At 39.2% G+C, this 72,089-nt stretch overlaps 5 protein-coding genes across 9 annotated transcripts in view; 1 reads left to right on the top strand and 4 right to left on the bottom strand.

Moving 5' to 3' along the window:
* Positions 1 to 14,603, top strand: part of LOC124135943 (sporozoite surface protein 2-like) — a 34,807-nt gene extending 20,204 nt beyond the window's left edge. The window contains exons 4-12 of one of the 5 annotated variants that reach the window (XM_046501650.2): positions 602 to 637; positions 2,639 to 2,668; positions 4,010 to 4,045; positions 4,914 to 4,946; positions 5,687 to 5,719; positions 7,495 to 7,533; positions 7,892 to 7,930; positions 11,204 to 11,266; positions 11,974 to 14,603. In XM_046501650.2, the coding sequence (XP_046357606.2) occupies positions 602 to 637; positions 2,639 to 2,668; positions 4,010 to 4,045; positions 4,914 to 4,946; positions 5,687 to 5,719; positions 7,495 to 7,533; positions 7,892 to 7,930; positions 11,204 to 11,266; positions 11,974 to 12,627 (963 nt within the window). In that variant the 3' untranslated portion in view covers positions 12,628 to 14,603. Of the gene's footprint in view, positions 1 to 601; positions 638 to 2,638; positions 2,669 to 4,009; positions 4,046 to 4,913; positions 4,947 to 5,686; positions 5,720 to 7,494; positions 7,534 to 7,891; positions 7,931 to 9,204; positions 9,394 to 11,203; positions 11,267 to 11,973 lie in introns of all 5 variants that reach the window. The other 4 variants (XM_046501652.2, XM_046501648.2, XM_046501653.2 and 1 more) reach the window with 4 other exon arrangements.
* Positions 14,604 to 25,962: 11,359 nt separating this feature from the next.
* On the bottom strand, positions 25,963 to 30,289 carry LOC124136003. Its single transcript, XM_046501738.2, has 3 exons — positions 29,864 to 30,289; positions 28,457 to 28,606; positions 25,963 to 27,377 (listed from the first exon to the last, which is right to left on the bottom strand). Exons 1-3 carry the CDS (start codon positions 29,931 to 29,933, stop codon positions 27,124 to 27,126), a joined length of 474 nt encoding a protein of 157 aa, XP_046357694.1. The 5' UTR covers positions 29,934 to 30,289; the 3' UTR covers positions 25,963 to 27,123.
* A 9,380-nt stretch (positions 30,290 to 39,669) lies between these two features.
* LOC125372370 lies at positions 39,670 to 48,788 on the bottom strand. The gene is made up of 3 exons (XM_048382135.1): positions 48,672 to 48,788; positions 41,765 to 41,902; positions 39,670 to 40,283 (listed from the first exon to the last, which is right to left on the bottom strand). Exons 1-3 carry the CDS (start codon positions 48,715 to 48,717, stop codon positions 40,021 to 40,023), a joined length of 447 nt encoding a protein of 148 aa, XP_048238092.1. The 5' UTR covers positions 48,718 to 48,788; the 3' UTR covers positions 39,670 to 40,020.
* Positions 48,789 to 52,914: 4,126 nt separating this feature from the next.
* On the bottom strand, positions 52,915 to 59,010 carry LOC124135980 (melatonin-related receptor-like). Its single transcript, XM_046501714.2, has 5 exons — positions 58,931 to 59,010; positions 56,675 to 56,930; positions 55,611 to 55,784; positions 54,622 to 54,727; positions 52,915 to 53,907 (listed from the first exon to the last, which is right to left on the bottom strand). The coding sequence occupies exons 1-5, from the start codon at positions 59,008 to 59,010 to the stop codon at positions 53,729 to 53,731; spliced, it is 795 nt and encodes a 264-aa protein (XP_046357670.2). The 3' UTR covers positions 52,915 to 53,728.
* A 307-nt stretch (positions 59,011 to 59,317) lies between these two features.
* On the bottom strand, positions 59,318 to 60,682 carry LOC124135981 (mucin-2-like). The gene has a single exon (XM_046501716.2). The coding sequence runs from the start codon at positions 60,680 to 60,682 to the stop codon at positions 59,318 to 59,320; it is 1,365 nt and encodes a 454-aa protein (XP_046357672.2).
* Between the last annotated feature and the right edge of the window lie 11,407 nt (positions 60,683 to 72,089).

The following is a 72,089-nucleotide window of genomic DNA, read 5'->3' as shown; positions in this document are numbered from 1 at the left end:
CTTCTGCGTTAGGGATGCGTCTATCATTTGACAACAGATTCCATTCCGGTGAATGAATTCTGATACACCAGGGCCCCTTTCAGACAGAGCTGAATATATTACCCAATATTCCGCTTTCTTCTTTTAATAGCTACTAATTTGTTTCTTCAGAATGGATAGCCGTAAATATTTATTTTTGGAAGAAATAAAGCAATTCACGGAAGACAGGTTCTCATATTTTAAGAAATAAAACAAACTCGTTACAGGCGATCTTTGACTCAAGAAACGTGTCTATTAGTTTTTCATTTCAGAGTGATGAACATTAGTTCCACATTCCAATGCAGACAGGTTATGTTCTAGTATCTTTGTTAGTTGTTCATCGACGCACTAAACAATATTCCAGCTAAATGTCGATGGCATGTACATAATCGAGACTGGACCAGGCAAACCAGTGACTGATATCGTGATATCTGATATCCATGCAGAGGGAATGCAATGATAAACAAAGTCGTATGTCATCTCATACATAAAATGTTGCTAAGGACCATTTCTAGCCCACTTGCATGACATAAAACAGCTGTGTTATACCTAAATGTTTTATTTTGTTTATTTTCTATTTCAGTCGCCTGGGACATCTCCACAGCCTTCTGGAGACGCGGTAATGTATTTGACTCTACATTCCCGCTATGAGGTCCCCGTGTATGTAGGGCAACCATCAGAAATATTGATCTCGATACATTTTACCGTTTTATTATTAGTTATGAGAACTGCTGTGATCCCAATGAAGTTGTTCTTTCTCAGTGTTACGGTTGTATTTGTTTTAAAAAAATCGGAAATTCTACTCCTGATACATACACTTTGATGCGTTTGATCTTGAGATAACGCTAACTATTACTCTATTGATAAATTGTAAGTAGTTTTGAGAGGCAAGCGATGAACAAATTAGCCGTTCGCCCGTCAAAACGAAGGGTCGTGTTCAATTCCCCACTTGAGCTCAATTACTGAAGCCGCTTTCTGTGACCCCGCCATGATGTCGCTCACTCACTCACTCTTCACATAATGAACATATAACAAGAAAATCATTTGTGGGTTAGGCGTAAACCCAATTTTCGCAGGTGTGGCACAGATCTTTATTATATGCACAAATAGAATTATCTTCGAACATACTTTGATTAATTACATTGGTTGATCATTGTGAAATAGTGAAATCGAATGGATCACATCAAAAAGTTAATCGTAAAAATGAATAAAACAGAAAACAAAACAGATTCAATATGACGTACAAGGCAAAATATAGGTGAAAGTTAAATGAATGGAGCACAGAAAAGCAGTGATGACACCAGGTGTTCGCAAGGATCAGCAAGGGTGGGCAACTGAAAAGGCAAGAAAAACATGAAACATGAACATAAAAACATTTTCTCAGAGCACATATTACTGGATTTCTGAAAATGAATTAAATCTGATGTTATTTTTGTTTAACAACCATTTGAGTATCTGAGAGAGTGAGTAAGTGAGTGAGTTGGGTTTAACGCCATGTTTAACAGTATTCTTGATATTTTATGGCCGGAAGGCGTTTATAATTTTGGTGAAACCCACAAGCAACTTGTAGGGTGCTGAAAAACTTAGAAACACAATCCGGAATTCGAACCCACGATCATAGGTTTCTGGCGTGCCCAAGGGACGCATCTGTGCATAGGGAATTGCGGCGTCTTAGACAAGTGGGCCCCATGATATACAATTATTGTTCATTTATATCCCAAAAGAATCGATATGATCAACTGAGTGTTCAAATTACTTATGTGAGCATGTGCTTGACAGACCGCAACGTAAACCATGGCCGTCCAATAGTCAATAGAAGCTTAACAAGGTAGGCCAAAGTTTTGATTTCAAAAGGGAATATAAATACTTGATGAGAGAGTATTCCCATGTTTTAAATAAAACTATTCACTATGAATAACAAGAAATGCATGAGTTATTGCAGTAAGAATATTATTATAAGGAGGTCACGTATTTCAGCTTTCCTATGGCAGGTGACAGCCATGTTTCCGTCAGCATATCTGTGTCCCCAGTTGGATAAGATAAAAATACACATCTCTCAGGATAGACTTATTATCAATATCAGATTGCTTTGAAAGTAGTATTACAAATGGATATTTATTATTTGTTCACTCAGGAAACTCACGATAGTAACAACACTGGTAATACAAATATTTATAAATCGAGTGTTTACACCAAGCCTTTAATGAGAACAAGAGAGTCTTCAGAGTGAGTAGTAGACTCTATCAAACATTGTTCGGAGCGGCACGGGTGGCCCAGTCGTCTAAACAAAAGCGACAAAGAGATTTCCATATTCATTAAAAAGAAATCTGCTAAAAGCAGTCCATTCTACGATTCCGAGGTACACAGATGTGTTCAAGAAACCTATGATCCAAGGTTTAAACCAAGTTTCGACGTCAGAATCATACCTGTTCTCGAATGTTTAACCAAAGTGATGAATATCACTTTGAGTATTCATCAATGATCAAGCTGACACGCAGTGATAAAACTGAAATAATGTTCAAAGTGGCGTTGAACCTTCCTGAATCACTAAACTTAGTGGATTGACGATTATTGAAAAAAACATGGTCATTTCAACGTCATTTTGTTTGTTTTATTGCAGACACCACCCAGGTCACAGCAGTCAAACAGGGTATGTATTTCGACTATCTTGGAGGTCACGGGTGGCCCAGTCGTCTAAGGTGCCGCAATTCCCTTGCAGAGTTGCGTCCCTTTGGCACGCCAGAAACCTATGATTGATGGTTCGAATACCGGTTCATCCCGATTATGTTTCTGGTTTTGTCAGCCCCATACCCATGCTCGTTCGTTTCACCAAAGTGATGAAAGCCTAAGATATTCATCACTTGGGTTTTGTATAACACGCCGCGATATAACTGAAATGTTGTCGTCAAATCAAATTTACACACTCACTTACTAATACACGAGCCATAGCAGTTAAGGTCCAAGTCCACATGAAGAGAACATTTGGTATATGCAGTTGAACTTAATGAGGACCGACGGCGCTCCGGATTTGTCAGATTATAGAAAGAGATATGACTCCCCTTGTATTTAGATTAGGACACTCAAAGACACATGTACGAAATATCAGTTAAAATAGCAAAACACACATTGATAAAAGAAAGACCCGTTCCTGGGATAATCTTGTTAGGATAGTGTGCATGTTGATACCTCGGGGTATTTGGCTCCGCGGTCGACTGGATACAGCATGTGCCAGGTGGTACAAAAAGACGTTAAAAGATGGTACTTGTTGTTACCCTGACTGGCGATGGGTATTAAGGGATAACACAAGGACTGATCCTTATGTTTTTGACGACCCCAATGTGGTTGCAACACTATAGCCCATACATGTGTACATGTGGTCAAAGTGGTATCCACCCACTTGAAGACCGCCTCCGTGGTCTCCTGGCAGAGCTTCCACCCGTAGAGCGGAACGTCCGGGTTCGATCCCCGGCCGCGTCATACCAAAAGACGTTGTACTTGTTGTTACCCTGCCTGGCGCTCGGCATTATTGAGCTAAAACACGGACAGGTCGGAGTCGGTGTCTAAGTGGGGTATTCATGTTAAACTGCGGCATGGTATCGCAGACGGCTAGCACTATAAATCGGTATCAGTCCGGGCTAGTACAAGAACACACACACACACACACACACACACACACACACACACACTACTTAAGTGCAATAATCTTGGACGCGACTTAAAACGTCCCATTTCACCTCATCTCACCTCATAGTATTTGACTTATATAACTGTCTTGAATTTATTTTTGTCCGTTGATACATTGCCATGGATACAAGAGTGCCTGTGGTGCATGATAATATGCTTATCACTTTCACAAAGTAAATTAATATCTACACATATATATTTCATTACAGTTGCTCTAGCAACACCGAGGTAGCTAGTGACACTGTAAATATATGTTGTTACTAACTGATAGACGTCATTTTTACATCACATATATTCTGATTTACAGCCATCGAATTCCAGGAGGCCGAGCAATTCCAACAGTGTAAGTTTAAACGGATGTTTATTTTATTCTTCTCACATTCATTGGTTGTTATTAGTTATATCACAAAAGTTTATTTATAAAAGTATATTTTAGTCAACTGAACTAAAACTAGATATCATTTAACAGACTTTAACATCGCATTAAAAAATATTTCACTTATATAGCGACGCTTATACTAGTCCGGACGGATGCCGGTTTTATAGTGCTAGCCCATTGAGAAACAATGCCGCAGTTTAACATGGATACCCCACTCAAACACAGTATACTGACTCCGAGCCGACCAGTCCTTGTTTAAGCCACTTAATGCCGAGCGCCAGACAGAGTAACAACAAGTACCATCTTTTAATGGCGCGTGACGCGGCCGGGGATCGAACCCCGGACCTTCCGCTCTCCGGGCGGACGCTCTACCACGGAGGCGGTCCACAAAAAACTAAGTCCCTGTTTTGTCCCCTTAGTGCAGAACGCCAGCAGGGTACCATCTGTTAACCTCTTTTGGAATCACGTGGCCAGGGAATCGAACCACCGACCTTTCTTTCTCCGGGCAGATGCTCTCTCCACACGACCACGGAGGCGGTTACTTATAGCTATAGACACTTATACAAGTCGTAAATACATACATGGATACGGATGGTGTTGTATAGTTGTATATCATGGTCGTGCCAGGAACCGATCTTTTTTTAGATCGAATCCCATATGAACACCGGTTAAGATGTTTGTTTGTACTTATGTTGGTGTTGACGTCACTTTGAATGATCCCAATACTCGGACACGCTATTACAACTGAAATATTGTCAAACGCGGCGTCAAATCTACCTCACATAGTCACTAATGCGAGTATACAATGAGATGTGTTTCGTTTTCGTTCCAGACACCACAACGACAATCCCCACAAGCCAACAAAGTGAGTATATGCTTTCTTCATTACATTAAAAAAAACATACATCATGATGTATTTATAATTGCTCTATTGATATTTTAAGGCAAGTATTACCCGAAAAGCGTCTCTATAAAGGCGCTCGAAGGACTTTTTGGTTTTTGTATTTAAATTTCATTCGGTCGATTACAACATGATTCTTTTTAAGTCATTGTAGATTTTTTTCATAATAATACAAACAAAGTTTGTTTTTTATCCTGTATTCACATTCTTTGCAAATTGTTTAAAAGGCGGGTGCTACCGGTAGAGCAGACATGCTTACCCTTTTCGCGAACACCTGGTGTCATCACTGATATTTGGCGATCCATTCATTTAATTGTCACGCTGTTTTGCCTTAAACACTCAATGGAAACTTTTTCGCAAGATAATCAAATATTCTCTGACGCTGATGTTTGTTTGTTAGTTTGTTTGTTTTTTAACGCCGCACTCAGCATTATTCCAGCTATTTGACGGCGGTCTGTAAATAATCGAGTCTGGACCAGACAATCCAGTGATCCCATCATGAGCATCGATCCACGCAATTGGGATACGATGACATGCATCAACCAAGTCAGCGAGCCTGACCACCCGATCCCGTTAGTCGCCTCAAACGACAAGCATAGTCGCCTTTTACGGCAAGCATGGGTTGCTGAAGACCTATTCTACCCCGGATCTTAACGGGTCTCTGACATTGATGCTTTGTATATACAAACCCGTTATAATTTCAGACACCACAAAGAACCCCACCCCAGTCTAACAGGGTAAGTATATACCCACTTTAGTATATACCACTTCTCTGCAGTGATTATTCAATACGCCTTAACACCAAATCCCCATATAGCACAAAGCATGTTACAAGTAATTGTGTTCAGAGGAAAGTCTTGTGCATCACGTAAATGTGTTTACCCCAACATATGCTGCAGGATACAAAAGCAAAACTTGCTTTTACCCTCTTAAATAAAACGGATCCGTTTATGAAGCATTTTATAATAACAAATGATATATTATAGTTCATACGATATATTATGCTTTAGAAATTGACAGTTTACAGAAAATATATTTTATTCCTTTGATAAAAGGAGATGATTTTTGTTGTTTTTGAGTCATTGTGCTATGACCATCTTCTTAACAGCACGGCGTGTATTATAATGTAGTTTATATTTACCAGAACCTTTACGAATGTACTATTAGTATTTATAGCAAAAAAGGATAGAATTATCATTAAACCGTTATCAAAAATGATGGGGCCTCTGTAATTTTGATAATGCCCTCATATTGCTTGACGACGGGCCATTATCACGCCCGTTGTAAGGTGACGTCATAGGATAGGGATAGGTGACGTCACGTTGAATAGTGCCGTCATCTGGTTTGTTCTTTGACGTTTTCATTTTTATAAGTGGGCCAGTGGCATTCATGTTGATTGCAGTAAATGTTTCAAAACCGATATTGTTGGGTTTTTTATTTGATAACAAATTCCATCCATTTTAGCTATAATAAGGGTAACGCTATTTTTCAGGGCATTATCATTTGCAGAAGCCCTCGGTCTTTTCAACTGCCCTCCTTCGTCGGGCCGTCAATGGAAGACCTCGGGCTTCTGCAAATGATAATGCCCTGAAAAATAGCGTTACCCTTATATCAATTGTATATTTTACATTTTGCAACATGCATGCATATTATGTTGGTAGTTTTATTATCTAGGAATATTAATTGTTTCTATACATTATTTGGCGATTTAAGAGCAGGTATAAATTACCATGGTATAGAATGTAACGCATTGCAAGCGAAACTTCTTATATGTATAAAATTTGCATTGCGATTTATTTTGTATGCAGATCTGGGTATTTGATTCCTATGGTAATTTAAAGACGTTTGAATCTGAAAACAGCAGAAATGAAATAAAAATTTAGATAAAATTTAAATGAATGTTGCTTTTCACAAATTGCATTTCTTCTATACATTATCAAGTGTGTCGTAACTCTCTCTCCTTAAGATAGTACATTATCATTATGAAATGTGTCTCTACAACCATTTTTACAAATGTTAATAATGTATGTAACAATGTGTTTACGCCCGCGAGAGCATTATCATATGGAATATGCATTCGCTCCTTCATATCCACATCATCACTTCATCACCACATTATTATCACAAGTTTTGATTATTATCTATATTAAGTCGATTCTGTAAAAATGCCTCGTAACATTAATCCACGTTTCGCATTATGTAACCATATAAGACGCCATGCTCACAATACTATTTACAATGTATACTATTTAAATATAATCAGTACTTTTTGATAATCCTACCAAATGAAATGTGACAATTTGTATAAACATATGAATGCGGTAGTATTTCAAATTTAATAGGGGTTTTGGAGTAGCCCAGTGGTGAAAGTGTTCGCTCGTCACGTTGTAAACCAGGGTTGGGTGTGTTCAGACCTTTCCTGTGATCCCAACGGGGATATATTTCTGAAATATTGCTGAAAAGCGGTGTAAAACCAAACTCACTCACTCATATTGAATATTTGTTGTTCCAGCCTTCTCGTCCACAATCTAGAAAGGCTAAAAAATACCAGGTATGACATGTACCTTCTGTTACAACCAAGACCTCTGTTCCAAAATGTGACTCTCTAATCTTTAAAACCTCTGTGTATCACCACTGACAAACACATATATATACGTTTGTGTTTAAACATTTTATGTTCAAGGACTGGTAATGTAAATAGCATGTTTGTTCTTCTTTGTCGACCACTAATGTACTAAACAGTTCGTCTTTTCATCTTGTGAATAACGCATGTGAAATATATACTTACATTTATATATACATTGAGAGTATGTAAGCGAGGAGGTACTATTTAATTGATGTGTTGAGAAATATGTTATGTTCATTTTGGGCCAAGATTTTGATTTCTATAATTGTATATTGAATTACAGCCAAGCAAAGAACCTTCTGCTTCTGATTATAACGATAAGGTATGACACATACCAACTATCTATGCATACCTCTTTGTATGCTATATTATAGCACCCTGTGTATAGCTCTATCTCACTGGTGTACTGAGCGCCTGTGTCACGTCTTCTTCTGACAAATGCCAATGGTTACATATATTCTCGTCAAATTGACATTAATTCTATGCAAATAATTCAACTCGTTTAATAAAAAAAAAATTTTTTATGCCAATTCATATTTATAAAAATAATCATTATTAGATTTAATTGATATATAATTGATTCTTCAAATGAAAAAAATGATAAATGTTGATATCCATCCTTTCTGAAGACAATTCTCTGTGAATACATGTGTGAGACGTTTTCCAATATCTACAGTGCTTCAATGATCATTTTTTATATATAGTAATTACTTGATTAAACTAAACGTTTTGTTCTCACTGCACACTCATCTTCCTTTGGCTTTTAAGTGTCAGGGCTATGTTGTGTCCTCGATCGTTAACTTGCAACCCGGGGCTACACCTTAATGTAATCATTAGTCATATAGATTGCAAGTGCTTTCCATGGTGCTGGGTTGCTATTACAATTAAACAGATATTATGATCCCCTGTATTGCCATGGCAGTAAATAATGTATTTCTCCCAGGGATACAACAACAATATATGATTAAAACTCGTTGTCAGACCATAAAGTAGTTCATGTGTAACCTTTACAAACAATAGCACCAGGTTAACAGATGTCTCCATCCGTAGGGGCTGTTCTCAAACACATATTCCCATGGGAAAACGAAATTGTGATAGTATCGACATTGTAATTAGACCAGTTATAGGATGGCTGTACAGTGTTACTGATTGGTATCCACGTCTATAGTTTCAAATCAAGTTGAAAAGTCAAGGACTCCTTAATGTACGCTGTTGCTCTCTATTGTTTCCCAGGGTGAAATATCATAGTTGTTCTTTTCAAGTGTTGGGTACTGTAGGTCAAGTCACAAGACAGCATATCCGCTCTACACTCAGTTGTTGTACTTCAACATGGCGTAATAGTATGTCACAAACTGTCCAAATTCACGAACACTCACGAAAACATTTTCAAATAATATCACACACATTGGACGAAACGTAACGTTGTTATTTCAAAGCATACGTTAAAAAACTCAAGGAATATTAATTACAATCACAACACATGCATAAACTACCGTGCGATAATTTGCTCTCGCGGGCGACTGAACAGAAGCAGGAGACGTTATCTCCTCTTGTTGGAATCTTTCTAGTATCGGGTAGATTGTATATTGTCCACAGAACAAAACCCCGTACGATCGTGGCGGCAGCAAGTCGTCCTTTGAAAGCGTTGACCTGCCCCCATTTGATGACGATGATCAGGAGAATAAGAATCCTACCCCGAAGCCGACTAAGCTTGATCATGCTCACAGTTCAAGACCAGGAAGTTCCCAGAACAGAATTTATCGTAAACAAGCGGAGGCAACCAAGGTACGCCAGCGGTCGCAGAGCGTATCATCAATTAGTGACCAAAAGCATGAATTTAAAGGATCATATGTATCTAAACTTGAACCTGGCTACACTAACATCCCTGAAATTGTGTCCACAAACTCACAGCATGGGAATTACGTCTACCTCAGTAGGTCTAAATCTGACCCAGACCTATGGTTCAATAAGTCTGACACGGAGACCGAGGAGTCACGAGGTCACATGGACAAATCCGGTGACCTCCGGAAACGAATAAGGAAGAAACGAAATCGGAGGTCAGCAAACGACCTTGACCTAGCTCAGAAGGTGTTCCTGAGGCGCCGCGTGATGGCATTTGTCGATAAGGTGACTAAAAGACGACGTCATTGGCGCGTGACAGACGTAGGAAAGAGTTCAGACTTCTGGTTCAGATAATCCTCAATCTCATTTAATCTTATCAAACCATTTTCTTGTTCAACCATAAATACTAAAACATCTTCTACTTTCCTTTCTGGGAAATGACTTTTGTGCGTATTCATTCCATTGGCATGTCAAATTGGATTAGGTATGCATAATATATCTCAAACCAACTGTGGCTTTTGTTTTGTTCCGTGTCACTTCCCTTATGTTAATGTAGACAGCGATGCAATTACTGTTTGAATTCAAGTAGCACAGCTAGTATATCGATTATCTTCACAGCATTAGTCAAGCCCTAATTCAGCTTATCATGACGATTTGCTTTATCTAATCCATCACCTATTCATCTCCGAGTGAGCACGTGTCAGACTTGTTGCCATAGAAACATGACATCATATGCTGTGTGTCTTTCCTGCGTCTGTATGTGCCGTCAATATCATGGAGGTCTGTAGCTTGGTTTGATGACTTAATATTTCTTCTCTATATGTATTGTTTAATTAATTTACGTTTCACAGGGATATTTTATTCGGTTCGTGAACACAACAGAACGTCTTTCGCATATTACAAGTGTCTAGATGTCTACATACCACGGTACTGCTTATTTGTTCAATGTGCGACTGACTATAAATTATATTGAGCAAGCGAATGGGAAGTACATGAGCAATGGCAGTGTAGTTTTTGATCCTGAGAATTAGGTCTCTACCATCTGAGTTGTTATGTTGTCCCCGAGGGCTCTGCCGACATGAAGATCAATAAATCTATAAAGTTGTCCTCTTTGTCACCTGCGATTGCAAACACATCAACAATCACATGGGATTACTCTGTTGCGTTGGTGACAGACAATAGAAGTCTATTGGAATGGTGAATGAGCAAACTGTCATTGAATAAACTACATGTGCAGATGTTTCTTGTTTCAAATAACCCCTTATTGAAATATATACAGCATGATATGTACATTTTTCGTTCATGTAATATTTACTACTAATCTATATGTGTCGATATAGCCTATGGTATATCCTAAGCATGTCAATACAGCATTGTACGTAATCACAGTCTATATATGTGTCTGTCCTATGTACATCTTATCAACAGAATGATATATATGTTTCATCACTACAATAATTTTGTATGTTATCAAACACTACCAACTTCTATATCAGCACTTTCAAGGCATTTCCTTCTGTTATTTTTTCATTTGTTTAACGAGTCAATGTCATTTCTGAAATTGATTTTCAGTACATGTTTGATAAAACCTTTATCAAATATCATAAATGTGTATTATTTGTATGGTAGATGTACATTTATGTAAATGTTACGAGTACTAAGTTCCAAGCTTGTTTGTCATCAATATCAAACTGCAAGTGAAGAGCATATAACACGTATTGATGTTAAGAATGAGAGATTCCCTTCGTTCCAGGCTGAGGATCCCACAACAGCCCGAGATGTGTATGTAGAGATGGGAGACGAGGAACGGGACAGTGTAAGTTGTACCTCAAACTGGTGTCAACGATACATTTTTTTATTTTATTTTATTTTATTTTTATTTATTTTTTTTTTGGGGGGGGGCCATCATTCCGTGCATTGCCCGTGTCACAGATCTATGATCGTGGGTTCGAATCCCGGTTCCTAGTCACCGTACCCGTGCTCGTTGGTGTCGTGGTAAACGCCTAAGACCTGCCTCAATACGGTCTTTATATGACGTTTGCGATAAATCTGAAATACTATTTAAACGGCGTTAAATCAAACGCAGTCAAACGCAATCAAACTACCGATATTACAAAGTCCAAAAAAACCAAACAGACTAAAGGTATTGTGATTGACACTGATAATAATGTTAATAGAGATATGAGGCATTTACATTGAAAGCAGAAACCACAGGAACCATACGAGTTCTATTACATTTAGGAACGCCTCCGTGGTCGAGTAGATAGAACGTCTGCCCGTATTAAAGACGTCAAAAGATGGGACGTGTTGTTACCCTGCCTGGCGCTTGGCATTGAGGTCGGCTCGGAGAATGGGCATCCATGTAACACTGCGGCATGGTATTTCTGTGGGCTATCGCTACAAAGCCGGCATACGTCCGGGCTAGTACAACCACGACACATTACCTATTTACCTATATTGTATTTACTTTGTCGTCCTATTTAGTCAGCATGTGGGACTTGATTTATGTGTGTATGTTTTCAGCCGAAGAGGATGTCCAGGAATCAGTCACGGCAGGATGACTTGCCACCTGTAAGAGAGGCAACTCCTCGGAGAGCAGATCGCCCCTTGTCACGAGCAGCCTCAGATCTCAACAAACATTCCGTGGTTCCTCCCATTAACAAAGAGGATGACAGCAGAAACAGTAGAAACAGCAGACATAGTACACCAGACCAAAGACAGTCCAGTAGACCTCCGAGTAATCAAAACAGGACACCTAGTCGAAATAATACACCATCATCTGACGATGCTCGAGCAACGATTCTTTCTCCAAGAAATCAGCCCAAACCAAATACACCTCCTCGGATGGAAGCCGCAGTACCTTCTTCAAGCAACGCTGATGACCAACCCATAGAGCGGGCAGGCCCAAGCAATGTACATTCATCAAGACCCGATGACAACCCAACAGACGATTATGACGATGATGATGACTCTCCTGAGCCGGACATTCCTGCACGAACACCAAAGGTGAGGGAAGAAGATGGTCGTATAGCTGCCTTGGAAAAACTTGCGGATTATAACTTGAAGACTTTGGCTGGGCAGGACGCGGGCGAGGCACCTGAGATTGACGATAAGATCATGAATGAAGTGTTTAGTCCGGAGTTCCAAAAGGATCTTGACAACTTCTTGAAATCATGATTTTGATATTGATTTTGATGCCCAAGGTTGCATGTTGCGAAAGGTTCCAGAGCTCCAAAAAGAGCTTCATCACTTCTTAAATCATGATCATGGTTTGATCTTGGTGCCGAAGGGAGGATGTGACACACATTTGCTGGGACAAATTTGGGAGTTCCTGTTTTTTGTAATCAGTACACTATGTCAGTTGTACTAAAACAGCACTTACATCTTAGAACATGTGTAGGAGTGTGCATGTTTGTGATGCAGTCATTCCTGAAGTCATACCTTTTAAACAGGGGGCAACCATTTTGATAGATCATCAACATCAGAGTCACCATGGTATTTGTCTAACCACTCTTGTGATCAGTGATTTGTATCATATAAAACATGTCCAAATTGTGAAGGTTTTCTTGAAAAGTATTCCCAAGGTGACCTGTATTTTTCTATAACGAAATGCATATGTGTATGTACCTACGTAATATCGTTTACATGTAGTTTTGGAAAGTATCCCCTTCACGATTAGAAATCAATTCGCCCTATAGCCGGAATATTGCCGATATGACGTGTTATTACATTTACAAGATATATCTTTTTTGTCGTGGCTTGGGAAAGGGTCACATGATCCTTAAAACACGGTATTACCCCGAGACCCAGTTTCTTAGGTCCATAAAACGTCATATTACCCTCATGAATATTCAATATTTGATAAAAACAATTCTCTCAATACAAATTACATTATAACGATCTTTTTAATACGTTTTTCTTATGCATCATTTTACGTTGTTAGTGCTCATAATATGCATATTTTGTTACAACATAATTGTACAACTGGGGGAAAATGAAGCGGGAAAAGCCAATAACTGATAAAAAATATTTCAACTAAACTCACTCCAGTGTAAGCTGCTTTCTTCAGAAACAGGGGAACTTGATTCTTACAAACACGGAGATTAGATTGGCAATTGACATCCATGTGCCCTGCGTTCTCACACTTTTCCCGTTCAAAGGTTTATACCATTTATACTAAGGCTGCATAAAAAATGCTTCTTGGGCACATTTTTCCTCGAAAGTGAGGAGGGCGGTAAGACTTTTTTAATTTTTGTATCGAAAACAACAGTGATGCGAGAGGAACATTTTTTAATATATTTTTTACCCACCAAGAATTCCAACAGAGAAACTGGGCAGACATTGAACTCGGCCTTTTGACAGCATGTCAGTTTCAAGCATTTTGTTTTATGGATAACAGAGTGTGCTTCATATGAAATTTGAAAACTTCTTATTGGCAGTAGAGAAGATTTAATGTGACGCACTGATGTTCGAGAAACAATTTCCTTATTTCAGCCTAAGCTATATACGCATATCCATCGACTTTCCGTTGAATAATACATGAAACGCAATGTGCAGTTGATGACGGCATATCATAATGTCATCTATTATTACATGAGGGTTATAAAGGTCATATTAACAGCTATCACTGAAAAAGCAGATGTCGATACCCGTACAATATCAGCTTTTGTTATCAAAACTAAAATATATATTGAGTCTTGTGTAGCTGGCGTGACGATACTAACGATTTACCTGATATTTAAGCACAATACTATCTATAAGGAGTATTTCTTACAATGTAATTTTTGCATTAAACTCCAATCTATTTCACATTACGATCACTCCTCCACCTTTGAATATAGGCCTATAAATATGTTCACTGTTACGAGTGTTTTCCCAAGTGTTTAAAGGCTTTTGGCAACAACTCTCCCTTCAAACATGTACCGAGTAACCACAAACCCCTTCCAATGCAGTGTGTACTGTCTCGTTCGTTGTCCCAGTTGATTGACCAGGTAAACACTGTGTGTGTTGTTTGTAACTAGACACTGTCCAGCCCAACACCATTTGTCTGCTGAGTTTACAAGTACACGAAACGTGATCCCATTGTCTGTGATATTAAAATTTCTGTATTCATATTTTTGGAAAATGAATTTCAATAAAATATGTTTCTTGCATTTCTCGTCAATGAATATTACAACATGATGAAACTGGACTGTCATAAACTAGCCTATTGACACACAGCTATTCAGGAATACTACCAGTTGTTTCCCTCTGGCATGATTGATATGTTCACTGCAAATTACATCACCAGTGCAGGTGAGTGAGTGAGTGAGTTGGGTTTAACGCCGCTTTTAACAGTATTCCAGTTATATCAAGGCGTGTCAGCTTAATGTGGGAGGAAAGCCCGAAGTGATGCAGGTCTCAGACGTTTACCACTACGGTTGAGCCCACGAGCATGGGTTAAGGGCTGACAAACCTAGAAACATAATTGGGGCGAACCGGGATTCGAACCAACAATCATAGGTTTCTGGCGTGCCCAAGGGACAGCGAATCGCGACGAGTTAGACGACTGGGCCACCCGTCTGGGCCCGTCTGGGCCACAATCACCAGATTGCTCTCACGACACCGACAGACAGATCACAAAGAAGACGGGGCAGGCAGGGCACATGGTTGACAATGAACAGACCGAGGACAGGTAGACCATTAGTCACCACACCCAACGATGATCGCTATTTGCGTATTCTTTATTTGATTAACTGTTTCCTAGGTACATGTGTATCGTCGTCGGGAACACACGCTCGTCTCTTCGTTGAGTCCAGGACACTCTACTATGTGGATTTGGGCAGTAGTTTCTGATCAGGAAAATACTGAACTTGTTGCTTTGGGCGCTAATCCCTCAGTACAATATATATATTGCATCCAGTTGTGCTCCCCATTCAACAACAGAACCGACGTACACTGCAAGACAACATAGATGACGGAGATGTATCGCATGTCGCCTTCTGCAGGTCAACGATGTCAACGTTTTGCCTTGGCCAGTTCGTTCTCCTAACATGTCACAAGGACGTGCATGTATTGTACCTCACTGTCTACAGGTCAATAGCGTCAACGTTTTGCAATGGCCATTAAACACCCCTGGGACCGCCTTGATCGTCAGACGACAACACGACTGAACCTCCTTCAGACTTGACCTAACACAGGCACTCATAGACAAATGGCGCTGAACACCGAATGGCGTAACCCGAAGTCTAACGAACTCTGCAAGACGTCGTGTGTGGCTTTTCCTCGTCGGTGTGTTGTGGTATGCGACTCTTCCAGGATCAATTGTATTCGCCGGGGAATTATCAGACTTCACGACACACACACACGCACACGCACACGCACACGCACACACACACGCACGCATGCACGCATGCACACACACGCATGATATCATTTTAATGACGGGCCTGTTTTAACTGATCGTAGGCAACATCCCCAAGGCGTATAAAGAAGTGAGTCTGAGTCTTATTTGATATTCGATATACCCCACACGTAACTGTGCATATACCAGAGCCAAGGCATATTATGCAATACAAGAATAACTTTTTCTGTCACCCGTATACATATATACACCACTATCAAACAAAACAATTTTGCAATTAAATGAAATACATTAGAACATCCGCTACATCCCAGCCTCGGGCACCAACCCATTGACACCGCCATCCACACATAGCACAAAATAGTGGTACCTAGTTACTACAAGTGAAAGTACTTGAATGTGTATTTAGGTAGGTTAGTTAAGGCAGTTTAATACTGTGAATGTTCTTTTATGCAAGCCACATGTTTAATACGTTAGATGCGACAGTTTAATAAAAAGTTTGGTTGTAGACTAAAAGTGAGTGCAAAGAGTCCACGGGGACTGCCAAAATCGCGCCAATAAGAATTCAATACTAGCTGTACTTGTAGACAAGATAAAATTATTATTTTGATTTTTAAAATTTGGTTCATGGGGCAGTGTTCGTCTCCATTTAATTTTCTTCATCAGCAATACTCCAGTAATATCTCGACGATCTACAAATAATCGCGTCTGGAGCACATACATGTCTGGTCTGGTGACACCCTTCAACCAGGCCATCCATTAGTCGCTTCTTAAGTATATGTTACTTGGAATAATTCGTCCCCGGAATCGCAACGGTGTTTGTGTCCATTTGAAAGTAGTGAAACATGATGTATAATAACAAGCCTGTTTTTTCTGATTACAGGACGCATCCCCAAAGACATATGTTATCGATTTTGGCTTGAGCAAGCTATTTATGTTTCTCCGAACCTAACGAAGTCTATAATTCAGTTCGATGTACCCTACACGTCACTGTATGCATACCAGGGTCTAGGCGCAGTTCAGCCTATATACCCTACACGCCACTGTATGCACACCATAGTCTAGGCGCGTTTTTTCGCTTTTGTATCAGTATATTTGCTGATTGTGTATTGATTTGCAGCTTTGGCACATTATAATAGTTGCTTGGTTACTGTGACAATCAGGCAATTACATTCCTGACATGTACGCTTTGTATCCAGATTATCTTTAATTATCTTAATGTCGTCTGAACAACCAGTATTTTGAATAAACTGGCATTTCATTTGTCTCAGGATAAATGTTACAAGGACAATAACAAACATTTATTCATAAATGGACGATACAGTAAATTTAGTCACGTAGTGACCATCATCACTCCATCATGGGAATCCTGATCGGAGACAAATGACCCGACGGTATGTAGACACAGACAGGGCTATGTACCTAGGACATGAATGTCACACATCTGGTTCATTCCGATGCAAACATGTCTTGGCTGACTTGTTTGAGCAGCAGTCGATAATTTAGCTCGTTAAATGTCTTGTGCTGTCTTTGTTAAGTTTCCGTGATCCATTCATATAATTTCATCACTATTTTGCCTTTTACGCTCAATGAAATATGCTTTGGGCATATAATAGAGACTGATTATTCCCTGGCGTTGACGTTATATATTTTTAAACCCAGCTTAGAATGAATAATGTTTTGCAACAAACACATTGAAACATGTAGTAGTAAAATTTCTCGGGGACGGTATGTACTAAGTCTCCCGTCGACATTCTTTGTTAATAAAAGCAACAAAAAGCATTAATTTTCCATTGTAATATGAAATCTCTTCTGAAAGGAGAGTCCATCATGAGCATGTGTTTATGAATCATTATCAAATACTGATGATACCAGGGGTCTGTGAAAAGTTAAACGTTTAAACACTCTTAAAAGGCGTGTGTACACCTTTGTTATTTTTATGTCCACAAGAAGGTGGGCGTATCCTGCCCCACAGACGGCATCCGTCACAAAAAAAACATGCAAAACAAGTCAATTGTTCACTTGAAAACACAAGGAACATGTAGTACAAGTCAAAAAGAGAATTGCATGGGACAACATTTTGGGCACCGGGCTTGAATGTAATAACCCTGATCCAACACCTTTTAAACAAGAGTTGTATGTCGCTCTTTGAAATCTTTGTAGAAGGAACATCCTTGATTGAACCTCAAAGGTTGTTAAATGTCGACACCAAAGGCTAGAGCAGCTGGGCATAAAGGGAAAGTTGATTGTTGGAAAGTCATCCCTCTTGACCAACAGCCTCATTTATGGAGATCTACATATGAAATAAATGATGCAGTTTCACTTGTCTCTTTTATTTTGTAGTTCTTTTGGATAAATCAGTTGAATGGAATTTGCGTTTTGGTTGATTGAGTGATATCAGATCATCGACATACCTAAATGATCCGATGGTTACAATTTTTGACCTGGTTGGTCGACATTCTATGTCGTTGCTAATGCTGTTGCCTCTGATCTGCTTTGTCCAGATTCGATTTGTGACGTGACAGAGTGGTAGAATTAGAATATTGCTGTGCGTACAACATACATTGAGTCACTCACCGCCAGTACACCAAAGAATGTGTCATTTAAATAATAAGTGCTATTTTCAACATTAAAAAAATGACCACAAAGCATGCAGAAAAGGGTAAAGTAAAAGACTTAGTACTGTCATTTTTTAGATTCCGGACTTTCATTCCTTTGTGTAACGCCTCGTACACTTCGTATCTGTTTCGACAATTTGATGCAGAATGAATCAAAAACCATTTAATTTGGAAGGGAACTGACACAGAAAATCAAATTATTAAGGTACAGAGCAAAAGACACTGAAGGCAAAACATATCCCTCTAAAGTATCTCCCTTCAAACATAATTGTGAAAAAATGAAATACTTATAAATATCTATATCCGCATACCGGCGGATTGGTGTTTTCGATAAAAGAATGTTGGTATTATCAAGTCATAAAGCACTATATTATCAATATCTTCAAACCAAACCTAAATTTGAAAAAAGTCTTTACCTTTCCAAAAGTATTCATTTACCTATTCTAAAATTTAGAACCTGTTACCATAACCAACCAATACACACAGGGCGTTGTCAAAATGTAAGCAGGGAAATTAGATTTTGCCCACTATATATAATTCTACAACTATCCGAGCAAATGCATTTCTTTCTTATATTGCGCATGGACATACTATTGTGACGTTTACACCCCCTAATCAAGTCATATTTCAGATACATGTGATATAATTGAATCAATCCTCTCCATTGGATAAACAAATTAACACATACCACACCGTCAATACAGAATGTTCATGGGTCGATCCAGCGTGGTCAAGTAACGGAAACTGGCAATAAGTGGCTATTCCAATCTGGATGTTTCGTACAATAGCAGGAAATGAGCCCACTCGTATGAGACAACCCTGCAGGACACCTCTTATGTGGGATGACGCTTGGCCCCACAGGCCTTCAAATTGCTGGCATGGGAATCGCTGACTTCAGAGTTGATTAATCAACTGACCGATTCACCTCTGCTTGGTGGTTTATTGGTTTGAAGGCATATTATATTTATTCATTCAGACGCTCAAAGGTTAACTGTCGCCGTCTGCATCGAAATGTAAGTAGTTGCCACCACGTGTTTGTTCACGTTGTTAATGTATTCGGTATAATGAGCATATATTTGTTATATTATTTGAAAAATAATGCGTTGTTTAAATATACATTGAATTTCAGGAAACGTTACAGTGAAATTATATATGTCAATAAAGGGAGGATTGAAATGAAGAATTTGCCGGGCACGTCTGAAATATGCTCCTCTTGTATTTTCAGTTGAGGGATAAATCTGATTTTAGCAGTATTTTTGATACGTCTTAGGACTGCGTGTGGAAATGGAGAATGGGTTGGACGATACACTTTCTGCCACTTCGACCACTGTAACAACCTCGGATTGTTCGTCTGGTGGTGTAATCACGGGAGTGCGAGTGGCAGGAATTATCAAGAAAAACCTGCGGAGAAATCAGGATCGTGACTATCAGAAAGTTTCACTTGCTGACAGAATCAAAAGTTTCAGGGAAAATCGGGATCTTTCGGGAGAGGTAAATATACGCTTGTGTACATTAATGTAATTCTACGGCTTTCAATCATTTCCAACCAAGGCTTTTAAATCAAGTCCTACTGAAACCGCCCCGACTGTGCTTTTTATAGGAATTAATCACTTAGGTTCGTGCGCACGGAGACAAAAATGAACCTAGATGTCTTAACTAGTTATCCAGTTGAGGAATAAAGAAAGATTCCCAACATCAAAAGGAACAAAATATTGAGTACACATGTAAACTTCATGTATGTATCAGAATATGTACATTGGCGCGTCAGTGATATGAACCTTTTATTAATCATTCCAATGCAGAATGACTCAATTCTTGTTTTGGTATGTGAGTTTGGAAGCCAGGGCAGAATGCCCTCGACTCATGCTTAGATTTATGGCTTTTTGTAATGGAAACATATTTAACTAAAACAAAACAAAAGCTGTTACGTCATGTCTGTTTGCAGAACTCCAGATGGACATCGGTCAGCCACGCTTCTTCAGATCTACACAGTCTGGTTAGTGAGTATAGGGACGTCTTGAGCCATGAATCAAAACTCAGTGCTGCTGTCCTCAAATCCATATCTGATGCTAGACACACAAACCAACATATCAACACATCCTACTCGGGATCACCGTCAACAGCGTCCCGAACATCACCGTCAACAGTGTCCCACACGCGTGTTCTCAAAGATAGTTTCGGGTCTGGTGGCCGTTTAACGACTTCTCTAAACTCAGGTCATGCCTCACGACGTCGGATATTCCAAGACAGTGACGGGTCCAGAAGTCACGATAGAAGTCCAGCAATATCACGACACACACAACGAAGGCGGATGCATCGGGAGTATCCAGTACAGTACCAAGGTGGCCATAAAACAGAAAATTTTGAGGATTTCAGAAACGGTGTAACGTCGTCACCAAAAGGTGTTTTGCTCCCAGAGCTTATAGGATCCGATGTTATTGGTGTCACTCAAGCCACCAGCAGGTCAACTAAAGAAGACGTTATATTTCCTAGAGTTGAAACAACGAGTTCTACAATAAATAATGCATCACATATGCAAGGTGCAGCGGTAGACTCCTTGATGCCATTAACTAAATCTCGCAATTCTCTACCCACTGAATACCCACATGCACGAACACATGACAATGAGTCACATCTATATAATTCCACAATCTCAGGGCAAAGGTGTACATCCCATCCAGAGGTACATGGTCAAACGAGTAGATGTAGTGAGAATTCAGAAGGCAAACATAGCGTTCACACAGGACCATCATTATGCACACAATCTGTATCAACAGTTGCCAGTCAGATGAGCAGGACTGAAGGACGTCACAGGAGGCCTAAGAACAGATACACAGAGACAATTCAGAGGGAATTCACGAGGAGGAGATATCAGTCTCCGAGTTTCCTCCTGAACCACTTGCTTGACGTTGCAGACGATAGCTACGAGAAGGTGCTGAGTGAATTTTCGTCAAGAACATCAACTAGGTCTGTAGCTACACAAACCCCTGGTGCGGACAAGGGAGCAGAAACTCACTCGATAACAGGCCTACTGAAACATCATAGAAATATGAATGGACAATGCAGACAGGGTACAGAAACAGGGATTATCAAGGACAATGAAACATATATTGGGCAGTCAAATGCGCCTGTGCTAGAATCTACCCCGAGTGTCAGCAGCAACCTTTTACGAAAACGAAGACAGCTATCAAAACATTCAAACAACAGGACTTATAGTTTCATAAACTTTCCACTCACACGTTCTTTGTCTTTGCCAAATATGACAAAATGTTCTTCCCGGAATACTGTACACCTTCGTAAGAACTACACAGAGGTCGATATAGAAACGTTCATGAATGAGACCAATGTGACCATGAAGACATGGAAAGCCATGCGTGGTGGTCTTACGTTTCCTTCCATTTCACAAACTAACAAGTCATATAACAGATCTAGAGACATCGTGCCGATCACAAGGACCACCCTAAGAACCAGACAGATGTATCTACGTTCACACAGCTGTGGAGATATCGTGAAGGCTGACGACAAGGTATGTCAAACACTATAGGATGCAAATACCTAATTAAAGCAGCCTGTGTACAATAATGTCTTACAGTTCTTTTTTTCATAAATGTGAACTTCGAAATTTCTTAACCACATGTTACCACGAGTGAGTGAGTGATTTTGTCGCTTTTCGTAAAATATCACGGCGTCATAAATTGCTCAAATCTTGACATTAAAATCCGTTCAACTGTGAGCGTCATTTTACGCTGCAGTCATCAATATATTGTTTCTAAAATATTCCGTTGTATGCACCAATTACATCTTCATATTAATGTTCTCATTGTAGCTGATGGACACACCTAGAGTACCGCGTCTCATCGGTTTATACAAGGACCTTGGCAGCTTTAGCTGTTTCTCGTCAGATGATGATGCTCTCCAAATGGTTTTAAGAGAACGAAACAGTCAGATATTAGACGTGAAAGTTACCTGGGGGTCCAACGAACATGAGGATATCCTGATCCTGTACAAGGACCCAGATATGATCTCGTATGTGTTCAAAGACAACAAAGACTCAAACAAGCCTAGGCGGCAAAAGGAGTTTATATATCTGGAAGACGTGCCCATCCGGAAAATAAATGCGGGTCAAGCATCTGAGAAGGACGCACAAAGGTTCATGAATATACCTGTACAAAAAGGCTGCAAACTATCAACAAGCCGTTTGCCACAGATATACAGGGCCAACCAGAGTTTTGTCCCCAAACGGATGTGTAGTGATTTGTATAAGCAAACAAGATATCATTTTGTACCGTGGAAGTAATATATGAGACTATCGTGTGAGCGAGTCAGTCTGTCAGTCAGTAATAAGGTTGATTTGGTGCCGTATTGAACATTATGAGAGTTATATCACAGCGTGTCAGCTTGACCTGGAAGGAAAGCCTGAAGTTATGCATGTGTCACGCTTTAACCACTTCGGTCACACCCGCCAACACCAATAGGTTTTACGTGACTCTGCCCGGCAAATAGCCGCACCTTTGATTACTGGTCTACCCATGTCACCAAGTGCCGCGTGGATAAACCATAAACTACCTTACGGTATAATAACTGAACCTTAACTTACATAATTATGACATTACGGAAATAGTGAAAGTGTCCAGATTAACGAATGTCCTGAGAAACGCATAATTGGTACAGAGTAATTTAACGTGTAAGCACGCCCAGCATTAAAGTGAGTTTCCTGATTAAAGGGGTTAAGACTAACGATGTTTCACTAGAACTCTCAGTTAACTTGCTTTCTCAATATGATTTTGTTGTAAATATGCAATAAAACTTTGATACAGATCACCAGTGGTAATCATCTTCCTTGCTTACAATTCGAAGAATCCCTTTAAATCCATTTATGATTTATTATAAATACGATGGTATAAAAATATCTCCTTAAAGGGTATTTTATGCCTCCCTATTCAAAATCAGCTTCTTTATATACACTTCGATTTGTAGGACGTATCAGGTTCACACAAAGCGCCTAATTAACTTGTCCATGACAGTTAAGTGTGAATATTGCATGCACATGGCTCATTGATAACCTCACAGTCTTCTTCGACAGCCTTTGTTCTGACCTACATGCGTCATCAGGGTTACAATCACACCTTCATTCTGTGTTTCACGTGTGTCCAGTGCGACGCTAGATAAATCTACGTGGGCATTGTCAGGTCGTGATCGTTTAACGCTTGTCAATATTTACCTGTGGGCGTGAACCTACCACCTACAGGTACATACGCCAGGTATGTGCGCAGCACAGGTAGATAGCTGACGTTTAAACCAGGATGTGTGTTTTGTTGTGTTACTGAAATAAGTAATCGTGCTTAGGATGTCATTAGGATAATGTCTCGATGTCTGTTGTGCATTTCCGCCAGGGAGAGGCTGACATGAACGTGTTATATGCATGTTTGTTTCTGCAGTTGAAAAAAAAAGAAGTATTTTGTCTTGTAAACATCATTTTTGTTATTTGTTGAATTTGTTTTCTGCCGCAAATGATAGGTAAAAACTAAAACCCAACTTTCGTTCTTGTCATAAAAACATCTATGGGACGACTTTATTTTTACCTCATTGCGCACGGTAACAACGTCAAACTCAAGTTGTTGGCCACAGAGTTTGAATACTTATCAATATTTGAAGCAATTTTACCCATATCATAATATGAATATATCGCGGCGTGTCAGCTTAATGTGGGAGGAAAGCCCGAAGTGATGCAGGTCTCGGACGTTTACCAATTCTGTGCAACCCACGAGCACGGATCTGGTGCTGACAAACCGAGAAACATAATCGGTGGAACCGGGATTCGAACCCACAATCACAGGTTCCTGGCGTGCCCAAGGGACGCATCTCTGCACAGCGAATCGCGGCGCCTTAGACGACCGTGCCCCCTGTGTGAATTAAGTGTGTTATATGAAGGTAAAGAAACTTTGGCGTCCTGCCTTGTCAATTCAAACCACATTTCAGTGTTTGATCATCATGACAAACCAAATATAGTTACATGTTTCAAACACGTCTGAGGCGCATGGAATGAGTTACATTTCCGTGTAACATTTTAACACCATATCTTCTTATAATAATCAGATTTAGTTCCGGAAAGTACACATGTTTAAAATTAAAGTTTCAACTGATAAATCGAAATTGAACTTTCTGTAAAAGGGTGTAAACAAGTGAGTATGGGACACATTAACAACTATTACATATCATATTCGGACCCATTGTCAACATTTACAATCACCTTGAAACAGGGAGGTTTTACGTTAGAATTACTGACGCAAACGGTCCCAAGAAATATTTAATATTTATGTAATTTGACAGAATATTTACATCTCAAACACTGTTCGCTAGATGGTTGTACTGTCACAAGAACGTATGCAAGGAAAACGACTCATCTGTGTTGGCCCGGCTCTGAAAGTGGATTAACACCGCTCATGTCAACATTCAACCCGGTATATGATCTCTAAACATTGATCGCTATTTTTGTATTTGTATAATAAAAGCGACAAAAGCGACAAAACCTTTCCCGTGTTCGCGAAAAGGTGAACGTATCCTACTCCACTGGCATCCGTCACAAACACACGCAAAGGCAAGTCAACTGTTCATCTAAAAAAATACGGAAACCATAACACGTTTTGAAAGCTTTACTGATACCTTATATATCTTAGCCTTGGTCAAACAAGAGTCGAATGATGTTCATGTCATACCGTGTTGTCATATTTAATACGGGGGCACGGGTCGTCCAGTCGTCTAAGGCGCCGCGATTCGCTGTGCAGAGTTGCGTCCCTTGGGCACGCCAGAAACCTATGATAGTGGGTTCGAATCCCGTTTCGCCCCGATTTTGTTTCTAGGTTTGTCAGCACCATACCCGTGCTCGTGGGTTGCACCGAAGTGGTAAACGTCTGAGACCTGCATCACTTCGGGCTTTCCTCCCACATTAAGCTGACACGCCGTGATATAACTGGAATACTGTTAAAAGCGGCGTTACACCCAACTCACTCGCTCACTCAATCATATTCAGTACGCTTCAACTTTTGGTAGGAATAGTGTCCAGTTAAGTGAATGTGTCAGGTTGTTTGGAATGTTGCCACGAGAATTGTATTTGATTTGGCTATGGAATTGGGGAGTTCTAAACGTTGTCCTCGTTTTATAAGGTCTGAACTACCTCAGCATCCCCATCTAGGGGTGTTGTACCGGTACAAGTCTAAGTACCTTCAAAGCTGTTCTATGCAATTGCAAGTTACATCAAATTGTTCAATAGTAATCAGTCCGATTACCTTATCTTAAATCACTCTGTATGTCCGTGTAATTGTTTAAAGTGAACCATTTATCCGGACTTATAACACGATGTCGTTTGGGTTAACTTCTTAATTAACGATTTTTTTTAATGTGTGTATAACATAGGTGTTCCTAATGTTCGGAAAGTTTTCTTTCGGGAATCACGTGATTTCACTGTACATATATGTACGGTACCATATGCACTTGTAAATGTTACATTTCTAATAAAAGCCGTACAGGGAGTATGTGTAAATATGATTTTAATTCCATGTTTAATTAAAATAATAAAACAGATTTTTCATAAATCTTTTCAAAAGAAACGTAACAATTTAAGTTAAAATCAATTTTTTTACCAAACACAATAGATCATAACTCAAGCATAAACAATATACATATAGAAATTGTGATTGGAAATAAATATTTTTAATTTGATGAACAAAACAATATCAATATATTTAATATGGAAACAAAGGCAATGGTATGAGGTATATATACTTAGCAGTAGTTGGACCCGGCATTGTCGGGGGAGTGTCAGACAATGTCTGACTTTTTTATCCGGGTTAATCAGCTTCAGCATTATGTGGTTTCCGGTAAGGCACTTAGTGATGTAAGAGCTGATGTAACAGCTGCCCTTTTTGTAAACATGCTTCACAATTTACCGCACGGTGTTGCTTTAAGCATCGACAGATTATATATAAAAAAAGTTCGCTGTTTCATGTTTGAATTCTATGAATCACTGCGCAAACATTAATTTACGAAACATGCGAAATGAACACTTCTTGCATAATTGATGCTATATACTCTAAGCATATATAGAAGCATAAAAGCATTGCAATAAGAAGACATGGGTGCCATTTTGACTGCATCACTATTTGTTTAAAAATACTGAAATCTGTGAAAATGGTATGTAAGTTCGAAAAGCTTATATAAAATAAATGAAGTATATTTTCTTATTAATTTTTAGATTTTTTCAGATCATTTAAGCGAAATTCAAATGTTTAAAAAAAGGTGTTTGTCGCTAAGGGACCGATCATTTCAGGAGTGGTGGCTAGGAATTGTATCGAGAGTGGATATTTTTCCGTCAGTGCTTCAGAACATCCAATTGAACCTCTGAAGGTTTGTGTCGCGGATTTTTTTCGATACTCAATTTTCACAGTACATCCAGAATGTCCAACGTACAGTTCATACTTTTCGAACAATTCAAAGCCACACCGCTTCCCACAACGTCACATCGTCGGTCAATTGCTAATTTCATCTTTGGCAAAAGCAATAAAGTATATTATCTATTTTTAAAAATGTTCAAATCATTAACATTATTTCATCATTGACGTTTAAGTCCATAATGTGGAAATTAGAAAATCTCATGACAGGTGGTCCATATGTGGATGTTGATATACTATACAAGTATTAGGTATTTTCTTCCAACTACAGACACATCTTGATGAAAAAAGCTACGAGTGTTTCCAGCAGAACAGTAATAAGTGACACTCGACTAGCGGCACCTCCTCCATCAGAAATGATTTCCAGGAAACTGTCGTCGATACCAGGCCCATCGTTGCAGTAGTGGTCTTCGCAGGTGAAGTAGCAGCGGACGCTGAAGTCGTCTTCCTCACAATAGTCTTCAGGAACCTTCATGGAACCGCTACATCCACGAGCCATGAAAGTGGCCTTGCCGGTCTCTGGGGAAGAGAATATTGACATGAGCTATTTCAGATCAAAATGCGGTCCTACACGGAAATGTGGGCCTTAATGTGTAACGACGTCTAGCCTATCATTGTTGAGGTAATGGCGCCGCCTCTGTCTAAAGGACCCAAAGTCAATCAGTTCCATGGTATCAATTCGTCTCATACACATTCATTAAGAATCACATTACGAATGACATGTACCATAGTTGATATTATTACATAAATTGGATCTATTATAGTAGAAATTGAGCTGGGTAAGGCTAACTTGTAATGTCTCATTTTGAAATTAATTTACACAGTCTTGTTTGATGGAAATATTAATTTCCGATATGGCAAGGTCATGGTTGGTTGGACCACCGCCGTGGTCTAGTGGTAGAACGTCTGACCGGAGAGAGGAAGGTCCGGGGTTCAAACCCTGGCCCTGTCATACCAATAGACGTTAAAAGATGGCACTTGTTGTTACCCTGCCTGGCGTTCGGTATGAAGGGGCTAAAACAAGGACTGGTCGGCTCGGAGTCAGTATACTTTGTCTGAGTAGGGTATTCGTGTTAAACTGCGGCACGGTATCTCAGTGGGCCAGCACTATAAACTCGGTATTAGTCCGGACTAGTACACACACACACACATACTTCACGCATGCACGCACGCACGCACGCACGCACGCACGCACGTCGCTACATACGTGCAATCTTGAACGGGACGTTAAACCCCGATTTACCTCATGACCGGTTGAGTTACAATTATACAACAGTGGTCACTCCATCATCAATATCCTCATTGATTTTCATTTCCGACCTGTGCTACACATTATTCTACATTATAACACTCTTAACTATTCCTGATCAGGACAGTGGACCATAATATTGTTTGTATGTGAAGAAGTATGTTCTGATCACTTGAAATCGGTTCAATGGAAACTCCGCAACAAAGCAGTGTCTGATTTCACAGATTTATAAATCATTGGGTGCACATATATCACTCATTCCCTTTCCTCAGTTCAAACATGGCTACACTGATGTCCGTTTATGAAATGGATGGATGTGTAATTATTAGTGAATATGTGTTACACTCACCCTTATCGTATGTACTTTGTGTCGTACATTTAGTGTTGCACCTAAGTCTCCAATTTCCATATGTCCAGTTTTTTGGATAAGAGACACACTCGTACCCTTGACTCAGGATGTTGCCAACGTAGTTGCAGCTATAGCACATCTGCCGACACACTGTGAATTGAAAACAAAATACGTCATGCACTTGAAAATTGAACGTCATTCACTTGAAAACAAATTAGTACATCAAACACCCGAAATTATCAGGAAAATACATCAATAACCCGAAAATACATCAATTACCCGAAAAAACAAACTACATCATTCACGTGTAACAAAAATACGTCGTTCACTTGAAAATATTATTGTACGTCTTTTACTTGAAAACCAATTACGCCGTGCATTTGTAAATAGCTAGTTTGTCAAACAGCTGACTGAAAGTAGCATGCCAACCACTTGAAACCTAATTACGTTATGAACTTGAATAAAGTACGCCAAGCATTTGAAAAAGTCAATGCACTTTAAGACAAAAACGTCATTCGGTTGAAAACTATTTATCTCATTCACCTTCTATGTACTTCCTTAAATCTCAGTTAGTTTTCTTCTTGGACGTGAAAGGGAAATGTTTACACTGAGACTATGAAGCTGCCAACAGGCAAGGGAACAAACGTTTTCTTTCAAAACGTCGGCTTTAATCCTTTACAAGGAAATCTGGCAAGGAGGTAAATTTGCATTACCTTCGGACCAAAACAAGACATTTTAAAGATTTAGAAAATTCAATTTCTTACTTTTCAGCATTGAAAATTATATTTAATAGATTGAAGAATGGAACCTAAAATAAACTAATCAATAAACAATTAAATGGGTTGTGTCTGACAAAAGATGATGGGTTTTTTATGCAAACAAGTATGGATGACGAAAGGTGTTTGTTGAAGAATTACTCTTCCGTGGACATGTTTGTAAAACAGTGTAATAAATATGACATATAGCATCTTTTCCACACACAAATGATATTATACACAAACCACGATATTGGAATTATATCATTTATATTTTCCTTACTGAGCTGAATTTTAGCAGGTGGATTATTGCATTGTTTGGCATGAGAATGTATCCCTCTTTTCCTTCATGCTCACAGAATATTAGTTCAATATTCTTAATTACAGTATAGAGAAATATGACGAACCATTAGACGTCGATACATGGTTGGGATTTAAGCATATATTAATACCATAAATTAGAGTAATTTCGATTTTGTTCTGAAATAAATGTACTGTTCAGACGCACTTTAATGTGTCGAGGTTAATTAATGAAACTTAAAATTGCATACTAACATAACTACAATTATATAAAACAGACAACATTATATGTTATGTTTTACGAACAAGTTGGAATAATATTCCAAGTGTTCATCTTTGCTTTTCCACTCACCACAGACAGATGCCAGCGTAGCTATAAGTAATACTGCCGGATGTTTCAACACACTAATGTGTCGCGCCATCTTGATTTCGCAGCAACCACAGATGTTGTAAAGCAACTATATGTCAGTGTTGGAGGTGCTATTCCATTGCATGCAACGATATTACATATTACTGAAAGCAGTCATCACAGACACAAATTATAGTAGTCCAAACAAGAATAATCCACGTTGTATATCACACACCAACTTTTGAATAGTCTTCAAATTCAAGACGCAGACCAAACGTAAGTCTGAACAAAAGGTGTATCCGCTTTCTTCTTTAATGCTGAACGCCGTAAACGATGTTATAAACTGTTCAGGTAAGAGCACAGAGACTTTCCAGCACGACTGCTGATGGTAAACTAGCCCTCGACGTGGCCGCTCCTTCTTGTGTACATTCGGGGCAAAGCTTGCTCCGTCACATTCTCAATATTTATTTTCTGCAGAGAATGTCCCATGACCCGAATCAGACTCGACTTTAAGTGCTTAGCAAACTCCTGTTACAATTTGCTCATCGCGTCTAGCCATGGACGCAGCGCACATTTTCGTCTTCGTGATTCTACAAGGGAACTGAGATGCTACTGAACAAAGAAGAGAGGTGTGAACTTCTCTGTCAAAAGGATGGTAGTTAAAGTTGCAGTTACCAACGCTAGGTACTCTTAAAGTCTCTTGGTAATGATGGAGATCAAATGTTTATTTAGGTAAGTTTTGCTCTACCCGTACATGGGGCCATCGTATATTTGTTTGTACAATGCAAACACATCAAATGTGTATGTTCTAATTGAATATGACAACAATGATATGATGAGTACCGGAAGATGCATAGAATCAATGCATAGGAATGTCTTGGTAAAGACAAATGATTTTGGTCAACTTTTATGGATGATGTTTGCCCGAACCCTTTTTCTGGAACATTTTTCAGACAATCAAAAGAGGTATGTGGCAATAATGTCATGGTATTGTAAGTGAGTACATTAGTTTACAAATCTATCATGATTTTATAATTATTTATATTCCTTGGGTAGCTCCTGTACCTTTACGAATGTGATATTATGTACTTTACAGTGTTAAATGTTAAAGTACAATTACTTTCAAACGCCATAGAATATCTTTGATTATTGTTATCCCCTCGGATAATCAGATTAACAACATGGGGCTACTCTTTCAAGGAAACGTCTTACAATAGCCTTACTCAAAGGGAGGTAATCCAGGGAGGCCAGTATATAGGTGATGCCGATTAGGGGATTTCGTCGTTCCTTCTTGTCTCGTTGAAAGAAGAATCGTTGACAAATATCCCGGCTTACTGGCTTTACGACTTCAAATGGTCACGTTCAATGCGAGTCTTCAAAGCGAGAAGCTGCCAATAAACTTTTGAAAAGTGCCACATATGCGCCCATTATTATTTTTGTCGTTCTTTAAAATAATGTTTTCAAAGTGGAGGAGTTACGACGGTGTTGCTTTTATGTGTAGAATACAATGTCAGCGGTTACGTGTTGTAAGAAGGATTATGGAATATTAGAAAAAAAGCTAGATTATTTACAAATCATGTGTGCTTGCTGTGGTGTACGTTGCAGTGTAACTTTGGATGTATATTTGCCACATGCTCCTTAATTGTCAGTGCACCTACATAAGGAGTCAGGTGAACAAATAGCAAGTAGAACACGGAGTGGATTGACATACAGAGGGAGTGCGCTGATCATGCAGCATGATCACCTGGAGCGATGTGTCAATGACTATGTCGCATGGACCTTATCCTATGAAATGTTGCAACGTTATGTAAGATTCCCAGATATATGCACGAGGTTTCAGTGCAGTAATGTAGCTCATTACATATTGAAATATTATGTTCCAATGACTGAGTAAAGCAATGAGTTTAATGCTAAGAGTACCACAGTAATATCACCTCGTGCCAGTTTGGTGTTGTAAATATAAATTGCCAATGCAGAGAATAACCAACCTAGATTTTCAGCTGAAACAGATTCCACTTGGCGTAAAAGGCAAATAGCTGTGGAAATAATATGAATGGACCACTGAAAATTCACTGATGACACCAGGTGTTCGCGAAGAGGGTAAGCATATCCTGCACAACAGTAACCCTGAAGTGATGCAAGTCCAAGAAATAAAAGAGACAAACACCATTTCCATAATTATAAGAAATCTCCAATCCCCAAGGGGCACGGGCGGCCCAGCGATTCGCTGTCCCTTGGGCACGCCAGAAACCTATGATTGTTGGTTCGAATCCCGGTTCGCTCCAATTATGTTTCTAGGTTTGTCAGCCCTTAACCCATGCTCGTGGGCTCAACCGTAGTGGTAAACGTCTGAGACCTGCATCACTTCGGGCTTTCCTCACACATTAAGCTGACACGCCTTGATATAACTGAAATACTGTTAAAAGCGGCGTTACACCCACTTACTCACTCTACTTAAAGCAGAGTCAATTGTACGATTTCAATTTCATCATGATCTTTGGGTCACTATCAAATAGTGAGAGCACCAGGAGATCGCGAAAGGTGAGCTTTTCCTACCTCAGGACTATTGGTTCCAGTGCGTGTGCCACTTCTTGCGAAAGTGTCTTAACCCCAAATTTCTCATTGATGTGATGGATGAGTAAGTCGAGCATTTCAAGTCTTGTTTTCTCAGTAAATCTCAGATGACATTTGCTTTCATTTTTGGAGAAACAGTCCTGGACTTTTGAAGATAGAGATGTCACTTTATCTTTGGTTACAACGTTTAGATACAAATGCTCTACGAGCACGCATGTGGTGCTGACAAATAATTAATCAGAGCGAATCTGGGATTCGAACCCAGGATCATACAATAAAGGATATTTAGTCACGCCTTAGGCACAGCGAATGTCGAGGTCTTGGATGACCCTGGCTACTCTTTGAACACTGAACACTTTGCTTACTTCCACATTTTTATTTTATGTTCACACGTAGGAAATACACGATGTCCCTTGCATATATGGGATGATTAATTAACCAGTTTATAATATAAAAAAAACAATAAAAAGCAAGAAAAGCAAATACATATCACAGAATCCTTTAAAGCAAATATATCTAGATCTCGCGTTGTCCTTTTATCGTTATCATATTTGCACTTTATTTTCGACATTAGTTTCAGGGTCGCACGTTGAACATTCTTTAATATTCTGTCAGATTTTGAAGTCGGTTCAAATATTGAATGTTCCAATTCACATGTGACAAACGTTCAGGATACTGAATTGTTCTAAAAAGATGCTATTTGTATAAGTGAATAATACACATTTTGATAATCGTCCTCCGAGGTGAACCGATTGCCTTATGGCATTGCCGGTGCGCTTCGTATCGATTGCTGTTTTGAAAGTAAAGAACTAATCCAGGTATTGTTTAAATATATTTTTTTCGGAAATACAGAACGATAAAAAAAATAGAGTCAAATCAGTGTAAATGACTTAGCAGTCAAGTACAATCTGGCTTTGGAGTGTAACCAATCGAAGTTTAAACCGGCGACAGAGGGAACATCTGGCATGTTGTCTTTGGCAGGTTAAAAAATCCGATGATTGTGATGAAACCTATGTTTGGCTCGAATAATCACCCTAAGTTTGTGAACTGTTTAGACGTACAATGTCATATAAATTTCGTGGTCCATTCCTATCATGTTTTCTGCCCAATATATATATTGCCACACATAATTTAAATATTATAATAACTAAACCTCTGAATTGTTTGCCTACAGTTGTACATATAACTATTTCTAAATACCTATCGATAATTGAGATGGAGCATGGCCAAAATATGCGCTTCCGCGGCGATGCGGCTGTCAAATAAGCTGTTGCAATGAGAGGGTTATCGTTATTTGAAACCTCGGATTGACAACTCAGAATCGAGTATTTTAATTCCACATAGCCTTTATCTATTTTTCATAATATTTTAAATATTGCTATTTCTGATATGTTATATATATCACTATGCAGATTGTGAATATATTGCATAACGTGAACAGAGAACTAATGAAACATGTATTTGTGAAGGGGGCCACCGGTGAGGCTGGATGAGCTCTCCTTCTCGCGAACACCTGGTATCATCACTATTTGATAGTGATTCACTAACACATGCTCATGACGTAGTTGGAATCGTACAGTGGACTCTACTTTTGGCAAATGTTTCTTATGATTATGGAAATGTTTTTTTTACAGTCATCTACATTGTACTGATGGCTTATATAGTCATGGAGGTTATTGCGCTTGTGTTTTGGTATGGTAAATATCCTCAGAGTAATATGCATTGTATTTAACGTGCCTTAACGAGCGTCTGCTCCCAGTACAGATATGTGCCATCCCCAAAGCACACAAGCGTGATAGCTTCTTTATGATATAATGTCATTTTTAAATTATATTATCGAAAACTGCCCGGAGAGCGGAAGGTCGGTGGTTCGATCCCCTGCAAGCCGGCCGCATCATACCAAAACCGTTAAACGATGGGATTTGTTGTTGCCCTGTCTGGTGCTGGGCATTAAGGGGATAAAACAAGGACTGGACTTAAGTGTACTGTGTCCGAGTGGGCTATCCATGTTAAGCTGCGGCATGTGGTATCTGGCACTATAAAACCGCCCGGATTAGTACACGCGGCCAAACACGCACCCGCATGCACGTCGATATATAAGTGAAATATTCTTGAACGCAACGTTTAACCCCATTTCACATCCCCCTTCACCTCTATCGTTGAAATCAATATTCTTCTCTCTCACAAAAGGTATCTAAAAAATGCAAGTTTTCCTGGAACGTCCGCATCAATATCTTACATCACAAGGTCAGTTATCAGTGAGTCGGACGCTGACAACTGACAATATAGTTCTTTATTTATCCGTAAATGATCTCAACGGATACTGTTTTATCCGTTTGTTTTATCCTGCCGAGAAACTATTTACGGTGTACATGTTTACTAGATTATCATTGACTCTAGTTAAATAGAAGGATGTAGTTAATCTTGTCAAATCACTACAGTCCGTGCCAAACAAAGTTCACCAGACATATCCACTGGCACACAGAGCATATATTTCTGCACATTATCATTTAAAACAGTCCAAAAAATGGACGAAATTTCTTACTTAAGAACATTACATCAAGATAACCACGTTTCCTTGAATAAGTTACATATTTCTTAACAAAAAAAGTACCATTTTTAAACACTTTTCAAAAAGACTATTCGTGACTCTGAACGAGGGAATTTATTCGCTCTTAGCACGTCGTGTTCTGTTGAGACCCGGTATGTCACATCACATCGCGGAAACACGGTGAGAAATCATTAACAATGAAGCATGTGACTCCGGCAAGAAAAACTAACACCTAAAAGCAGATCTTCTGGCTAAAACTACAACACTGCTACTTTCCTTCCTATCTTGCCACGTTTAACCAGAAGGTCACGAATGATCCATTAATCCCAGGCTTTGGTTTGTATTCCCTGGGATAAAGTCCGTATAAAACAATGCCCTGGGGAATTAGTTTGAACGAGGCTGAACAACAAACATCCAATCGGCAAACTCACGCAAGTCGTCAAACATTCGCCCGTTGTCCAAAGATATTTGGACTATTTTCTTAAGACCGTCTTCCGCGGAGAGAAGAAAGATCTGAATACACTAAAAAAAACTGACTTTTCACCTGGAGCTATGGCAAATGTTCCAGACCTTTTGTCGACGTTTGTAGAACACATTGGAACATGCGCAGCGTTAATGAGTCGATGCTGCAAGCTGCGTTGTATACTGCCATTATACAATATTAAATGTATAAACCATTAACAATGCCATACATGTAGGTATTGTATTAGCAAATGCCTATAAAAATCCCTAATTACTAGTTGTGGGTTACTGTGTCATTATCATTTGTAAATCAATTATAACCTTCGTCAAACATATAGCGCATATTAAGATTAATGATGTGATAACAGTCTCGGCTGCATACAGAATAATCAATGTTTGTATTACCTAATGCTCATGCTGACCTCATGGAGTAAAAATACTCACGTCAGCAAAAGTAGATTTACTTTTATGTTCATGTGTGATAAAGGTTATGGGTGTGATCTGACATTTACATAGAGGATATATATCATTATTACAAAGATCAGAACGAGAAGAACGAGAAAATGTTTCCGAGGCACTCATCACGAACAGGCTACTTTTTCAATGCTGCAAAAGGATTTTTCATGTTACTTGTGTTCCTCGACAAGCCCAGGATAAATAAAAGCAACAAAATCCTTTCCATATTCATAAGAAATCTTATAAGAGTCAAGTGTATGATTCCGCCTATATCATGAACGTGTGTTCATGAATGACTTTCAGACAGTGACGTCACGTGATGTCTAGATATCTAATATAGTATAATGTTCTATTTTGGGAGATAGACCCGGATATATTTGTTGATCACACAAATGAACAGTCATTATGTTCACCAATCACTATTTGCTTTGCAAACAACTTTACTAATGAGCAAATATAATTTGGTCGACCTCCTTTGGTCATGAAACTTTACTCCACGAGTATCTCTACAGACACGTGCAAATATATATATAAATATGAATCAACGTCTCCATATGAAGGAGGCGTCAGCCGCCAACAGGCTGGTGAAGCCCACGACCCCTCTGTCATGTATAGCGTTGACAAACGAACCTACGAGCAGTGGGTCCGACCCCCTAAAGTCTATGGCCCGTAGGTACCCCGATTATGAGTGTTAAGTGAGGTAATCATGACATGTGGTTTAATGTCACGTTAAGAATATTGCACTTACATAGCGACGTAGATGTACGTGAATAGCTGCTTGTACTAGCCCGGACTAAGGCCGACTTGATCTAATGTGCTAAGGTTAGCCATTGGAACACCATTAGACTCTGTCAGTTGTTCTCAGGAAAGTGCGTGTTACTTTAAACGACTATGTGCACCTTGTAGCGAGGTGAGGTGAAAGTGTGTTTAACGTGGCGTTCAATATTATTGCACTTGTATAGCCACGTGTATGTACCTGTGTGTGGCTGCTTGTACTAGCCCTGACTTATTCCGGTTTTATTGTGCTAGCACATTGAAATACCATGTACTAGCACATTGAAATACCATGTAGCAGTTTAATACATGGATATCGCACCCCGAGCCGCTAGTCCTTGTATTCTGCATTTAATGCCGAGCGCCATTCAGAGTAATAACAAGTACATGTACTACATTTTGTCTTTAGGTAAGACGCGGGTGGGGATCGAATCCCTACCTTCTGTTCTTTATCCTCAAGATCACGGAGGCGGTCCATCTTGTGAGAACTAAGTGGAAGGTTCCACAGCTGAACGTTGTTCGTTGAACCCGACTAAATGTTCTATTTCCATTTCTATTTACCTTACGTTGCGGTTGGCAACACTGTCCTGGTTCTTTTGTTACTTACGCTCTGTGTGAGACGGTTCGTTTTTGACAAACTCATTTTTGTTTGGTTAGCACGTTATTGAAGGGGTTGTTTTGTTGTGCTATCCTTCAAGATTGCCGAAATGGTTCCCAAAGCTTGTCCCATACACCTTCATCATCAACCCAAGTTTCTGTCAAATAGTCCATAAATTGGCCCGCTTTCTCTCCCTCTGGACTGAGATGGCATCTAACCAGTGAGGTGAAATGGAGTTTAACGTCGCGTCCAAGGTTATTGCACTTATATAGCGACGTGCATGTACGTGTGTGTGTGGCTGCTTGTACTAGTGCTAGCACACAGAGATACCATGCCGCGGTTTAACATGAATACCCCACTCAGACACAGTATACTGACTGAGTATTAGATACTGACTCCGAGCCGACCAGTCCTTGTTTTAGTCCCTTAATTCCGATCGCCAGACAGGGTAACAACAAGTTCCATCTTTTAGTATGACGCGGCCGGGGATCGAACCTCGAACCTTCCGCTCTCCGGGCGGACGCTCTACCACTAGACCACGGATGCGGTCGCATCTAACCATTCTGCGCTTGCCGGCATCTTTCTTGCAAGCTGACCAGGCCAATCTTTCTCCACAATACCTGGGCACAATGGAAGAAACCGCCACGTACATGTGTATCTCTAGTCTAATGTTGAAGTTACTACATTGGCGGGGACTTACTCAAAGTCGATGTGGAAGATTACAGGTTGCAGAGTTACACTGTTTGGAAAACGAACGTTGACTGGAGGATACACGGTGTCACTATCTTCTGTACATGTAGATTTGCAGAAACAGCATGGTGAAGTGTAAAATGTTTCACATCTTAATAGATTACGGGCGTGGCGATCGCACTTGACTCCATTATTTCTAGTTCAGGTGGGTAAATCAGTTGACGGTTATTTGATGGTTTTTGAATGATATCAGATCATCGATATACCTGAAGCTCAAGTTAAATTTAAAACTTCTTGGCAGAATTACCATGTTTTCACCTTGCCAATCCGAGCAGAACTCGTAACTGTAACTATATCTGTGGTCAAAGGTTGTGGTGGTGGCAAACGTTTACTGGGTATTGTTGCTCGGTTAAGGGAGACAACTCAGCGAAGTGAATTGCATCGCCTTATGCCTAGTGAATGAATTTAAAGATACCTATATAGACGACGGAACACAAATATTCTCGCACAAAATGTATACTGCTGAAGTAAACTAACAAAATGGTACATCGAGTGATGTAGTGTGATTGATCAGAATCAAGTACAAACATATTCTGCCATAGAATTAGTTTAATTAAGGATAGCGGATTCTTACAAAAGTTTGCACATCGGTTTTTCGAGTCTTCCCTAAATGAACCGAAAAAAATTCACAGTCAATCCTTATAATTAAATTCGACAACAAAAACATGTGCTACATGTATCAATGATAGTTTAACCAAAAACAGTTGCATATATCAAAGCAGACAAAAATGACGAGATTGATAAACATTCCAGGTGCAGGAATACATACTGTGTTGTGACATGAATCTTGTGATTGTTTAATTTATGCACATAACTTGACACGCCCACCAAGTCAGTAGCCAAAACAAAGTTCATAGGGACCTATCAATCAAGGCAAGATTCGAAAAGAACAGCAACAGTCAGACTGTGACGAACTGGAAGAAAAATGTCTGGGAGAAGGCGGCTGTTTCGAACATTAGTTCCCAGGGAACGAGAAGACACAGTTAGAAAAATGCGGGTTATAAATGAAACCCGAAGACGTGCAATTTGTGGAACTCAGGCGAGCGAGCCTGGACGTTGGCTGTTTCATTCCTTCTCGGCCTTCGGTGCCAAAGGGTAGTTTGGACAATGAATAAGCATGAATTTCGCTAAATGTCCTGTGCAAGACAATACACGTGTGCATGACGATACACGATACAATATTTGGATTCCCCGATACTCCGTAGTAATAAAAGAAGTCCGCCTATTTGGGAGTGGCTTAATCTTTTACATTCATTAGGAAATGAATGCAATAACACCTGGCCAATTCAGCTGATCAGAATGCAGGAATTACATTGAACTCAAAGGAAATTTAATTATTTCACTCAAAACCTTCCTGAAAGGTACAGAAACATCGAATTACATGTAAATGTAAAATGTCAATACAAGAGTCTAGATTATCCGCCGAAACAGATTCTATTTGACGTAAGGGGCAATGTAGCGATGACATTTATATAAGTCGACCACTAAAAATCAGTGATTTCACCAGGTGTTCAAACGATTTCCCACTGGTCATCATACACTACTATGCTTTATTAATCATGTTGTGTATAGGTTACTTACACTTATCAGACAGAGCGTAATAATGGGATTTCAAGAAAATCAAATTGGAGAAACTTGGTAAACCGAAATCAAAATATTTTATTTTCTATAGTACTTAACAACATTCATCAGAGTTTGTTTCTTTTGTGTGTTTCTTGTGCAACCTTGTTTTCTCTACTATTTAGGGGGCGACCATTTCATATTCAATTGGAGGTCTGGTTGTTTTGTTTTTTTAAAAGAAATCTATTTGAAAAAAAATGCTGAAAAAGATATTTTGGATCTTCGTGTCGGAGAATAGAATGGTATGCCTTGAAGCGCTAACTGAAGCAAATTATCATAGCCTCTCGCCTGAATATGAAATGGCTTGTCCCTTATGTACATTATTAATACAAAATCTAGTTCACCGTCCACCGACCCTTTGGTTGTATTCTGATATTATGTCACACATGCAATGATTAAAAGTATTGCTAACATCGTCTCCATGACGTTGTGAAGCTGCGTCGCACTGTTTTCGTACCAGTTTCCGTAGTTGTCCTTGACATCAGGCCTCTCGTGTGTGTCAGGGTCCATTGTTAGTCCCTCATTGCAGAAGTCGCCAATGCACGTTGTTTTGCACGTCACGAACCACGCATCCTCCGTACAGACATTGCCCCAATCAACGCTGCACGTTCGAAAAAATGATAAAATGATCTTGTCCTCTGAAACCAATATTGAAAAACGTTGAGTACTAATAAAGTTGTCGCCATGATTTAAAGTCAAAACAGTTCAAGATAAGCTCCACTGGAGATATCAAGATAATTAAACCACACATTTAATGGGCGGTAGAGTAGCCTTGTGTTTAACTTCGATTCCCCACATGGATAAACGCATAAGGTATATTTGTGATAGATCTTTCCTTGTCGTAGTTTTGGACAAAATCTGACGTATAAACTTACTCGCTCCATCGTTCATTGAAATGGTTTTCAATGGGTTGATTTTGTCGAGGACATTAGTAATTACATACATGTACATGGTCAGTGGATGCGGCAGTTTTAGGGAGCAGCTCTGGCTATATGACCAAATATCATAGCGTTGTTACAATTAATTCACGTTGACGTCATTCATTGGTAATGACGTTACAGATGAATGTTGACGACGTCCCAACAAGAGATATTTGTTTCTTTGTTTTGTTGGATGTGTTTAACGCTGCACTCATCAATGTTCTAGATGTATGACGGCGGTCTGTAAATACTCGACTCTCGGCCAGACAATCCAGTATTTGACATCATCAGCATCGATCTACACAAGTGGGATACGATGACATGCATCAACCAAGTCAGCGAGCCTGAGCACCCGATCCCGTTAGTCGCCTCTTACGACAAGCATGGGTTGCTGAAGATCAGTTCTTACCCGGATCTTCACGGGGCAACAAAAGACTGAACTAACATCACTGAATGTGATCGGCAAACACACCTGTATAAACATAAAAAAATCTCCTGGATACAAACAACGACCCACTCTCAAGGCGGAGTTGATGGATTTGGTAGAAGAAGGAAGGAAGAGACAATTCTGACTGAAGGGTTAACATGCAATGGTTTATTCATACAGTGAGTGAATATAATTGCGTGTAGTTCATTTTGAAGTGAGGTTTAACGCCGCGTTTAACACTAGCATAGCAATATCACGGCGGGGGACACCAGAAATGGGTTTCACAAATTTACAATGTCGCAAAAGATAGGCTCACCACATTTCTTTTTCTACAGTATAGAGCATCAAAGCATATCTTACGTTGTTGTTTAATGCCACATTCAGCAATATTCCAGCTATATGACGGCGGGCTGTACACAATCGACCCTGGGCCAGACATTCCAGTGATTGACATTATGAGCATTGATCTCTGCAATTGGGATACCATGACATGCTTGAACCAAGTCAGTGAGCTTGACCACCCGATCCCGTTAGTCGCCTCTTACTAAAAGCATTGGTTGTTGATTCCAAACGGATCTTCACGGGTACATGTCTTATCAATAATATTTGAAACACTAAGTCAATTGACGTAATTGTAACCTGATCTAAACCAATGACTAATGTTGATTTCCTTCTTCAAAACTTCATATATAAAGGTGTGTTAAGTGTTACACCTTATATAACAACATGCAATAACCTTCACTCATTTCCTACACAGAATAAATATACATACGTATACTGAAGACCTCTTGCGTTACGCAAAAGTTTCCGCATTTTATGTGCAGATTGTCGGGAAGGTCTTCCGGGCTGGTCAAACAGTCAATTGGCCCAGGGGTATTATGATCGTAGGAACAGGTATAGCACTGGAAGCCTGAAATATACAACACAAGTATACTGGATCAGACAATGCAGTGATTGATATCATAAGCATCGATCCACGCAATTGGGATCGATGACATGCATCAACCGTTAGTCGCCTCTTACGACAAGCATAGTCGCCTTTACGGCAAGCATGGGTTGCTGAAGACCTATTCACGGGTCCTTTGATAACGGGACATAGCAAGACACAGTTCTTATCCAGATCTGTGTGAATAGCGGTTGCTACTGGTAGACATACTTTCCCTTTTCGCGAATACCTGGTGTCATCACTGATTTTCAGTTGTCCATCCTCATATATTTTGCACTTTATGCCAAATGAAATCTGTTGCGGTGGATAATTTAGACTGGTTATTTTCTTCCATTGACAATTCATATTTCCAACTATATCGGCAAACAAAAGGAGTAGGCGAGTAGATGTGTCCGTCCAGTTTTGTCATATGAAATGAATGGTATACTGACTCACTATCCATACTTCCGATGTCTACGATCACACCTACACGTTGTATCATCGTACTGTGTTTTAACCCATCATCATATAACTAAAAGGGACAAAACTCTTTCCAACGCCACAAGAAATCTCTGCTAAAACACAGTCCATTGTACGATTCCGACTGTATCATGGGCATGTGTTTATGAATCATTATCAAATAGTAATGATATCCTGCCCTACCGGAAGCACCCGTCAAAAACACACGCAAAGGCAAGTCAATTGTTCACCTGAGAAAAAAACACTAGAACATATGGTACAGGTCAAAATAAGGAATTGCATCGGAAGCATTTTTATCACTGATGCCTCAAACTTGGAAATGCATCGTCCACTTATTGGCGATAAAAAATGAAATATTGAATGAGGCCTAAAATGTTGTGATCATATTCAAACAACGTTTGAGCAAAAGTCGTATTACAAATACCATATCTTGAGCAAGAGTCGCATGATGAATATCTTATCTTGAGAACACACTGATGTCAGTAAATGTCACATACATGTAAGCCAATTTAAAAAGCCAAGATATATGTATTATGGATGCAAATGTTATCCTCTGGTGTTGTAATATATATTTTCACTATTTTATGGAAAATGTTCCCTTTTCCACAAACTATTTCAAGTTATAACAACCGAAAAAGGAACTCCTTGTCGAGAAGTTGGCCGCATAGCCTAAGTTCGACATAAATCCATACTACTGTTGCCTACTACCACACCAACGTGTAAGGGAGAAAATTCCCTAATTCATACTACTGTTGCCTACTACCATACCAACGTGTAAGGGAGAAAATTCCCTAATTCATACTACTGTTGCCTACTACCATACCAACGTGTAAGGGAGAAAATTCCCTAATTCATACTACTGTTGCCTACTACCATACCAACGTGTAAGGGAGAAAATTCCCTAATTCATACTACTGTTGCCTACTACCAGACCAACGTGTAAGGGAGAAAATTCCCTAATTCATACATGCGAGAGGCTACAGAAACACAATTCAAACATTTTAAACTTTAATGTTTCTTTTTAATATTATTGTGGTCTTCGAGTAGAATTTTGTGTTAATGGCCATGAATACATATCCAGCGTATTGAAAACAACCACTTCAGATTTTACATTTAAAAATTGCATTGACATATTGCTTTGTTAACACTCTAAGCTTCTAACAGGAGGCTCAGCAGAAGATGGCATGTTATTGCTGTTGTTTGTCACACAGCACTGAGCAACAGACTGTTGTTCATGTGTGTTTGTATGTCAGCGGAAAAGCTCGTTTACAGTCACCTGGAAGCACAAATTTGAACACTTCAGGAACTCAAGCAAATGTTTACAAATTTGATAAAGAAACGCGACAAAACCATTTCCATTTTTATAATAACTCTGTGCTAGAATCAGAGTCGATTCTATGATTCCTACTTTATCACAAGCATTTGGTTATGATATGGTCAAATAGTTGTGATACCAGGTGTTCGCGAAAAGGTGAGCGTATTATTTCCCACCGACTAAGTGTCACAAACACATGCAAAAGCAAGTCATTTTTTCTCCAGAAAAACTCGGGAACACATGGTACAGGTCACCATAGGCAATTTATATCAAAGACATATGACGATGCTATGTTAGCGGAGTAGGCGAAAGTAGTGCCTTTTGTTATTAAGTTCTAAGTAATATGGGGGCAGTGGGGTAGCCTAGTGGTTAAAGTGTTCGCGCGTCACGCCGAAGACCTGGGTTCGATTCCCCACATGGGTACAATGTTTGAAGCCAATTTCTGGTGTCCCCCGCTGTGATATTGCTGGAATATTGCTAAATGCGAGGTAAAGCCTCACTCACTCACTTTTAGTAATATTAGATTGTGTATCTGAGTCGATGAAACTCTTATCTTGCATAATGTGCGTATTTGTTTTCGTTCAATGACTAGATAATCTCTTTGCAAAGAGAACAATTATACACGACAGTGATCATATTCTTTCTCACTGACGTATGATAATTATTTGAAACAATCAAAAATTGATTGGATGAATCGCACAAGCATCTATATTCCATAATACAAACGATTTCGAACTGAGAACTGAAATGTATGCCGGAGTAATATCCTATTGAGATCATTTTTTCACCAAGCAAAACTATATTACATGTAGTTCTTTCTACAAACATTTAAGTTTGAAAGCCCAGTTAACCTTACCTTGACTTGCTCTTTAAATTATTGTATTGAAACTCTTTTCTGGGACATCTGGAGTTTGACATTGCTAATAACTTAAACCAGTATAAAATTACACGTTTAGCTGCTAATATGTAAAGGGGTAAGCAACCACATTCGCCCTGGACAACATAATTTGGAATTTAGAATTGTCTAACCCCCTCCCCCCCCCCTCTCTCCTCTTCCCCCCCCCCCCCCCCCCCCCCCCCCCCTTAGCCTATCTTCTTAGGCTGTGTACTATCATTTTCTATATGTGGAACCAAAGACAAAGTTTTACTAAGAGTAACCCCTAAATATTTTTGACATGGAACACACTCCAATTGCTTCTCTTGGTAGTACCACTTTACACTTTTCGCCAGAATACCCCCTTTCTTAAAAACTAGAGCTTTTGTTTTATCCAGTTAATAGTTAGTTGACAGTTACAGCAATATTGTTCTTGGACCCTAATTTGTCTCTGTGATCCAGCAACTGTGTCAGAAATAAGAATAACATCATCAGCGAAAAGTAAAAGGAACAAATGTACTATGTATGGATGTAACTGGATACCGTAACTACGAGATTCGATTTCCTCTGCCAACTCGTTAATAAACCTCGAAAATAAGAAGGGGCTGAGTACACAACCTTGGCGAACATATTTTAAAACAAGTCTGAAGAAAGATCGTTTTATTTTAAACATGAGGGGACTTTAGAATAAATAGTCTGGATACATTTTGGATGAAACACCCCGACTCTGTAGTACATTCCACAATTTTGTTCTATCAACTGAATCGAATAACGCTGAATAACAGACTGTTGTGTAAAGACATTATCAGTGGGGATGTATCCACTGCAAAAACTTGCTGGTGGTTCAACATTTTTTTCACATGCATCAGCCCAAAACGTTAATCGAGAATTAATAATTGAAACATATATTTTCTAAATACACGTAACATACATGTAGTAATTCCCCTGTAATAATTTGGAGAATGTACATCCCCTTTTTTGGAGTGGTATAATAAAGCCTTTTGTCCACTTATCTTGAAAATATCAACATCTGTGGACTTACATATCGATGCCTTTGTTCAACAGATACAGATTCCACATCCTGGAAAATCGGTGAAATTACTTTACTTGTGTTAATATTATTCAACAAACTGTTGTATATGTCATCGAAATACTGTCACAGAAGTAAACCTATTACGGTCTTGATTGTTATTAATTATCAAGAGAATCCCTACTCTTTTATCGACGGAACATATCAGGAAGTCTGATTCTCTCACAACATTCGCTCTCTTTACCAAACCACCTCTGCGTTTTAGACATACAAAAATCATAAGTTACTTTCATACTGCAAGAAGCACAACATATAGCCTCAGTAGCAGTTTGTATTACTGCTACTAATAGTAATAACGACAACTGGATAATTGTAAATACTTGTTAGAATAAACATTTATTACGTTATAAAAGTCATGTGATAGTGTATTGTTGTAGTAATACTGGTAGTGGTGCTGCTGATGTTGTTGTTGTTGTTGTTGTTGTAGTGGTTGTAGTCTTATATTTCAAAAGATAAATATTTATTACGTTATAACAAAATCGTATTTTGATTTTAATTGTTGTTTATGTGTTACAGTCAATTTGCAAAATGACTGAAATTTTCACTTAAGCGATTTACAAATCGGCAAAATATTGTAAACATTTTACAATTATTTTCCGCCATATTGACAACAAAATATACTAATTATGCTTGGATGGGAAGCCCAGAAATGTGCAAAATACCCATTGTCTTTCGTTTTCTTTCAATTCCATTATTTTAAATCACTGGATGATGAAATGAAGTAGTAAAATGTTTGGAATTCATTATCATGATATAATAAATACAAAAATAATTGTAAAATGACTGAAAATTTTTGGCGTTTTGTAAATTTCCAAGTGAAAATTTCAGTCATTTTACAAACTGACTGATTACAATTCCCATTGTAACATGTTGTCCCCTGTTGACTGTAACATATACAAGTGTTGTTGGCAAGTGGGGTGTAGGCGTGTGCAGTATGACCAAACGAGTTCTCTCCCTTCACGTCCAGGGCTACCGTTTGATAACGAGACATGGTGAGACAACATTCTTATCCAGATCACTTACAACGAAAATAGCAACATCGACAAACAAAAGGAGTAGACGAGTAGATGTGTACGCCCATGTTTGTCATATGAAATGACTTGTAAACTGTATCAATTACTCAAGCAGCGCGTTCGGTTCCAAAGTCAGTTTAGCGCGGTTAAACCTACAGGTAACCTAGCTCAACATGCATTGAAAATACAGTATGTTTATCTCCTAAATGTATCTATTTACTCTTGATATATACGTATATTCCATGCACATGCATGTCCGGTTGTGATTGTGATGTGCACAGGAAAACATTTTAACACATCGTGGAGTCATGCATGTATGCGTTGAATAAATTAGCATGTTGTGTGAATGTGTAAAATTCGTTATTGAGGTGGGGAAGTGTTAGAGGTTAGAATGTTTATTATTGTGATTGTGTAGTTGCAACAAAGCAACCAATGAAACCATTTATGCTTTATGCAGTGAAACATATAGTGTGAATGCAGTTTTTGTATGTATCTACACAGCATATACTGATGTAATTTGAAGACATTTTGTATTAAATTTGTATTTAATTTTATATCAGAATTATACAGATAAAACGTCAGAGAGATATATATAATGATCGTACATTGTATGTGTGTGTGTGTATATATATATATATATATATATATATATATATATATATATATATATATACAAAAATGAGGTAGATGTTCACTCGGTGTACATGTAATATATAATAAAATAATAAAGTCCATGTTATTCCAACATCTTATTTATATCAGTTTCAGACATAGTACTTTCGCTATCTCATGACAGCTTTTCAGTGTAACTGACAATGACATATAATATGACGTCATACTTATGATGACGTCATAAATTACAACTGTGACGTCATAATGTATTTACACACTCCAGCGACGACACCAAGTAATTTAACAATTGTAGGGAGACATTTGAATTAAAATATCCAGTATTTGTAAAGTAACTGTGTAACATTTACGATTGAAATGACAAATCTATTAATACATTTGGGTTTCATCAATTGGATAAACATTTGTTCTTTTTCCAGTCTCTGCTGCTTGTTACTGGTATACAACTTATAAAACGGAAAAATACGAGCGGATATCCTAGCTTCCTGAGATACCCCATCAATTCTTTCAATCTTAAGTCTCTTTTATCCGTTTCCGACACGATGGTACATACTCTCCGCGCAAGTGAATAAGGAATGTTCTTGTATGCCTGGGGTGACATGAACCGAATTGTAAGTATTGATGGGTGTCCGTTGGTTTGTAGTAGATATCAGTTTTCAATTTAGTATCTTCCTTAACTACAAGGACGTCCAGAAATGGAATTTCGCTCTCGCTAAACTCCATAGTAAAACTGATGGAAGGATGGAGCGTATTCATAATATCCAGAAAAATGTCTAAATGTTCACGAGTTGAGAGCCAAACTAAAAAACAATCGTCTAAGAATCGTTTTCAAGTTTGGCGCACATGTTTGGCAATGGATTCGATTCTGACATGGAATCTTGTACCTTCCTGTAAAGAATATCCTCGATATAACCAATCACAAGTGTAGCGTATGTTGGAGCGACTTTCGTGCCCATGGCCCTTCCCTTTCTTTGATGATAGAATTTTCCGTTGAAACAGAAGGTATTATTTTCTAAGACTAATCTTAAAGATTAGATAATATTGTTAAGTTATTATTATTATTATTATTATTATTATTATTATTATTATTATTATTATTCCCGGTCTTTGTCATTGAAACAACAAACAACATAATATGTTATATTTTCATGTCACAAGATAACTTAAAAATCAAATTGACCACACACCACAAAATAAATAATTCCTACACATTGGCTTTGAAATATCTCTACGTATATATTGCTGAATAATATAAAAAAAATGCCATTTAATGATCTCAAATTTCTTTGGTGTGAAAAAGAAATATAATAATGATTATTTTTTTTAAATATTCGACCGATTTAATTACTTACCAAGTCCGACTCCAATACAAACGCATAAAATATAGAATCGTAACATTATGTCCTCTCCTTTCGGCTACATTCGTCCAACTGCTACAGACATACCTGCGTATCTATTCATATAGGTATCTACAACTTTTCCCCATCATCTCTTGCTAGAGAGTTGTCCATGGAATGTTTGCCTTCAGACTCGATGTGTTTCCCGTGTTTGTGTCTCTTGCCTGGAGACGTTGCTATTCTCCTACGCCCAGCTAAACCAGAAGAACAAGATTCGTTGAACCAGCATGGTAGTAATATTCCCAAACGTTATTTACATACATGTACATACAATTTATCAATTTATGTTGCAAGGTACAATTCAACAGGTCTAGTGAGAGTTGAATTAGATTTAACTTTTTTTCATGTGGCATGCTGTGGGATATCTGTACCTGAGGTTAGAAAACAGGATATGGATACAGTGTAAACAGTTCGTAGTCATGACAAACCTGCATTTTTTACGTCGTCTCAAATATTTATCGGTGTGGAAATTTATGGTCGTTATGTGGCTCATATGGTTTCAATTTTGTATTTAAAGCTGAGCATAACCCCTTTGAGTGTTGTGATATCTGTGACCAAATTTAATAATGTTTTGACAAAAACAATTCTGATGTTATATTTCTAGTACGCATGAAATGGCATTTTCTACAGTAGGATTTAGGTTTATAGTCTTATCAGAGTCTAATTTATCTTCCTACATATATTTAATTTAATATCTCATTAATTATTTTCCCGGTACTGGGACTTTCACCGGAGTGACACGAGGTGAGTTTAACGTCGTAGCCAAGATTATTGCACTTGTATAGCGACGTGTGTATGTGTGTGTGTCTACTGGTACTAGTCCGGACTTGTATAGTACTAGCCCGCTGAGATATCATACCGCAGTTTAACATGGATACCTCACTCAGACACAGTACACTGACTCCGGGCCGACCTGGCCTTGTTTCAGCTCCTTAATGTCGAGCGCCAGGCAGGGTACCATCTTTTATCGTCTTTTGGTATGACGCGACAGGGAATCGAACCTACGACCTTCCGCTCTCCGGGCAGACGCTCTTTCACTAGACCACGGAGGCGGTCCGGAGTGACACGAAAGTTTACATGATGTTTTTCTGTCACAATCGGGTCCTATCGGATTATTCCGTTACCTACATAATACCTATGACAGAAATAGATAAAACCCTATTTTGGGGGAAAGCATTTGTTATGGTTAATATGTACACATTTAAGAACATTTATTTAAGGGCTGCGACTGCCTCCATCCCGTGTTCCGTGATTGTGAGAGTAACGTGAACGATGAAACTAGTGTATCCCTCAATGCTGACCAGGATACTGGCCCTTGATTGAGGTGAACTCAGCACAACGCGTTCACAGTTATTCCCCTATTCTCAGCACGCATGACTGTCCCTGTAACGGTTGATGGTTGCTGAAAGCTCCTGTGTGTCGTGCGGTGTCAGGCAACACACACTTACTTTTGTGAAATTTGTGTGAGTGGAGTGAGTGAGTGAGTGAGTGAGTAAGTCAGTTGGGTTTAACGCCGCCTTTAACAGTATTCCGGTTATATCACGGCGTGTCAGCTTAATGTGGGAGGAAAGCCCGAAATGATGCAGGTCTCAGACGTTTACCACTTCGGTGAAACCCACGAGCACGGGTATGGTGTTGACAAACCCAGAAACATAATAGGGGCGAACCGGGATTCGAAGCCACAATCATAGGTTGCGGGCGTGTCCAAGGGACGTACATGTACATGTAACTCTCCACAGCGAACCGCGGCGCCTCAGACGACTGGGCCAGCCGTGACCCCGTGTGAGTGGAGGGTGATACCCGTAGGACTGATTTTCAGTGATCCATTCATATAATCTTCCTCAATATTTTGCCTTTTATGCCCAATGGTATCTGTTTCGGTGGATAATCGAGTCTGATTATTCTCTCGCGTTTACTTTTTATGGTCGAGTTCAGGGTTTGAAAGATTAAGATGTATATGTTTCGTATAGAGTAGTCTAGTCGCGGTTACAGTGTCCGAAACAGGCTGAGCATGTTGTGAGGTGGCAAACACTGGGATAGGGTTTTAGGGGACGCCCACTTTCGCCTACACTGCAGTGTTATCAACATGAGGTGTGTGAACACCTGGTATCATCACTATTTTTTTGATAGGACCGCCTCCGTGGTCTAGTGGTAGAGCGTCCGCCCGGAGAGCGGAAGGTCCGGGGTTCGATCCCCGGCCGCGTCATACCAAAAGACGTTACAAGATGGTACTTGTTGTTACCCTGACTGGCGCTCGGCTTTAAGGGGCTAAAACAAGGACTGGTCGGCTCGGAGTCAGTATACTGTGTCTGAGTGGGATATTCATGTTAAACTGTGGCATGGTATCTCAGTGAGCTAGCACTATAAATCGGCATCAGTCCGGACTAGTACAAGCAGCCACACAAACACACACACGTACATGCACGTCGCTATATAAGTGCAATAATCTTGGACGCGACATTCAACCCCATTTCACCTCACACCTCACACTATTTGATAGTGAATCATAAACACATGCTCATGATCGGAATCGTACAATTCACTCTGCATATGGCAGATATATCTTATGAAAAATGAAAGAGTTTTATTTACAAGGTGTCGTTAGTACGATTCCGTATCAGTATGGGTTGATTGCTGTTCAATTATTGCTGTGGACGGCTGCAATACTGATGACTGCTGAGTAAGATAGATTTCGCTGACTCGCAGGCATGGTGTAAACGGATTGTTATGAAATTTGGCGTTTTGTTTAGAACAACGGTTGATGACACAGATGTCCAATAGAATACTAGTCCACACCTGAAATAGACACACGTACCGACTCACCGATGCACAAAGACCCACTCAGTCATTAGCACTGACTCACTGACTCACGTTACAATAAGATTCGAATGACGTCAACAATGCCGTGCGCTTGACGGAAACAATACACTGGTGCGCGAGCCGTGATATTATTAGTTATGTTGTCTATATTATATATTTCATTGTGAAAGACTTAGTTTTCTGAAGTTGAGAAAAGAGATGTTTTCATTGCTGTGAACAAAACACTTTGACGGAACTATTATTATACAAGAGTTACCTCCCTCAAATTATCTCCCTTTATCGTAAGTGTCTTGCCCGTACACAAACTGTTGACGTCCTTTTTACGTTTGTTCCATATTGACAAGGCAAAATAATAACAGTTGGTCATTTATGGAGTCAATATCGCTTCTTGTCGTTTGTTTTCCCTCGAAAATGTTCGTTATAAACTGTAAATTTGTTATTTAACTCCTCAATTGAGACTTCGTTTCGCAAAGCGCCATTTTTGACTTGACCAGCGTGTATTCTTTCGCTTTCAACAGCGGTCTTGCAGTTTTCAAGAATATTTTTTGTTAAAGGAGATTTTGTATATAATCAAATATATATATATATATATATCATATGTATGATAAAGAATTTTCGTGACCCTAAATATTTTTGTTTTGTTTTAAATTCTGGCAAACACAAAACTACTTTTTAAGTCGCAAATACGAGGGGTTGTGAACCGTCCCTGTGTGTTAGGTAGAAAGAATTTCCAGGTTTCCAGGTTTCCAGGTTTCCAGGTTTTACATTAAGTAGTTAAATAATTTAATTTTCCTGTTGTCGACTACACACAATGTATATAATAAATCGAAAATTCCATCTGTCTCATGAGATATCATGTTTCTCTCTTCTCGTGACGGGGAAAAAAGAGACATTTTCACTCGTGCCTATGCCACTCTTGCCTATGCCACTCTTGCCTATATCTCCTTTGAGAGGAACATGATATTTTTCTCGACACATGAAATATCCTCTATTTAGTTGGGGGCGGTCGGGTAGCCTAGAGGTTAAAGCGTTCGCTCGTCACGCCGAAGACCCGGGTTCGATTCCCGACATGGGTACAATGTGTGAAGCCTATTTCTGGTGTCCCCCGCCGTGATATTGCTGGAATATTGCTAAAAGCGGCGTAAAAACATAATCACTCACTCACTCTATTAAGTTGCCGTATACGGTGTCATATTAGGTTAGCAGAAAAATATTGGGCGAGGCGTGCTTACGTAGTATGACACCGTATACGGCAACAAAAGACATTATAATGAATTTATTATCCCGAATGTTTACACTATCTAGAATCGTTATCGCCCATGTCATGTCAAAATGAAAACTTACACTTACAACCGATATAAATAACAGGACCAGTACATATGTTTCCGACACAACGTTTTAATGTAAACACATACGGTAACATTGGAAGCTACAATACACCAAATGTGAACGTTTAAACAAGTTTAATAGCTCAATTGGATAGAATTATCACAGAAATGCTCCCAGTTTATCAGAAATCTGCGAGCCACTGTAACTTGATAGCAGCCCATTTTTCCTCATCGAATTCTAGGTGACGTCATTGGCGTCACGTTTCTTGTTCGTGACATTATCCTATATTATGCTCTATCACGTTGCTATTTGTAAATCACTAACCTCTGTTGTGAGATTTTTTTATTAATAAAGTCGTGAACGTGGTTTCTTCAAAAAGTAATGCCTTTGCACATAACAATTAATAATATTAATACACAAAACAGCGTCGTTCAACGAATGTGAGGTGAGTGTTTGAAAATCCAAAATGGCTGTTACTGACGGCATACGGCCGCATATTAGGTCAGTAACAACCATCATGGATTTTTGCTGGCGGTATACGGGCTCATGTGGGGTTAGTAGTTCTGTTCTCTGATTGGTCAATCTCACTTTCAGGTAAAATAAATATTGTGCATTGTGACATTTCTGAAAGAAACACCTATCCATGACTTTGTGGATGTATATTATTGCCAAATATAGGATGATACCATGTATCTACGATTCTTGTACGGTTTCGCTTAGTCTGTCAGATATGAAACCGCGAACAGTCCGTTATCATCCTGTCCAATAAGAAAACATATTTACTTGTCTTCAGATCGCAAACGCAAGTTCCTGTTAAGCATCACATCAAATTACAAACAGCGGTCAAGGGTAGACAACTCTTCCTAGTACCGACGAGGTGACAATGGCCTGACTTGTAGAAGATTCGGGTTGAATCTGCCTCGTTCGCCTACTCCAGGCCTCTGTTTCAGCCTCGAAATCCTCCTTACGTCAGTCGGAGAGGGTTGAATACGACTCGTTCTAATTCTACGGTTAACACATCCCCGAACCACGGTTTGATACCCTGAAACATGTCGTCATTTGAGGTAGTATTACAGTTTGTGAACAATAAGAACATTCGGACATTTAACAGCAGATAGGGGATATTTTATGACCGTTTCAATTTCAGCGAAAGTATATGATATGAATATTGTTGATAATGTGCATTTTTTCTCAAACATACACACTGACTGTTTAAGATTGACTTTTTAATCAAATTGTCTGTTGAGTGCGCCCATTGGAGCCCTATGCCGCTCGATTTAACATCTGAACCAATCAGAACGCTGATCCTCGTCACTACTGCATGGGTTATCGTTTCGGCGGCGTATTGTTGTGATATATAACGGGAATTATTAAAAGGTTACACCCTGTAATGACATACGTAAATAAAAACTCCTTGAAACTAGTGTGTGTGTGTCTGTGTGTGCGTGCGTTCGTGCGTGTGTGTGTCTGCGTGTGTGTGTGTGTGTGCAAAAATGTTTGAGTAAAAACAAATTAAGCCATGTTGCTCAAGGGACAGAATTTTCCATTGCTCAAAACTAAATTATTGATTTTTGCACCAAAACAATGGTGTAACTATAAGTATATCACGCATATTCAATTTATTTTAACGTTACAAATAAATTGGCTCACATGCTATTTTCAGTTTATGCCATGGGCCGTCAAATTTTCCATTTTCTCCAAATTCGTTTCAAAGTGTAACTATCAGCCCACATCAAACTTAGAATGGAATATCTACCTCTCCTAAACTTCTTATTTGTGAGGCCGTATATTATTGGGTTGATGCAGCTGTTGCATAGCATGAACCATACAGCGACGACGTACGCCGTCCGTCCCGAGAGACCCTGAAATACAATAAATCAATCACAGGATATAGTCTTATGTGACAAATGGATGAAAACTATAATAGAAAAACTGAGGGACGGCAATTCTTTATCCGGAGGCGGGGCAGTGGGGGGTATTGCGGTTGGGATTTTATCGAAACAAATAAATTGTCGCAGAAAAATCTTTAAAATATAATTATGCTTCAGCCAGTTGAAGAAAAATGGCTGGCAGATAAAAGTGTTGGTTTTTTAAAGAACTATTTAGGCTCATAGATATAATTTAAAAAATATCTGGTTTGGGGTGTAGCTGAAAAGATACGTCATCCCGATATAAAATCCCAAACCTAAAATGGCGATATAACTTTGTTGTGATGGGTTTCGTCACAAATATATATACAGACAAGTGTTCAGACGCAGGAGTGAGTGAGTGAGTATGGTTTTACGCAGCTTTTAGCAATATTCCAGCAATATCACGACGGGGGTCACCAGAAATGGGCTTCACACATTGTACCCATGTCGGGAATCGAACCCGGGTCTTCGGCGTGACGAGCGAACGCTTTAACCACTAGGCTACCCGACCGCCCCTTCAGACGCAGGAACATATGGTATATGGTACAAGTCAAAATAACGAAATGCATCGGACATCGTTATGGTCAGTGCATACGACTGACGCCACCTCTCTGCACAGTCCACCATCAAGATGGAATAAACAGAATACAGCATTTGCAGATCCACATATCAGCTGACCTTAGTATACGCACGGTTTGATATTCAATTATTTTGGCAAAACTTGGGATTCGAACCCACGATCATAAGCTCCTGGCCCGTAGGAGCAAAACCGCAGACTACATTGTGACTACTGGGCCAGCCAAGTCCTTCTGTGTATCGAGGAATGTAAGATCACCTGGGGATCGATGAAGAGCAAGGAGATCATGGGGGTCCAGCAGACAAAGAAGACTAGCCACACCAGGAATAAGTTCCTCGTTAGCCTCATCTCACTACGACTAGTTGCACCCGAACCGTTGATGGTACCACGATCTCCGACACGTGACCTACTCTTGAAGAAAGTGATCAGAACCTGTGAAAAAATCAGAATGTGTGTTATAATATTCACCTGAAGTGCATCGTGTGTTTGTGAGCATGGTTTCACGCCGTTTTAATCAAATTTTAGCAATATCACATTGAAGGGCATTTTTTTCAGGATCCAGAAACGCATTTGCCTCAACCATGGCGTCCCAGAAAGAGATGGATAGTCAACTGTGACTTTGTAAACGACACCACAATCCCTGTTCATTAATTATGTAAATGGAAATACCTTTCTTCTGTAAATGTAAAAAAAAGGTTTGACCATAATAAAAAATATTGGCAACCACAGGGCAAATATTACAACATCCTGAACTATAATGTTGTATAAATGCAATATATACTCATCCACTTTTGAAAGGTATATTTGTATCTTTCCATGACATACAAAAATGATTATCATAATATGTCAAGTGTATATTTGACATATCTGATCATCAGAATCAAACGTTTAGAAGTATATATGTTGCAGTGGTTAGTGAAAATGTGTCCCAAGCACGTTCCACAATAGTACTGTTGGTCATCTTTTCAAACATAATGTATGCCTCTGTTAGCAAGAAATTCAAATTCAAATTATCGTATCTGGGTAAGGTGAGGTGAATGAAGTTTAACGTATTTTGGTATGACGCGGCCAGGGATCGAACCCCCGTCCTTCCGCTCTCAGGGCAGACGCTCTACCACTAAGCCACGGAGGCGGTCGCTCTCTGGGTAAGGAAGGGTCGGAGTGTTCTTTACACCGCTTTCATGTCTCATTATAGCAGTTAACCGGTAATGGGCTTCACACATTGTACCGATGTCAGGTCTCGAAACATCGCAAACATGTCTGCACGACCCAAGGCCCCCTGTAGTAAACAAACAATACATTCAGGGTACAATAAAGCTTACCAGAATGTAAGACACGGCACATATTGTTAAAGGCAGCAGTATCCCAACCGACGCCAAAAAGAAAGAATAGGATGGCGCCGCCCTGCGGTCAAAGATGCAGTTATCCCGGATGTTGTCAAAGGCGTAGCGGCCCCAACCTAACACAGGAAGTGCCGCAGCGGTGACGGACATGAGCCACAGGGTCAGGAACATTATCCCGGTATTTCTCCTCGTGTATATCAGTTGAGTGTACTTCATCGACCAAGTTTTAGCAAATCTGAAACAAAAACAGATATCAACCAAATATTGAGGCCTAATTTTGATATCGAGTCTCACAAGTGGCAATGAAAACAACATGTTATTAGTTTTCTGTGACCCCGATAGATATATAACCAGGTTTAGAGAGAATTTACTTTGCAGACGTCTGTATTTTAAAAAAAATGTCATGTAAGATTTTAATTTGTTTGCTTTACTGTTGATTCAAAAATCCAAAGATTTGCAGGTCTAAGGAAGACAAAATGCTTCATGTCAGCCAATTGAACATGTCTGTTAATTTTCTTTCAAAGATTTCCGCAACTTAACAATTCATTATTTCTGGTGGACCAAATATGGCTTTTATCCTCACTTCATAATTGGACAATGAAATCACGTTTTGGCAAGAAAATAAAGAATGTTGATCATTGATAGAATGTTCAAGTCTGAAAATAATACTATCTGTTAATGACAAATCATATTTCAACATTTTTTAGTCCAAGCATATTTTCACATAAGAGAGAAGGACCGTGCTAGGAACATTGTAGCATTTGCATGGTCGTATCATCCAGGGTATAAAAACCTCAGGCCCATAGTACAAAACTATGAAATGCACAATATGAGTATAATTTGAGCAAGGTAAAGTTCATGTATACTAGTATCTAAAAAATTATTGATGTTCTAAGTTTAAAAGAAAATAGATATATTTTGATAGTTCTGAAAAACATTGAGAATTTGTACCAGATATTCAAGAAACGAACTTCTCTGGATAGGGATTGTTGTGATAAATCGGAGGTAAATAACTGCGTCTACGTTCTGAGGAGGCAGTGCACACGAGAAGAAGTGGTATTCATTTTCGATGTAGTCAAAACCATAACGTTCACAATAAATACTTATTCTCTTCTCAACATCTATCCCAGTTCTTCTCCCTTTATCTATTTCGAGATTGTGGTTGATGCATCGACATTTTAAAAGTGCCATGCGAAACGTATTATTTTCAACACAAGTAAGATAATTGTATATTCTTAATACAGATTCAAGTGTACAATACGCTGTTAGTTTCGAGATTTGTATTAAACTATCGTGCCAGTTTAGTCGTTAATACGTTGCTTAACCTGTCTAAAAATATTAAATAAAGAAATATTGAATAATCCATGCATAACCAAAACTATGTTCAAATAAAAAGAAGCTCTGACAAATGTTACCCAATGAGATCTACCCAATTCATCCAAGCTCTAGAGAATCAACTATGTTTGCTTAGGATTCATAGAGATGAGTTTTATTCAATATTTTATAACTCTAATGGCATGATATGTGTCAAGTTTTTGTCTTCCACATTATCCGTGTACAGCACTGTCACTACCTGAATTTGAATATTGCATCTTAGTTTTGATATCCCCAAATCTCGGCACCATATGCTAACACTGGCAAAACCATGCTGTCAAATATTGTTGCTGCGCATACTAAAGACAAACTACCACATAAATAGTGTATATTGTAAATTTGTTGGCATTCTTTTCAGCTTGTTGTGAAAGAGTAGTAACTGTGCGAGTCCAGAATAATTTAAGAGTTTATATAATACCAACATACTAATTGATTGCCTCTATAAACTATTTTTCATCTCTTTGTAAGTAGCATCTGTTTTGTACGATGCACACTATATCATAAGCATGATACCAGGTGTTCGCGAAAAGGTGACCGTTTCCTGCCACAGGATATACACATGTGGCATTTGTGAATATATTAACCTCTACCCGTGAAGATCCGGTTTAGAATAGGTCTTCAGCAACCCATGTTTGTCGTAAAAGGCGACTACATTTGTCCTAAAATGGAGCGTGTGGTCATTTTCGCGGACTTGGTTGAGATACATATCATAGCATCCCAATTGCGTGGATCGGAGCTCATGATATCAATCAATAGATTGTCTGGTTGTGTGACTCGATTATTTACAGACTGCAGTCATATAGCTGCAATATTGCTCACTGCAGCGTTAAACAACAAACTAACAAACAAATGATTATTTACCTGTTTGTAGCGATGGCGGCTAGGAAGAACAGGGAGGCATAGAGACAAAGGAAGTTGATGAAACCTTGTATTATACACATTGCGTCACCCAACAACCAAGTCCGTTTAGCGCGCGCTGAGATTAACATCGGTATAACGAGGCAACAAATCAGTAAATCTGCAATACTGAAAAAGAAAGTTTCAGAGTCTAAGTTTCCAAACCTGCAATAAACTGAATTTGAAAACGATTAGGCATGCAGGATACAATAATACACATCAGTTTTATCGAATTATTATGAATGGTGGAAAATATGCCTTGCTAGAAAACTCTGTAGGATCATTGTTTCTACAGCGGAGGGTACATGACCAGAATGACTGACCTTGAAATATGAATTCGAACTATACTGACTATAACAGCGGAGTACCATTATCTACAAGAGTGACTGACAGTTGAGTATCAGTACGTCCCAGAGTGAATGACAGTGGAGTGTCATTATGACCCAGAATGACTGACAGTGGATTGTCAGTACCAACCAGAGTGAATGACAGTGGAGCGTCATCATGACCCAGAATGACTGACAGCGGCGAGTCAGCACAAGCCAGAATGACTGACGGTGGAGTGTCATTATGACCCAGAGTGACCAACAGTGGAGAGTCAGCACAAGTCAGAATGACTGACAGCGGAGAGTCAGCACAAGCCAGAATGACTGACGATGGAGATTCAGTACGAACCAGAGTGACTGATGGTGGAGAGTCACTACGAACCAGAGTGACTGACGATGGAGAGTCAGTACGAACCAGAGTGACTGACGGTTGAGAGTCAGTACGAACCAGAGTGACTGACGGTTGAGAGTCAGTACGAACCAGAGTGACTGACGGTGGAGAGTCAGTACGAACCAGAGTGACTGACGGTTGAGAGTCAGTACGAACCAGAGTGACTGACGGTGGAGAGTCAGTAAGAACCAGAGTGACTGACGGTGGAGTGTCAGTACGAACCAGAGTGACTGACGGTTGAGAGTCAGTACGAACCAGAGTGACTGACGGTTGAGAGTCAGTACGAACCAGAGTGACTGACGGTTGAGAGTCAGTACGAACCAGAGTGACTGACGGTTGAGAGTCAGTACGAACCAGAGTGACTGACGGTGGAGAGTCAGTAAGAACCAGAGTGACTGACGGTGGAGAGTCAGTACGAACCAGAGTGACTGACGGTGGAGAGTCAGTACGAACCAGAGTGACTGACGGTGGAGAGTCAGTACGAACCAGAGTGACTGACGGTCGAGAGTCAGTACGAACCAGAGTGACTGACGGTTGAGAGTCAGTACGAACCAGAGTGACTGACGGTGGAGAGTCAGTACGAACCAGAGTGACTGACGGTGGAGAGTCAGTACGAACCAGAGTGACTGACGGTGGAGAGTCAGTACGAACCAGAGTGACTGACGGTGGAGAGTCAGTACGAACCAGAGTGACTGACGGTGGAGAGTCAGTACGAACCAGAGTGACTGACGGTGGAGAGTCAGTACGAACCAGAGTGACTGACGGTGGAGAGTCAGTACGAACCAGAGTGACTGACGGTGGAGAGTCAGTACGAACCAGAGTGACTGACGGTGGAGAGTCAGTACGAACCAGAGTGACTGACGGTTGAGAGTCAGTACGAACCAGAGTGACTGACGGTGGAGAGTCAGTACGAACCAGAGTGAGTGACGGTGGAGTATCAATACCAATCAGAGTGACTGACGGTGGAGAGTCAGCACCAACCAGAGTGACTGAAGACATTAATTATGTTTGTGATCTGTTTCATACTTCTTCTAGGCATCTATTACATGACACGATTACATTCACCAATGAACATAATACATGATGTCTTCAATAACGCACAAGTGTTCGACAAGTACAATCGTACAATGCATTAAAGATTTGTAATGTTAACGTCGCCTGACGAGCAACTAATTCTTTAACCAGGGTAAAGTATGTGGTTCAACGGGTTATCCGATAGTTCTAAAGCGCCGTTGGGTACTCGTAGCTTCACGACGAAGTGTTGCCATGGAACAGATAGCCTTGGTTTGAAAGATGACATAAGACTTGCATTATTCTCCAAAACAAAACACTTATGTCACTGGTCATAATTCGAAGCGCATTTTCTTGTCTTCCTCAGTACATCGATTTCACCCTGTGGTGATTCCGGGCACAATGGGTCCACAGTAAGGCAAGCTTGTCTGTCATACGAGCTGACAATGAGGAGGATAGAGTAATTACAATATTATAAAACCCGGCATAGCCTTGTTTTATTTTTTGCTGTTGCTGTTACTGGGGGGGGGGGGGGTTGTATGTAGGTTTTTCTTGAGCAATTTTTCTTCAGTTTTTTTGTTTTATTTGCATTTCTTTATAATTTATTTCCTTTTTTTTCTTTGTTTTCAGAAAATAATGTTTGGTTTGTGTGATTTGTTTGTTTAATTGTTTGGGGAGGGACGATGTTGTTTTTGCGTTTAGTGTGTGTGCTTTCTCTTTTTTTCTTTTTTTTTCTATTATAAAAATTGGAGAGTGTAATTTACCTTCATACATTTGCAGCCGATTTTTCAGATGATCAGAAAGGGTTATGTTGCGATATCATGCTATTATGTGAGTAGGCTGGTAATCGCTCTAATGGGTTAATTAGGTACACCTCTTGGTATGCTTATCGCAAAATAATGCCAAAATCCAATGTAATGACATTTCTTTAAATGAATTACCTTCTATGTTAAGGGGGGTGTTTTACATATCGAGTTTAAAAATAAAAGTGCCAAATTGCACTCAAGTATATGTTCATGGCTCTACGTTATTATTACTGCAGCCCTCGGATCGGTGTGCACACATATTTTCATTCTAAGCTCCCAGAGGAGTATATATATTGTTATCTTTGATGATCTTAGATGCATTGCTATGCAATGTTGATCACGTGTTAATGCTGGAATAATACACACTGCCAGTTATGTCAACTGTATGCTATGATGCTACAGCTAATACACCATGCTATATTTCCATATTTTCAGACAATGTAAATAACAGTTAAATAGAATCGTTTGCGGATGCTGCAGAGAGAAATCCATTGAGTCCTGCGTTACTAATTCGTTTTGTATAATGTCCATATCGCCTTGATCCCAATAGAGCATTCTGAGCATATAATCAAGTCTAAGATCATGTTGCCTTGATCACAATAGAGCATTTAGAGCATATAGTCAAGTCCAAGATCATGTTGCCTTGATCACAATAGAGCATTCAAAGCATATAATCAAGTCTAAGATCATGTTGCCTTGATCACAAAAGAGCATTCAAAGCATATTGTCATGTCGAAGATTATGTTGCCTTGATCACAATAGAACATACAGAGCATATAGTCAAGTCAAAGATAATATTGCCTTTATCACAATAGAGCATTCAGAGTATATAGTCAAGTTCAAGATCATGCTGCCTTGATCACAATAGAGCATTCAGAGCATATTTCATGTCCAAGATCATGTTGCCTTGATCACAATAGAACATACAGAGCATATAGTCAAGTCAAATATAATATTGCCTTGATCACAATAGAGCATTCAGAGCATATAGACAAGTCCAAGTCCATGTTGCCTTGATCACAATAAAGCATTCAGAGCATATAATCAAGTCCAGGATCATGTTGCCTTGATCACAATAGAGCATATAGACAAGTCCAAGTCCATGTTGCCTTGATCACAATAGAGCATTCAGAGCATATAATCAAGCTCAAGATCATGTTGCCTTAATCCAAATAGAGCATCCAGAGCATATAATCAAGTCTAAGATCATGTTGCCTTGGTAACAATAGAGCATTCAATGCATATTGTCATGTCGAAGATTATGTTGCCTTGATCACAATAGAACATACAGAGCATATAGTCAAGTCAAAGATAATATTGCCTTTATCACAATAGAGCATTCAGAGTATATAGTCAAGTTCAAGATCATGCTGCCTTGATCACAATAGAACATTCAGAGCATATAATCAAGTCCAAGGTCATGTTGCCTTGATCACATTAGAGCATTCAAAGCACCTTGTCATGTCCAAGATTATGTTGCCTTGATCACAATAGAACATACAGATCATATTGTCAAGTTCAAGATCATGTGGCCTTGATCACAATAGAACATTCAGAGCATATAATCAAGTCCAAATTCATGTTGCCTTGATCACAATAGAGCCATTCGAAGCATATTGTCATGTTCAAGATTATGTTGTCTTGATCACAATGTCTTGAACCGATTTTAGAAATTCAATGTGTTAGAGCTAAATTTCGGAAGCTCCTATCTGTCAAGGTGAAAAGCGTATTACGTTCCCTCGCAATAAGCTTCACTTCGCTATATTCTTCGCTATAATTTACTCATCGTGGTAGTATGGCTAGGGAAGTAAATAAATATAATTTTAACCATGGCAGATAGGAGCTTCCCTAGCTAACAAATACATAATTGCTTATATTTTGATGCGCCAATAATACATACCCCAGATTGAAAATGAAACCATTTGAAGTCGTCTTCAGATCTTTGCATGATGCAATTGCGGCAATGACGAGGCTGTTGCCGGCAATGCCGACAACGCTAACGGCGGCTAGAGATCCTAGTTCCAGCACAATCTCAGTAGTAGTTCTGGTATCCACAACCACCGCCACTTCATCCACTGTAGAAACATTCATACCGAGAACCTGCAACAGATGAAGAACCACTCTCTAATGATGCATTGCTGTGTGCTCGCTTTGGTACTCCCAATGGAATGGTGCGATTGCTTTACTGTAACTGTGGTTACCGTCACTGTTGCATTTGATGCCTTCACGCCTTTGACCTCAGTTGGTCGCTGAAAGGCAGGGTTCCACAACGAGGGTCATCTTTTCGTTATAGATGTACCTTAGTTTTACCTATGTACTGATACTTTTTACTTTAATGATCAGTGTCAAAATTCCATTTTATCATATTTTCTGAATAAACACTTCTGATTACTCAACACAACTTTTTACATAATAAAACTATATAAGATATATAATTAGAATATATCTAATAATGTATACAATTTAGGCTTTGTGTCCAATCAGCCCCTATATGTTATTTACAATTTGGAATAAACGTTCTTGTTTAGTTGTAATCAAGACTTATTTCAAACACCAACAAAACTGCAATTGCAAGTAAATACAGTTATTTATATACAGCTAACATTAGAAACAACATGTAGGTTTGCACGATAAGAAAATCAAAAGAGACGGCTACCCATGTATTGGCGGCCATATGTGCTTCCAGATCGTACAGAGTATGCCCAGATGGTTATGTCGATACTATGGCGACAGTCCAATTGATTGACGTGGTTGAGAGGCTGTTCGTATACTTCATTTGAGGGGGCATGGGTGGCCAAGTCGCCTAAGGCGCCGCGATTCACTGTGCAGAGTTGCGTCCCTTGGGCACCCCAAAAACCTATGATTGTGGGTTCGAATCCCGGTTCGCCCCTATTATGTTTCTAGGTTTGTCATTGTCAGCACCATACCCGTTCTCGTGAGTTTCACCGAAGTGGCAAACGTCTGAGACCTGTATCACTTCGGGCTTTCCTCCCACATTAAGCTGACACGCCGCGATATGTCTGGAAAACTGTTGACAGCGGCGTTAAACCCAACTCACTCACTCACTACTTCATCTGACATCATCGTCGCCCCTGAGGGCGTTTCCTACATTTACATGTAGGACTGGTACTATCAAGTCCTGACACTGAATGTTTGTGAATAGATTTGGCTTCAATTACTTTTGAATAATGGGATACACTGTACTTATCCATGTTAATCCTGGACAGTGCCTTTTCAGTTTCACGAAAGACGAAAAAATCAATGTTATTTTCATGTTTTTCATTATATTACGAATTGTCGATGCAAAAACGAAATTCAGACAACTGTATCACACACGAAATCGAAATTAAACATTTCACAGAAATGAACATACTTTCTATGGCGTAGTGTTGATAGATAGTATTGTTTCCTGTCCGCTTCGACGTTTTTAACATGACAGATCCTTTCATATCCATATTAGTATAATAATGGATCTCACAGTTGTGTCCCGTGTGGATTCCTGGTAAGAATTGCTCCACAACAACCTTTACTGGTAGTTAGAGGCGACTCAATGGATCGGGTGTTCATGCTATGTGACTTGGTTGATTGTTTGTTTGTTTATTTGTTTTACGCCACACTCAGCAATATTCCAGCTATATGACGGCGGCCTGTAAATAATCGAGTCTTTCCCAGACAATCAGGGGACTGACACCATGAGCATCGATCCACGCAATTGAGATACGATGACATGTATCAACCAAGTCAGCGAGCCTGACCACCCGATCCCGTTAGTCGCCTCTTATAATTTTAGACATGCTACTTTTGGTGCTCAATTCTCTCATCTTTGTCAATCCGTATATAATTGCAAGTGATCCTGTGGCATTTTATGTGCTAAGCAAGTAATTTCATGTTTCCTTCAACAGGTAAATATTTAGCCAAGCCCACTAGCGGAACACTGTTTACTGATTGGCTGATAATATAATGGACTGTGCTATGTGCATTATTGCGCAAAAATCACTGATTTCGTATTGTTGAATATCATATTGTTTCCGTTTATGGAGATATAAACGTGAAATCCCGTTTGTAAAGCAGCGCATATATAAGAGAAATTTACGAAACTCTGTTAATCCGAATGATTTCGAGATTTCACTGTATGTCTGCGTGTTTCAATTTACACTTTACATATATTGACATATTTGATAATGTCACATTTCTAGTGATGCAATACACCTTGTACCACCATTCTTAATGATTATTCATAAAAACGTTACGATATACCCCAGGATTGTACAATGGGCTGTGTGTTTTGCAAATATATTTATGACGATGTTTTGTCGCTTTTATTGATTGAAATATTGTTGAATTATTGGACATGTTCACATAACTGAGAACTTGCAGTTATTCTTAGTTTCTCTTCAGACATGATATCGATCTCATTAAAATCAGATCTTTGAGCTCGCCTCCGCTAAACAAAGATCTAGGGACATCCCGTTACAGGTCACGTCAGAAAACAATTTCAAATGAAAATCAATCATATGATGAAATCAACTGAGAGGTATAGTTTCTGTTGACTGTTGCGGAAAAGGGCTTAACATCAAAATCCATCATGAAAATATGAGCACAGCACCAGGGAAGGATATCCTGTCCTATGCCACCACAGGGCAGCAGAGTTTAAGCGTGGCACGGATGGCCCTGAAGACAGCCTGTGACGTCGGCAAAAGTTCTTGCCACAGATGGAATTGTTTCAGAAAACTATGGAATGCCTTGTTTTCATCATGAGTCTTGACATGGCTCACAAGATGATCGTCAGATAAATAAATGTGTGCAATAGTCCACAATACAATTCAATCACGAAGAGCCGCCACGTAAATCAAACCACACCCTCCCAATATAATGGTAGATATAAGCGTTTGAGGGAAGAGCGAGGGTGGTGGGATCTATTGTCTGACATGATTTTTCGTGTGAGGGCATCAATACCCTGAATTCCTTGTTTCGCCCAATCAACAACACTGAAAGAATACGAAAGGATTGGTACAGCAAATGTATTTGTGGCATTGACTTTATTGCGAGCGTTCAGCTCTGAACTCAAGAACATTTGTACTCTGTACCAAGTTTCTCCTTGATATGGGCATTCTGGAGTTGTCCCTTATCTGCATCCCGAAGAACGTATGCGCCTGACCATGAGATGATCAATAACTCCTCCCCCAGGTAAACTGACTTACCCTCTTCTACCTTGCCACGTTTCCGGTGAAAAATGAACAAACATGAAGTTCAAGGTCATCCATGTAAAGGAGGTGAGTAAGAGGTGATGTAGATCTGTGCTAGTAAAGTATTCCTCTTCTTATAAACATTGGTTCCGAAGTCACCACCCGCCCCTGCGAATACATCCCAAGTTGAGTTGACCAACAATTCACTAAAGACTTGAGTAAAACAAGTAGTTGCTCGGGGAGGTCAATACATTCCAGTGACTTCAAAATCCATTCGTGATGTACAGAATCATAAGCTTTTCTGTCGTCTATCCGACACATTGATAGGTTACGAAGGTAAGTTTTAGCCTCTTCAAGGACCATTTTCTGAACCAGCAATTGAACCATACAACCCCAACATCAATTTCTGTTCCATGTAAATAATGCCATTGGAAGCGCAGTATGATGACACAATATCTCTAAGACACCCTGTAAATACTTTGTACTGTGTATCAGACAACAAAATAGGGCGGAAGTTTTTAGGGTCAGAAAAATCACCTTACATTTGGAGAAGTATTGTTCGACCTTTGCACAACCAAGTCGGAACGTCCCCTGTATTCACAAGAGAATTCAAACAGTGAGGTAATGATATCTGGACACATTGGATCAGTTTCGAACCGGTTTCGAATACCACCAGGCGCTTAGTATTAATAAGTGTAACAAAACAAAATCACCATCAAAGGTATTATAGCCATTATTACAAATATACTTGTTCCACTATTTAGTAAGTAAGTTATTAATGTTTACGTAACTAAGGACTAACTCTTGTGCATCTCCTTTAATTCCAGCGTGTACCTGTTGTACCTATTATGCGGTTTATTGCTCCACCTAATGTCAATGTTGTTTGAACCACGTACTGACATCAGAAAATTAAACAAACCAAACTATTGTACAGAAAAGAATTGCCTTAATTTATTATTCCTTACACCATAATCATGCTTATTTTGAACAGCCCTTTGCGTCTGACTGAGGCTTCTCTACAGATTACAGGGGTATCGACAATTGGACATTCATTTACCATTGTAGAGTAAATCCATAGAAATGAGAGGCATATCGATCTGTCCCACCTAATTGTGAAGATACTCGATTGATGCAAGTCGAGAATCCCCAGCAAAACGTGATAATACATTTTCTGTGATTCAGTTCAATGGGTGGCGTGTGACAGACCAAACAGAATGGAAATAGCGATTAGGAACCACGGACGCCCTCTCACCTTCTACGGCTGTTAATTTAATCTTATACATAACACTGTACATGTGTTAATTAAACGAACCCCTAACTGTCGATCGCTGGGTGTGCAAAATATGTGTGCCGCAAATTCGGCGTCAACACATATTTCCTAAATCTCTTCATGTTCCTAATGATGGTGCTCACCTGATTTGATTCATTTCGCGAAGTAAGACCCGTTTTATCGCAATAAAGATTTTGAATATCGATCAGATCGTCTTGACTTGGAGCCGCCATTTTGTTGCATCCCTTGGGCACGGCAGAAACCTATGATTGTGGGTTCGAATCCCGGTTCGCCCCTATTATGTTTCTAGGTTTGTCAGCACCATACCCGTTCTCGTGAGTTTCACCGATGTGGTAAACGTCTGAGACCTGCATCACTTGGGGCTTTTCTCCCACATTAAGCTGACACGCCGTGATGTGACTGGAATACTGTTAAAAGCGGCGTTAAAACCAACTCACTCACTACTTTCAGTTGGTACAACTAAGGTGGTTGGACATGATGGCATAAGTAACAGGATCATTGACAGTCAGCTAAAAGTATAATAATATCGAAACCCCTAACTACACTGTTAAATATATCATTACAGTCAACCAAATTCCCCACAACCTGGGAGGAAGCACTTATAACTCCTGATCACCAGATGGGTAGTGCAAACGAAAAAGAATTGATCTCATTACATATCTATTGCACCCACAAGCTGCTGCCAAAGTTCCAGAAAAAGGTGTTTTTAAATATGTATTCAACTTTCTTAGAGATAATGAATTTCTAAGTATTATCCAGTCTGGTTTTATTCCTGGAGATTCAACGAATAATCAACTGATCTATTTGCAGGACTTTATTCTTAAAGCCGTTGATGATGGTAAAGAAGTAAGAGCATTTTTTGATGATATAAGTAAAGCTTTTGATAAGGTCTGGCACCGTGGATCAGAAAAACAAACAAGAGGCTAATGGTATAAAAGGAACATTATTAAAATTGTTTGAAAGTTATTTAATGGATGGAAAACACAGAGTATTTATTTTAAAAATTTAATTCCAAATTAAACTTTGTACTGGCTGGAGTACCACAAGGGTCTTTACTTGGTCCGCTGCTGATCCTGATTTGCATCAGTGATTTGGTTAATAATAGAAATAGTAATTTTAGACTTTGTGCTGACGATGTGCCCTCCGTTATTAGAAAACGCCGCCACCTGTCTGTCAATCAGTGATCTGATTGAAATCTCTGATTGCGAAATCGTGGCGAAATCTGAGACCATTATCGCTAAAGCACAAGAATCAATCTTTATCATTATTCAACAAAATGGTATATAATTTAGCACCAGCTTTTCTCTGCAGCCTTATCCAAGGCAAAGTTAACGCTCGCAGTGATTACAGTCTTAGAAACACCTCAGACCTCCAATCAATCACTGGACAAAATATCATCCATTCCAAACAATCCAAAACTTGGAAATACCACCATTCCAAATGGAAATATGACCATTCCAAAATTTGTCAAGGCCAAATTTCCAAGCTTGGATTTGTTTGGATTTGTTTGGATAAGTTTGGATATGTTTAGATACAACATGTCATAATCATATCTGTTAAACGTTGTACAACGTTTGACCTTATGTGAGATTAGTAATGACATGAAAGTAAATAATTAAGAGTATTTTGGCACTATTTACCACGAAAAGGCCAAATCATGAGCAAATTTAACTAAATGAATTTCTGTCATTTAAAGTGGCTACTCTTTATATTTAATTTCTTATCTTCCTTGTCTATAATCATATGACATTGACTACGAACTTTGAACAAATAAACAAATATTTTGTTTTCCCATACCGACTTACGGTTGTCGTAGAACAAAGACCGTTTCGAGAATAAAGGGCCTCATTATTATAATTTGAACTAATATACATATTTACATAATAGTACTAGGTATAAATGAATTTTGATAAGTGTTCGTACAAGAATATGAACTTCGAATTATCTCAGAATTATGCGCAACGGTGTCGTGCCGGGTTAGCGAAAATCCAATTTTCTCTAGTATCAGTAAAGCGAAAACCCAAGTTGGGGTATTTGTCCCACGAAGGCGAAAATGAGTAATTGCTATAAAAACACCGGATTACCGTAGTTTAGATTAGCGCCCGTGCTGTTACAAACAGAGGAGAGGAGAGGAGAGGAGAGGAGAGGAGAGGAGATTTACTAGAGAGTCGTTTCGTAAAAAAAATAATACAGTTGGATGTTTAAACACAGGAGAAGAGATGATCAGTTTCTTAATTGAACAAACAATTAGTTTCTTAGTTGATATGGGTTATGATACCGATGGGTTTAGAGGAGAGTCGTTTCTTAAGAATACATACAGTATGTATTTGATGGTATATATAAAGATTGCAACTTATTTATCTATGTCCAAAATGGCTAATGCACAAGTTCGAGTGACCATGGTTGATACCGTGCGAGGTGGTCAGCACTTGCGGGTCCCAAGGTCGCAGCCTTCATGGACTACGTCACGACAACGTGGGTGGAAGGACGCCAATTCGGACCTGAGATCTGGAACCATTTTGGTAACCAAGGGCATCGCACTAACAATTCCGTCGAGGGGTGGAATCCCAAACTCAACAAACTTGCCAGGAAGAGCCGTCCGAACATTTTTGAAGTTGTTACGCTATTTCAAAGAGAACAATCCAACGTAGAAGTCGTCATTCAACGAATTGGAGCCCACTGGTCAGCACCACCCAGAAAGAGAAGATACCGGCTGATTGACAACCGTTTTCAGGCTCTGAAAGACAATCTCGTCAACAACGTCATCGGGGACGTTGAGTACACAGATCACGTTGGTGACCTGATCCACTTGGAGTGAATGACTTGAACACAGCGTGTATGCCAGTGCAACCGCAAATTTATTATAGAATGTATTTATGTATTATGTACATCTATGAAATATTAAAGTATTAGAGTTATTAAATTTGTTAAATGTAAAGTACTTTTGTGCAACTATACTATACTTCAGCATCTAATAAATTACTACTGTAATTACGGTATACGCATTTCTGTGTTTTTCTTGTAATTTGAGAGTCCCGGTATAGCAATATCCCGTGTTTACTGTAGCGTGACCAGTCTTACTGTAGCTTCGCGAAAGCGAAGAGATTTTAGAGTTGATTATGGCTATGTTTCGCTCTTCCGGCCCATAACCATGCGCAACACATAGGGCAGGAAATTGGTCTGGAACTATCTGACGGTAATTCAAAACAGGAAACAAGATTTCGTCAAATGAATCATTGAGTCAGGAATGCAACGATTTAAATGCTGACAAAATGAATAAACATATCTGGAACAGAGTAGACTGTTCATGCGGACAATTATTTGCTACGTCTATTGCCAATGAAGTTTATCACCCCATGTTATAGCATTTGTTTCATATAAAAGATAGAAGACAAAAAAATGTGACAATTAGTTGTTATGAATTAGCTTTACCTCCGTGACATATTACGCAACTAAAGGTTAATATGTTTATCAAATAATCAATTACAGTAATTAACCTAGTGTCCTTATTTATACACAATTTAATTACGTATTGGGGTACAATATATAATACACATATACACGGAATGATTTCTTATTTTGTCAATTTAATCATAACCCAAATCATACAAATTGAACATGTGAAAATAAAAGTAGTGACTAACTTTATGATCAAGGGTATAAATACTCAATTGTATCTATTAATCCTAATAGTATAACAATAAATCCTGTGTATTTACTGAGCATATTTAGATACATCCGGATCTACGACCGCAGTCATATAATCAATCAAGGAAAGTATATTAGATTGAATTAAAAATGTGCTATCACTAAAACAAAATTCACCGTTACCCGCGTAGGCCTTAACCTGGGAGAAATAAAGTTCTGGTCTGTTCTGAAGATGCCGTCATGATTAGTTGGCGCCAGTCTAGACTGTCCAATCAACGTGAATATACAAACCGTGATGTTACTTGACCAGTTGATGACACCTGTCAACTCAAAGTGCCCCTGGTCCTCCACCCACCATGTGTAATACTTTAGCGCACTTGATTGGTTTATTTGCAGTTATATCGCTGTTTGGCTGAGTGATGAGAGAATACATTGAAGGTATATATATAAGTGACTAACTTTTG

The sequence above is a fragment of the Haliotis rufescens genome, unplaced genomic scaffold (genome assembly GCF_023055435.1).
Source record: "Haliotis rufescens isolate VD_foot unplaced genomic scaffold, xgHalRufe1.0.p SCAF_4, whole genome shotgun sequence".
Classification (NCBI taxonomy): domain Eukaryota; kingdom Metazoa; phylum Mollusca; class Gastropoda; order Lepetellida; family Haliotidae; genus Haliotis; species Haliotis rufescens.
The sequence above is the reverse complement of the archived record's forward strand: the minus strand, read 5'-3'. Positions and strand labels throughout refer to the sequence as shown.

Bases quoted from the DNA above. Each gene is read 5' to 3' on its own strand.
- LOC124135981 (XM_046501716.2), bottom strand. From the start codon at position 60,682: ATGTCTTCAGTCACTCTGGTTGGTGCTGACTCTCCACCGTCAGTCACT.
- LOC125372370 (XM_048382135.1), bottom strand. From the start codon at position 48,717: ATGTTACGATTCTATATTTTATGCGTTTGTATTGGAGTCGGACTTG. The intron at 41,903-48,671 runs GTAAGTAATTAA...TGTATATTTCAG, and splicing joins TTGTATTGGAGTCGGACTTG to GCTTCCAGTGCTATACCTGT. The intron at 40,284-41,764 runs GTATGTATATTT...TATTGGTTTCAG, and splicing joins GCAAGAGGTCTTCAGTATAC to AGGACAAGATCATTTTATCA.
- LOC124135980 (XM_046501714.2), bottom strand. From the start codon at position 59,010: ATGTGTATAATACAAGGTTTCATCAACTTCCTTTGTCTCTATGCCTCC. The intron at 55,785-56,674 runs GTAAGCTTTATT...ATTTTTTCACAG, and splicing joins GTGCCGTGTCTTACATTCTG to GTTCTGATCACTTTCTTCAA. The intron at 53,908-54,621 runs GTAGATATTCCA...GACATGTTTCAG, and splicing joins AAATAAGAAGTTTAGGAGAG to GGTATCAAACCGTGGTTCGG.
- LOC124136003 (XM_046501738.2), bottom strand. From the start codon at position 29,933: ATGGCGCGACACATTAGTGTGTTGAAACATCCGGCAGTATTACTTATA. The intron at 28,607-29,863 runs GTGAGTGGAAAA...TTCAATTCACAG, and splicing joins TACGCTGGCATCTGTCTGTG to TGTGTCGGCAGATGTGCTAT. The intron at 27,378-28,456 runs GTGAGTGTAACA...TCTCTTCCCCAG, and splicing joins ACAAAGTACATACGATAAGG to AGACCGGCAAGGCCACTTTC.